Source organism: Gossypium arboreum, chromosome 13 (genome assembly GCF_025698485.1).
Source record: "Gossypium arboreum isolate Shixiya-1 chromosome 13, ASM2569848v2, whole genome shotgun sequence".
Lineage (NCBI taxonomy): Eukaryota > Viridiplantae > Streptophyta > Magnoliopsida > Malvales > Malvaceae > Gossypium > Gossypium arboreum.
This window is the reverse complement of record NC_069082.1, coordinates 46,753,952-46,826,040: the sequence shown is the minus strand read 5'-3', so window position 1 is coordinate 46,826,040 and position 72,089 is coordinate 46,753,952. Positions and strand designations below refer to the sequence as shown.

Below are 72,089 nucleotides of genomic sequence, written 5' to 3'. Positions count from 1 at the left end.
ATGTGTTAAACACGAAAGTGTCTGAATTGAAAATTTAATCAGTGCTGATAGTTTGTAAATATCCAAATGTGTTCCCGGAAGAGTTGCCTGGGTTGCCTCCAGTTAGAGAAGTTGAGTTTGGCATTAAGTTAGTCCCTGGTACTTCACCGATATCTATTGCTCCGTATAGAATGGCTCCGACTGAATTAAAAGAATTAAAGGCTCAATTGCAAGAATTGATAGATAAGAGTTTTGCAAGACTGAGTTATTCTCCCTGGGGTGCTCCAGCATTGTTTGTAAAGAAGAAAGACAGATCTATGAGACTTTGTATAGATTACTGACAGCTCAATAAGGTAACCATAAAGAGCAAGTACCCGTTGTCGAGGATAGATGACTTGTTTGATCCGTTGAAAGGAGCAACAATGTTTTCCAAGATTGATTTGAGATCCGAGTATTACCAGTTGAGAGTTCAAGAGTCAGATATGCCGAAAACTGCTTTCAGAACAAGGAACGGGCACTATGAATTTCTTATTATGCCATTTGGATTAACTAATGCCCCTACTGTTTTCATGGACTTGATGAACCAAATTTTCCGACCATATTTGGATAAGTTTGTAGTTGTTTTTATTGATGACATATTGATTTATTCTCGTAATGAGACCGAGCATACCGAGCATTTGAGAACTATTTTACAAATTTTGAGAAACAAATAGTTGTATGCTAAGTTCAGTAAAAGTGAGGTTTGGTTCAAAGAAGTTAGATTTTTGGGCCATATTGTCTTAAGTGATGGTATTCGAGTCGATCCAAGTAAAAGTTCAGCAATTGTTGATTGGAAGCCACCGAGAAATGTGTCCGAAGTCAGAAGCTTTTTGGGCTTAGCCGGTTACTACTGTCGGTTTATAAAAGGATTTTCGATGATTACTACTCCTATGATGAGATTGTTGCAAAAAGATGTCAAGTTTGAGTGGTCCAAAAATGTCAGCAAATTTTTGAGAAATTGAAAGCTTTATTGACTGAGGCACCAGTTTTAGTGCAACCTGAACCGGGAAAAGAGTTTTTCATTTGTAGCGACGTATGATTGAATGGACTAGAATGCGTGTTGATGCAAGAAGGCAATGTGATAGCTTATGCCTCGAGACAATTGAAGCCACATGAGAAGAATTACCCGACGCATGATTTGGAATTAGCTGCTATTGTGTTTGCTTTGAAGATATGGTGACACCATTTTTACGGTGAGAAATGTCATATTTGTATCGACCATAAAATTTTAAATGACTCAGAAAGACTTGAACTTACGGCAACGAAGATGGCTCGAGTTGCAGAAAGATTATGAGTTGGTGATTGACTATCACTTAGGTAAAGCGAATGTAGTCGCAGACGCCTTGAGTAAGAAGACTTTGTTTGCTTTAGAGATTGACCTTATTCGATGACGGTTCTATTCTAGCCGAGTTGAAAGCTAGGTTGATGTTTATTCAGTAGATTTGTGAAGCCTAGAAATGTGACAGTGATTTGCAAGCCAAGAGAGCTCGTTGTGAATCGATCAGTGATTAAGATTTTTATGTCGCATCTGATGATTGTTTGATGTTTTGAGATAGGGTTTGTGCACCAAAAAATGATGAACTTATTCAGAAAATTCTTCGTGAAGCGCATAATGGTTGGTTATCTATACATCCGGGTAGTACGAAAATGTATAATGACTTGAAGAAAATGTATTGGTGGCCAGGCATGAAAATAGATATCTTAGAGTTTGTTTCGAGATGTCTAATTTGTCAACAAGTGAAAGTTGAGTACCAAGTGCCTTCAGGTTTACTTCAGCCAGTGATGGTGCCTGAGTGGAAATGGGATAGGATTATGATGGATTTCATAATAGGTTTGCCTTTGACTCTAAGAAAGAAAGATGTCGTATTGGTTGTGGTTGATAGATTGACAAAATCGACTCATTTTATACCGGTACGTACTGATTACTCGCTTGATAAGCTAACTGAGCTGTACATTGTGAAGATTGTGAGATTACACGGAGTGCCTATTTCTGTTATCTCGGATAGGGATCTGAGGTTTACTTCGAGGTTTCAAAAAAAGTTGTAAGAAGCCTTGGGTACAAAATTAAATTTTAGTACTTCATTTCATCCACAGACCGACGGTCAATCCGAAAGGGTAATTCAGATACTTGAAGATATGCTTCGATGTTGTGTTCTAGAATTTGAGGGTAGTTGGTAAAAATATCTACCATTGGTCAAATTTGCTTATAACAATAGCTATCAGTCCAATATAAAAATGGCATCTTATGAGGCATTGTATGCCGCAAGTGCCGAACGCCCTTGTATTGGACTGAGCTTAACAAGAAACAGATTCATGGATTCAACTTGGTTAAGGAAATCGAAGAGAAAGTAAAAGTAATTCGAGATTGTTTAAAAGCTGCTTCCGATAGACAGAAATTATACGCAGATTTTAAAAGAAAAGAGATTGAGTTTCAAGTTGGGGATAAATTATTTTTGAAAGTAGATAAAGTATTTTTAAAAGTATCTCCTTGGAAAAAGATTCTCAGATTTGGCGGTAAAGGCAAGTTGAGTCCACGTTTTATTAGGCCGTATGAAATTATTCAAAGAATAGGGCCAGTGGCATATCGGTTAGCTTTACCGAAAGGGTTAGAAAGGATTCATAATGTGTTTCATGTGTCAATGTTGCGACGATATCGTTTCGATCCTTCACATGTAATTTCTCTGACAGAGATTGAAATTCAACCGAATATGACGTACGGTGAAGAACCGATTAAGATTTTAGCTCGAGAAGTTAAACAGTTGAGAAATAAAAGTATAGGCCTAGTGAAAGTTTTGTGGCAAAGACATGGTATTGAGGAAGCTACGTGGGAACCTGAGGAGGCTATGAGAAAACAGTACCCAAACCTCTTTCCTGGTAAGATTTTCGTGGACGAAATCCCTAAAGGGGGGAGAGTTGCAATAGCCCGATTTTGGGGCTAGTCGGAACAATGGTGAAAAATTTTCTAAGTGTTGGGAAGTTTTCTAAGGTTCTCAATTTAGTCTTGAACCACTCCTAATGCATATTTTGGGCCTTGTAGGCTTGTTTAAGGGACGATATAAATGTTTATGAAAAGTTTTAAAATTGAATGGAAACTTATATCCCAGTTTTGAATGTTTGTTTGAGTTTAAGTCGGTAATGCTTCGTACCCTATTCCGGTGTTGAATAAGGGTAAGGGGTGTTACACGCCGTGGAAAAAGATATTGCGGTTTGGTCAGAAAGGGAAATTAAGTCCACGATTCACCGGACCGTATGAGATTACTAAGCGAGTTGGGCCAGTGGCATATCGACTATCTTTTCCGTCTAAGTTAGAAAAAATACATACTGTGTTTCATGTGTCGATGCTTCGACGATACTGATCTGACCCTTCACATGTCATTTCCCCGACCAAGGTTGAAATTCAGTCTGATATGTCATATGCTGAAGAATTGATTCAAATTTTAGCTCGTGAAATCCAAGAACTGAGAAATAAGAGAATCGCATTAGTAAAAGTATTATGGCATAGACATGAGGTTGAAGTAGCTACATGGGAACCTGAGGATGCTATGAGAAAACAATACTCGAACCTATTCACTGGTAAGATTTTCGGGGACGAAAATCCCTAAGGGGGAGAGTTGTTGTAACAGCCCGATTTTGGGCCTAGTCGAAACAGTGGTTTCAGAACCACTCACCCGAGTTCAGAGAAAATATTTTTTATATTATTTTATGTGTTATAGCATGATTTTATGAGTGCATGAAAATTTTGGTGAATTTATTTTAGCGATTGCATGCTTAATTGCAAAAAAAGACTAAATCGCATAAAGTGCAAAAGTCCCCATTTTGATAGCTAAGGGTGTTAATTTGCCATGAATCTTAATGTGGAGGTCTTTAAAGGACAATTAGGCTAATTTTAGAGGGGTGGCCGGCCATAGGGGACAGGTTGGTCAAAAAGTCAAAAGTCTAGTTGGTTTGGTGACTTAATTGAATAAAATAAAACAAAATGACTTCATCTTTTCATTCTCTTCTCCTACCACTGAAATTTTCAGCCATTAGAAGGGTTTTTGAGCTTCAAAATTTCAGCAACTTTAAACCCTTGCAAATAAGTGATCTTGATGACTTTTCTTAAATATTTTTGTACTTTTAAGACCCTTGTAGCTAGGGGTGAGCGTTCGATCGAATTGAATCAAATTGAATGAAAAAATTTCGAGTTAATCAAGTTGACGAATCATATTTTATCATCCTAATTTGATTTGAAATTTTCTCGAATCGAGTAGAGTGAGATGGAATTTGAATCCAATCGAATCGAGTATATTTGTTCGAGTTAAATTTTAAAAAATAATTTTGAGTCTTTATAACCACTATCACTCATCGTAATAAAATTTGTTCACCATAATCAAAATTTTTATTAACTTTCATCACCTCATAATTGATTTATTAATCTTTTATATACAGGTTAGCTTCTTTGCTTGCTTTTTAATTTCAATTATCTTGATTCTTGTCACTATGTATTTTGCAATTAAAAATATATTAAATGTAAAAATGTGATTTTTAATAAAAGTTATATTAAAGATAAAATGTGAAATTGATATCAATATAAAATTTTAACACGAATATTTTATGGTATCTTTTATAATTCAATTTTAATATAAATATTCAATATGACTAAACAATTAAATAATATAAATAATATAAAATGTGAAATTTAATTTAATAATATAAATAGTAGATATAAATAAAATTATTACTATTTATGTTTAGGAATTTTTGGATAATTTTGATTTTTAATTTGGGAGTAAAGGGTGAGAAGTAAATGTTTAGGGGAAAATAAAAAGTTTTGGGGAGTAAAAGTTTGAGGGAAAGTAAATAGGGGAGTCAAATTTTGGAGGGAAATATTAAAAAAAATTTGAGCGGGGGGATGGGTTTGGGGTAGATGGGAGGTGGAATGGGAAGGGAGTAAAAGTTTTAGGGGGAAAGGGGAAGGGAATAAAAATTTTGAGGGAAAATAAAACGTTTTGAGGTTTTTGGGAGTAAAATTTTCGTGGGTAATGGATTTTAGGGAGATGGGGGGTTGGGATGGGAGGGGAGTAAAAGTTTTAGGGGAAAGTGGGAATGAGTAAAAGTTTTGAGGGAAAAGTAAAAAGGTTTAAGAGTTTGGGGTAAAAGTATAAAATATTATAGTTTGATATTTGAATTATTTGAATTATTCGAGTTATTCGAATTCGAAAACTCAACTCAATTCGAACTAGAAATTCGAAAAAAATTCGAGTTGACTTGAATAACTCGATTAACTCGGATAACTCGATTCGTTTAACTCGAAATTTGAATTTTTTTGATTTTTTTTTGAGTTGAATCAAATTTTGCTCACCCCTACTTGTAGCATGAGCTTTCTAATGGGGGGACTATTTTGCAAAATGGTTGAAAGTCTAGGGTTTTGCCATGAGAGCATTTAGGTTGTTTGCTGAATTTTTATAGAAGAAAATGAGTATTGGATAGGTAATAAACAACTTTTGTGAGGAAGTTTTCATGGAAACCCTAACAAGGACCATTTTGCATAAGTTGTGAAATAGGTGATAAATGTATGAAATAATGAAAATTGTGGGCTGCTTCTAGTATAAAAAGCATTCGGCTAAGCTTGATTAGTGAGAAAATGTGATTAAAATTGAATTTTGAGCCTAAGGGTAAAATGGTCATTTTGTGAAAGCCTAGGGGCAAAATGTTTATTTTGCCCAATTATAAATTTTTGAATATCTAGATTTATATGCTGATGAAATGAATGAATTTTATTAATATAGATCAAGAGAAGCGTGATTTAGGTCTTGATCGGGGTAAAAACAAAGTTTACGAGGATTAAGCTCGTTTCCATCATTTTATACCGAGGTAAGTACATATGTAAATAACGTGTCATTGTAGCTTACTTTTAAATGTTTTATTTTTATCATGTATCATAAATTGTACTCAATTTCATAAAAGTATAAATAATGCGAGGTAAGAGTAACCTACGTTATGATCAAGTGCAACAACGTCAGGTTAGATACGAGATCCCGTTGAACCTCAAAAATAGTATAGGATATAGAAAGGTAAGTATGAGAAATTGAGTGTTCTGAACTCATGAGTTGAGTCTGAGTTCATGAGATAAGCGAAATATGTAATGTGGGTCCGAATACTGACTTTCTGTGTATACTCGTGAGTAGTTCAATGAGCAGGCATTACATAATGAGCTATAGGGTCTGGGTACTGACTTGGTAAAAAGGCTCGTGAGTAGCTCAAATATATAAGTATTACAAAGTTCGAGGTAGCTTTGGCTACTTGTATGGTACTTAAGAGTAAATTATCCGAATATTCATTGGTATTTTCGAGCGTTCAATGGGTAACTCGATGAATAGATTGGCGATACTTCTAGTGAGGTAGGTCAATAGAGAGAATGAATTTGAGTTATTTTACAAGTAATTGCAGGTATGCATACTAAACTTCCGAATGAAGACCTTAGTATGTAATGAGATGTAGTAAGTATGCATAGAATAAGTGAAGAGTAAGATAGAGAGATTAAAATGATATATCATTTAAGTATGATAAACCACGGTTTGATGAATGTATTACTAATTACACTTATTTACATATATGTACTTACTAAGCTCTCATGCTTACCCTAATTCCTTTCCATTTTCTTATAATGCCCCTAAAGTAGTTCGAGGATCGTCGCCTACGTCGGAGAAGCCAGCCACACTATCTTTGAAGCACTTGGTATAGCTAGTTTTATCATTTTGATTATGGCATGTATAGGAACTTTAGATTTAATTTTGTGTCACATTGTTTTGGGACCAAATGTGTTGGCTTGTTTTAGCATTTGACTCATTTTGTATAAAGCCATGAAATTGGCTAATATTATAAGCCAATATATAAATGCAAGATAGTCTTTTACGAATGTGAAATTGTTGGCATGGTTGAATTTATGAAATGTATATAAGTCTTTGCTATGGTTGTTGGTTGATAAATCATATTAAGTTAGATTTTGATATGTTGATTGGTATTAAATTGTGTTTCAGGGTGGCATAGGGCTTTGTAAATAGCCTTATATTGTCCACACGAGTAGACACACGGACGTGTGTCTAGGCCGTGTGTAACACACTACCAGCCCCATAGGCATGTTGTCCGGCCGTGTGTCCCCTGCACGTAAAAGTTTCAAGTCAGTATGCATGGTAGTAAACACACCGGCAGAGACACGACCGTGTGTCTCAGCCTTGTGGAGGACACGGCCTATGGGCACAGGCATGTGCCTTGGCCGTGTGCCCCTTATTGGATGCAGACGTCAGAAACAGAATGTCAAGGATTTTGGACACTGACTAGGTCACGGGCGTGTCATGGCCGTGTGAGGGACACGAGCCATAGACATGGGCGTGTGTCAGGCCATGTGAAAACCCCTGTAGGTTCGAATTTAGAATTTAATTCACATGGGTATTGGACACGGGCGTGTCCCTTGATGCTTAGGTCATGTGTGTCACACGGGCCATTAACACGGCCATGTCTTAATGACCACACGGGCGTGTCGCCCATCCACACGGGTCTGTGCCTGTTTCAAGGGTTTTTTTTTTAAAGTTGGTTAAGGACCCGAGCCGGTCCTGAATGGTTTCCAACGGACATTTGAGGCGTCGTAGGCAAATGTTAAGGAGTTTATATAAAGTTTTAAAATTTATAAAGTCTTGATGATTTGAAAAAGTTTGAATGAACATGTTTAAGTGTGGTAACGCCTCGTACCCTGTCCCGGCGTAGGACTCGGGTGTGGGGTGTTACAGTTGTAACAGCCCGTTTTTAGTTAAATTAGAGCAATAGTTTTGGGACCACAAATCTGAGGTCAAAATAATTATTTTATTATTATTTTATTGTTTGCAACATGAATATATGATGGAGTGAAATTTCCGTTAAGAAATTTTAGCATTTGAATGGTCAATTTGATAAAAAGAACTAAATCGCGTAAAGTGCAAAAGTAGTGTTTTATTAGCTAAAGGTGTCAAATAGCTATAGAGCCTTAAAGTAAAGGTCCTTAAGTGGTAATTAACCCATTTGAGAGTTAATGGATGATAGTGGAGTGGTGTTTAGTGTAGTTATTAAATATTTTTAAGGTTAAAATTGGTATTTAGTAAATAAAGTATAATTAAATAAAACAAAAAAATCTATTTTCTTTCATTCATCATCTTCATAGCCGAATGTTAAGGCAAAGAAAGCCATGAAAATGGTTTGAAGATTCGGCCAAGCTCATTTCTACAATTGTAAGTCCGTTTTTGTTCGGTTTTTAATGATTTCTATGTTTTTGTGATCGTTACATCTAGTACTACTAGCCCAGAGACTAATTTGCAAAACTATTAAAGATTTTGAATGTTTCTATTGATTAATATGTGTGATTTTTGATGATTGATGATGGATTTTGAATAGTTGTTGATAGTTAAACAAGTTTCGTAAAGTGATTTTGAGTAAAAATGCAAAATAGAGATTTATTTGTGAAAATGTGTGGTTAAATATATGAATAAATGAAAAATATGGACTGCTAGGGGCATTATTGTAATTAGGTTAGCATGGGTCTATTGTTAATTTCATTAATTTGTGATTTTGTGAAATAAGGACTAAATTGTAAAAATGTGAAAGTTTAGGGGCAGAAGTGTAAAATAGCACTAATGTGTGTTTTGGACTAAATTGATTAAATAGTTTGATTAAATAAGCTGATTTTGATTACTTATAGATCAATAAAAGAGGAATTTGAACTTAGATCGGGGAAAAAGCAAAGTAATTGAATAGATGGTCCGTTCCGTTATTTCCGTATATGAGGTAAGTTCGTATAATTGAACTAAAATGTGTATCTATTTATTTGATGGATGAAATTAAGATAGTATTTATTATAATATTTAAATATTGAGATATTAAATTTAATGTAATGTTAAAGTAAACGAGATGCTGAATAAGACCATAGTTAGGCTATGGAAAATCAGATAATAAGACTATAACCGGGTTATGGCATGTGAATGTAAGACCACGACAGGGCCTTGGCAATGTATGTGTAAGACTATAGTTGGACTATGGCAATGGAAAATCGAATTATTTGTATCATAAGCATTTATAAGCCAGAGTGATTTGATAAGAGAATGTTTGAGAAATAGATAAGTATCGGTACATGTATGTACGGAAAACTAATTCAAGTAACGGGTTAGAAGAAGTTGAGAACTTATGAGTTATGATATGGATAAACTTTATTTTAGCTCATTGTTTGATGCTTAAATGTTAATTATGTTATCCATTTTGAAATGTTAATGAATGTTGTGATTATTTCATATTTACATATGAACTTACTAAGCTTTATAGCTTACTTTGTTTAATTTTCAATGTTTTATAGTTTTACAAAGCAAGCTCAGATTCGTTGATCGTCAGAGCCTTTATTGCACTATCGGACATCTATTTGGTACTTTTGAGTTGTGTAAATATGGTATATGGCATTTATAGGCTTGTGTCATTTTGGTATGTTTGATGAGCATGTAATTAGGCCATTTGAGTTGGCTTGTGATGATGAATTTGTTAAGGTATAAAGATGTGTAAATGGCTTTGTTTTGAGTTAGGTAATTGACCTATATTGAGTAAATGAGGTTGAATTAATAATGCATGTTTGGAATGGTTGAACTAAATGAAATATATATATGTGAATTATGAAAAGTAAGGTAGGTTGAATTAATAGGTATTTGAATAGGTAAATGGCATTGAATTGAGTATTGAATTGGTTGAAATGGATATAGTATGATTGTGTATTGGATGATGACTTTTGGCTGCATATTTGTGTCTTAAAATGGTACCAATTGATCTTGTATAGGTATATGTAAAATGGGTGGCAAAATGGCTTAATAAATGGCCTATTTTTGTCCACATAGGCAGAGACACGGACGTGTGTCTCAGCCGTGTGTGACATACGGTCATGTTGCATAGTCGTGTGTCCCTTGGTGTTGAAATTGAATTAAAGTCAGTATGTTCCACACGATTTCACACACAAGCATGTGACTGGCCATGTGGTACAAGTCAGTATACCCCCTAATTGGCACATGGCCTAACACACAGGCGTGCAACTTGGCCGTGTTGCATAAGTTAGTATACCAAACAGGTTTGGCACGGCCTAGCACACGAGCATGTGTGGCCGCTTTGAAGGGCACACAGGCTAGACACACAGGCGTGTGGTTGGCCGTGTGACCCAAGTCAGTATGTATGCCCTATTTCCACACGGCCAGTGACACGGACGTGTTTGGAGCCGTGCGAGGCACATGGCCTATTCACACGGGTGTGTGACCCCTGTATGGTTAAAATTTTTCTAAGTTTCTAAAATTTTCATATGTTATCGATTTAGTCGCGAACCACTTTTGAAGCATGTTTAAGGCCTCGTAGGCCTTTATAAGGGACAATGTGATTGTGTTGAATGATTTATGAGAATGAATGCTTTATGTATGTGTTATGTATGTTAAATGATGTGCATTGATCGGTAATACCTCGTAACCCTACTCCAGTGATGGATACGGGTTAAAGGTGTTACACCAAAGGTTAGGGTTTTTCCATGAATGAATTCATGTTGTTTTTTATGTTTGATGAAAGAAAATGGTTAGTTGTTGTTAGATAAACAACTTTTATTAAGTAATTTTCGATGAAATTGTCATTTAGGGATTAAATTGAAAAATAGAAAAAAAATACTTAGTGAAATTGTGAAATAAATGAAATGTAGGGTTTGCTAGGGACCTACATGAAATTTGGCTATGGTGGGATAAGGGTGAATTGCATGAATTTTCATTTTATGAGCTAGGGACTAAATTGTAATGAAATCAAAATTATAAGGGCAAACATGTAATTTTGCTAAAATATGAATTTGGACTTAATTGAATAGAATAGTTATTAAATTGACTGAATTTATTCATTTAGATCAAGACAGACCACGAATGGCTCTAGATCGAGGCAAAGAAAAAGCTTCAAATTAATCGACTCCATTTTTACGCTTATCGTCGAGGTAAGTTCGTACATTTAGATAGTGTTTTTAATTATGTTTTAAATGCTATTATTTTATATAATGTCAAATTGTGTTTAGGTGGAAAAATTCAATGGTGTTTCGACGATCATGAGCTAATGAAAATGGATAGTTTTGACTATCAAAATAATGAAAAGGGATAGCCTCGGCTATCAAATTATGAAAAGGGATGGTGGTGACCATCAAAAATGAAAAGGGATGGTGATGCCCTCTAATAACGAAAAGAGATAGCTTCAACTATCGAATTGTGAAAAGGGATAGCTTTGGCTATCAAATAATGAAAAGGGATGGTGACGATCATCAATAATGAAAAGGGATGGTGACGACCATCAAATAATGAAAAGGGATAGCTTTGGCTATCGAGCTGCGAAAAGGGATAGCTTCGGCTATAGATCTATGAAAAGGGTGGGGACAACCATCTTGATTTTATTCGTGTGAGCTTCGGTAAGAATTATTGATGCAATTTACCTTCTTATTATAGAAGGTAGTAAGTAAGTGATATCCACGGCAATGAGAAGTATAAATTCACTTGAATTAAATTTATTCTTATGTTGAATTGATAATATGAAATTTAAGATATGCAATGTATTGATAAGCATAGATTATATACTACAAACTTACTAAGCATAACATGTTTACCTTGTTTTTATTTTTCTATGTTTTGTAGTTAACTGGAAGCTCGTTTGGGTTGGAAAGTCGTCGGAGACCTATCACACTATCCATCGACTATATCTGTAGATTATGATGTTTTTAAGTCTTGATTATAATGACATGTATAGGTGTTTTGGATAATGTTGAAGTCATTATGTTTTGGCTTGTAAATTTGGTATTTTGAGTGATGAAATGGTGTTAAGTTGGCATGTATATATTTGACCTTCTAATTCTTGTTGTTTTGGTGTTTATGGTAACTATATGATGGAAGTTAAAATGGTAGTTAAACATGTTTGTTATAAATTGTCTTTTGATATGTTTGAATATGGTGATTTGGTATATTGGTTATAAATGACATATATGGCTAATGGTGCTAGTTGTTAAATAGCATATTAGGTACTTTTGGTGTGAATTTGGTTGACAAAGATGGTGGTAAGTTTTGACATAAACTTCGTTGTAAGTTAGTTGAACTTTTGGCCAAACTATGCATATGATTATACATGTTTAATTGCAGTGATTGTGGTGCCTTTTAGGCATATTGGTTGTATGCTTATGTACCTTAATTGGATAGCTTGATTATGTATGTTTTTAGTGCAATTTGAAGGCTTGTTTATATGTGGAAAATTGATTGTAGGTACATGCATGAATGAGTGAGAAAAATGATTTGGAAATGTTCTATTTTTTATCCACATGGGAAAAGACACAGGCGTGTGTGACACACGGCCCTGTGTCCCCTATAGCTTTCAAAGAGTTGCAAGTCAAGCTGTTACACGCCCTGACACACGGGCGTGTGAGGCCATTTCGAAGGGTACATGGCCTGGCACACGAACGTGTGGCTTGGCCGTGTGACCTACGTTGAAGAGTTACATGAGTAGGGATACGGCTGTGTGTCCCTACTTTGAATGTCCACACGGCCTGGCCAGACAGTCGTGTGACCCCTATAATTTGAAAATTTTCATCTTTTTTTGAAAAATTCTATATGTTTCTAATGTTTTTTAGGGCATCGATGGCTTGTTTAAGGGACAATATGTATGTTATGATTGATGTTGTGATATTAAATGTTTAATATTTTTGATCTTTTTGAATTGAAATATCTGGTAATGCCCGCAACCCTATTCCAACGATAGATATGAAGCAGCTCAAGGTGTCAGCGTCTAGGATGGCGGCATTCTGGTAGCTAGAAAATGGTCAGCAGTGGTGTGGCTTCAGTGGTTGAGCAGTGAAAGTATTGTACTCCTATTAGGACTCTACTAGAGAATTTAATTTCAGATTTACTATTCCAAAAATAATTTTATTTTAATATATTTAATACTTATCTTAAAAGTATTTTATTAATTTAATATTAAAATGATTATCTTAATATTTAATTTAATTTAATATTTATCTTGATAAATATTATATTAATTTAATAAGATTTAATATTAAATTAATCTAATATTATAAATATTAGATTAATTTAATATTAAAGGATTAAGTTTAATTACAGTTGAACTCTCTAAACTCTCCCAATATAAAAAGAGTCTTGGGTCATTATTTTGACACACTTGAATTCAAGAGAAAGTTGTAGAAAGAAAAATCTCTGAATAAATTATTTTAGAAATTTTAGAGATATTTTTATTTACAACTTGACCCAAAAGTTTAAAAAATTTATGAAATTACCCTATTGGTAATTTTTGTGAAGTGAGCTTACACACGGAAGACGTGAGCTTGAGAATAGTGGTGAAAACTGCTCGATCGAAGCATTTATCCTAGACGAATCGAAAAGGTACAATTTTGATTAAGTGTTTATAACTTTAGATATCACAACCAAATTCTAGTTTTGGAAAAATTTTAAAACTCTGGTTTTTCCTTAAATTTATTTTCTGCAATGTTTTCCAAACCCGATTTTCCAACACCATATCATACGCACATATGCATTCAAAATAAGAGTAAGCAAAGATTTGCTGAGTGCCTATTGAAACTCCCCATCTAGATATCTAGTGGTTCTTCTTATTTTGTATAGCTTTAGAATTTCTTCTCACACTTTCTTAAAGTAACCACACTAAACAAAAAAGATTTCCTACAATCCTGACCCTTGCTATAACGGTTGCAACCTACTTCCACATTCAGTCCCATTTCACTTAACCTCTCTTTGGTGGAAAGCCTATCTAAAATAGCAATCCAAACCACAATAGAGTAATGTGAAGAGAGTACCACACCAACTTATCTCATTTGACCTTATCTTTCCTACTCTTCAACCCTTACCAAATCTTGGAAACTGACTATTTAGAACCTGGGTTAAGATTTACAACATTAGCAACAATGGTCCTTAGCTTCAATAATTTCCTCCATAACCAACTTTCACCCTTTGTAATAGTGAAATCCCAAAAGGTACCTCTTTTCTAACATAAGCATATAGCCAAGCAATACATAAAAATTCACCTATTACAAGAATAGCTCTAGTAAGTTGTATTAAATTGGATTGGTTCCATGTCATTAGATCTTTCATGCGTAATCCACCTACAATTTTAGGATGACTAATGAAATTTCAGCTAACCTGGACCCGTTCTGTTTGCTCATCTTTACCTTTCTAGAAAAACCTAGAATAGATTTGATTAATCCTTTAAAAAGCAACTTTAGGAAAAATGAATTGCCTACAACAGTAGTTTTGCATATTGAAAATTACTACCTTAATAAGTTGTATACACCCTACATAGAACAACTGCCTTGGAGCCCAACAATTGATGTTAGCAGTGATTTTGTCTAGTAAATGAGCGCAATAAGTAATAGTAAGCCTTCTTGTAACCAAAGGAACACCCATATATCTAACTGGTAATTTCCCCTCCATGAAACCAATAATACTTTGGATATCATCCAAATCACTCCTAAAAATCCTAGTAGAGTAAATTTCGCTCTTGAAAGGATTAACTTGAAAACCAAAATAGTTATAAAACTATTACATCACTTGCCAAACCCCGCAACAAAATCAACATTCTTTCTTTTTCTAAGTTAAGAGATCATCCACAAAACAAAGATGTGTGAGCTTAGCTCCATAACATTTAGGATGATAACTAAAAAGTCCAACTTCTACTACTTTGTTTAAAAGATTAGATAGAACATTCATTGGAAGGAAGACAAAGGACCCCTTGCCTTGTTCCTTTAACAACATTGAAATAACCTACTAAGCCTCCATTCAAAGAAATTGAGAACTTGGTGTGGTAATCCACACCTTAATCCACTCCAATGCCTTCTTTGGAATATTAAATGCTTCCAACACCCTAAGTATAAAATCCCAACTGAGAGTGTCAAAAGCCTTTTGCAAATCCACTTTTAATGTAGATCTAGTAAATAGGATAGCACTTCTATGACCCTTTACAAGTTCCTGTGCCATTAAGATGTTGTCTGTAATGCTTTTGACCATGACAAATGCACTTTGGCTACTAGATTTCACTGTTGACAAAAACTTTGTAAGTCTTTCAACCAACATCTTTGTTATACACTTATAAACAATTGAACAACAAGATATTAGCCTAAATTCCTCCATATGAGAATTATTTGACACTTTGGGAACTAACATAATGGTAGTTGTATCAAAGGCAGGAAGCAATGATGAATAATTGAAAAAATACAACACGTCTCAAATAAAATAAAATCACCACCAACTATAGACCAAGCTTTCTAAAAAATAGAGTTGAATACCCATTAGATCAGGAGCTTTATTCCTATTTTGTTCAAATATGGCAGCTTTGATTTCCTCTTCATTAACTTCCTTTGTAAGTTCAATTTGAGCCTTAGTTGAAAAAGTAACATTTAATAATTCATTCAAGATATTAGGATGACAACCAATAACTTTAGTATCAGGTGTACCAATAATTTTCTTGTGAAACTCAATAGCTTTAGAAATTTTCTCAAATGTATCCAACCTCTTTCTTGCATCATTATTTTTTTACTCTTAATATTCATTTAAGAAAAATAAAAGAAATCCCCATCCCTATCCTGAAATCTAAACCCATAACTATAAAATAAAATAAAATAAAACATTAAAAATAATGAACAATTGTATATATTCACAATGTAAACCCATAACTCACAGTATATATTCATAATTGCAAAATTTGTTATATATCTAAGCGAACATTCATGATCTAAAGCAAAACCTCTTTTTCTTCTTAGTTACCAAGCCAATGAAACAAGTAATAAAAGTCCACCCACCAATGAAGTGAATCTGGTTCAAAACCCATTGCTTTCTTAATAAAGTAATGATAATTAAGTGGAAAGGTTAACTCTAAATAAATGAATTTTGGTGTAAGATGGAATTGTTCCATGAATCAATAGAAAAAGCACAATAAATGGTTTGATTATGGATGAGATAGGGAAGCCAAGTCAATTGGCAACAAGTAGAAAAGAAACCAAGAAGACTTGATTATGAGAAGATGTTCCTCTCTATATGGGGGATATGGTGGTTGATTCACATGTCCTTTTGCGAAAAGCTAATGCTTTCTTTTAAAAGTAAGCAAGTGGACTTTGAGGATAAAAATCCTGATTTGATGGAAGGAGATGTGATAATAGATGTTATTGACGACATTCTTACCATTACATTTTCGAAAAGTGTAATCATTGGTAGAAAAAAGCACGTCCAAACTCTTGGGAAAGAGAAATATTAAAATAGTGCATTCTTTTGAAGGCATTCAAACTCTTGTCCGAATCCTCATATAGTCCATATAAGTCCACATATTTCATTATTTCTCATTTTAGTCCCTCAGCATACCATTTTCACAATTTAATCCAAATTACTCAAATTCATCAAAATCCAAAGACAAAACATTCTTATTTATCATCAAGCTTTCATATAACATCAATTATCATCACAAAGCTCACTAAAGCATCAATGGCATATTTAAAAATTACCATCAATTTCTTAAATTAAAGCATGGGTTTTATAAAACACAAAGCAACGATCTCAAAAACATAAAAATCATCAAAAATCGAGTTAGGAAACACTTACCAATTAAACATGCAATAGCCGAACCTCAAAGAACCAAAAATAGTTTCTTCTTCTTCAACATTCGGCTGAAACAAGGTAATTTGCATGCACTTTCTTTTGTTTTCTTTAATTTACTACATTTATTTCAAGATTTACCATTTTATCCTTTAGTTATAAATCATTAAAATTCACCTAACATGTCCATAATTGTGCACCATTAACATTAATGGTATAATTGACATGCAAGGACTCTCACTTTCCTAAACCATATCAATATAACACTTTTAACTTATAGAAGGTAACTTTTGCAACTTACGCGATTTAATCTTTTTCTCAAATTAACTACTTAAACGATAAAATTATCACACCAAAATTTCACACATATAAATTCACATATCATAAGCACAAAAAAATAGTATTAAAATATTTTTCTGACTCAGATTTGTGGTCCCAAAATCACTATTCCGACTAGGGTCTAAATCGAGTCGTTACAACTCTCCCCCCTTAGGGATTTTCGTCCCTGAAAATCATATTGGTGAATAGGTTTGGATATTGTTTCCTCATAGTATCTTCGGACTCCCACGTGGCTTCTTCAACCTCGTGCCAATGCCACAACACTTTTATAATGACCCAAAATTCACGGGCTTCGAAAAAGTACACTATCGGGCCTCCGTCTTAGTAAACCGAGTTCGTAAATAATTATTAAGAATAATTGTGAGTCTAGTAGTGTGTTTAATTAGGCTTTAATTAATTGAAATTACCTCAATTTAGAGAAAATAGTAAAAAGAACTAAATGGATTAAAATGGCAATTAAGCCATTAACAAGAAATGAGGCGGCATATATGTAATAAAAATCTAAGATTTTTATGTTATATTTGAATTATATAATTAATTATTTAGATATAAATTATGTTAAATTAATTTAAAACAATTATATTATAAGATTTTTATATGATAAATAAAATATGATTTTGACAAATGGATGGTGATAAAAATATAAAATTGTAACATATTTATTTATTTATTTATTATTAAAGTAAATAAATATTTATTATTTTATTAAATTAAAAAGATAGTTATTAATTAAATAATTATTTATAAGATTTTTATGAAATAATTAGATAAAATCATGACAAATGTATGGTATTGATCATGTACAAATGTAGAAAACTAAATGTATACATTTGTATTGTATTATTAATTAAATGATAGATATTTATAATAATTAAATTATAATATATTAAGTTAATAAAATAAATAAAAAAAATGAAATAATAAAAGAATAAAACGAAAGACAAAAGAAAACAAAAGTAAAAGAACAGAGAAGCTTTCGAAATAGAGGAGGGAAAGAAGAAAGAAAGAAGAAAAAGGGGAAATAGGGAATTTGAAGCTTGGAGTTTAATTGGTAAGCTTAATTAAGTCCTTTTCTCTTAATTTTGATGTTTTAGAAGCTTTAGAATAAAGTTTTGTTGAAATTAAGCTGAGGTTTTGAAAGTTTTTAGGTTTTTGAACATAGTTCATGTTGAACAAAATAATGAATTAGGGATTTAATTAAATGAATTTTAAGTTAGAATTGATTAAAGGTTTAAATTGTAAATTAGGCTATAAGTTTTGTGTTGTAGGGATTAAATTGAAAGAAGTTTTAAATTAGGGTTTTATTATGAACATTAGATAGTTAAGTAGATTATGGAAGGAAATTGAATAGAAGTAAAGTATAAATTGAGTTAGAAAAGTAAATGAGTTAATTAGGACTAAATTGGAATTAGGGTATAAATTGGATAGAAATTCAATTATTATTGTAAAATTAGTGTTGTAATTAATAGTATAATTATTTAATTTTCATAGCTAATAAAGAATTCGAGGTATCGGCACAAAAAGGGAAGCAGAAGCTAATCGATGAGTAACTGCAAAATTCAGGTTTGTATTACTATAATTCAAGTTATTTATTATTAAGTATTAATTTTGAATTTATCTATTTTATAGAAGTAAATATTGAGGTAAGTAATTTTATTGAATTGAATTTAGAAAATTGAATTGAATGAGAAATTCGTGTTAGTATTACTATAATTTGAATACTTCGTGAAATTGTTCATGCATGTTTGTTGCCGGGGGCAACAAGATCATTACTATAATTTGAATTTAATTATTATTAATTGTTGAATTTTAAGTTAATATGCATGGTAAGTATTAGTATTGAATTGTACGAAATTAAATTGAATTATGATTATATGTGAATAATTGAAATGCATATTGAATTGAGAAAGTGTATTGAATTATGATTACGTGAATAGAAAATTGATTAAAAAGTGGAAAATGATTGAATTGAAAACGTGAGAAATTGCGAATAAATTGAATTGAGATTTATACGTGATCCAGAAACCCTATTAACTAGTCGGGTTGAGTCGGATATAGTTGGCATGCCATAGGATTGGAAGTGTTCAGGGATACTTCGACCTCGAGTTGATGAGACACTGGGTGTCACTATTTTAATTCGGATAGATTTGATGAGGTACTGGGTATCATTTTACTTCGGCTAGGCCAATGAGACACTGGGTGTCAACTTTGCTTCGAACTATCCGATAAGGCACTGGGTGCCAAACTGGTGTGTTTGTTTGGATCCGTGTATCCGCCAAAGTCTAAGTCTGTTAATAGGGGTAATTAAAAGAAAAGTTAAGTTGAATAAAAGGAATTGGTTGAACCATTGAAAGAAATTTGAAAATGGAACATGAATTGAAAATGTGATTGGAATGTGAGTATGAGAATGGAAAGCATGAACCAATGGTTCATGAATTAGATAATGGCTTGACATGAATTTATATGATTTCAATTGATGAATAGCTAAATTAAATTGTATGAATATATTGAGAAGCGCAAATTTATGTTTGAATTGGTTTAGTAAATATTAAAATTATATGATTTAATTTATATGATTATTATGTTTATAATTTGAATTATAGTAATACCACTGAGTATAAAATACTCAGCGTATGGTTGTTTCCGTGCGCAGGTTAATAGGTATTCAGAGTCTCGGTTCAGCATCCAGGTGATCCCGACTCCAGTGAAAAACTCGGTGATGTATTCTTCTTTTGGCAAAAGTGGCATGTACATAGGTGTTAATTTGGTTACTTTAAAATGCTATATATTTTTTGTTGTAAAGAATGGTATTTGGTATTTTGGTGTTTAAACTAATGAAATGATATGAAAATTTACATGATGTGCATGGTAGAATTTGTGCTAAATTTAGAATGGATGAATGAAATTCTAATTTAATTTTTAATGGTAACATAAATGTTCATAGAGTAAATTATCAGATTATTGTTATAGGTATGATTTTAATACGATTAAACATGAAATTGCATTGGTTGAAATATTGGTTTTGGATTGGTTCCGATTTGAAATTGTAAGGAAGGTTAGATATTTATAAAAGGGGTTATATTGAGGTTCTTTTAAAAAAAAAAGGAAAAAAGGAGTCAATTAGTAGAAGTTTTATATGAATTTATGATTATATTATAATATGTTCGATAATTATTTGAATATTAATCCTGAACTGTTCGATTGTCCGGTAATGCCTCGTAACCTTGTTTCGACGACGGTTTAGGGTTAGGGGGTGTTACAACTTTCACTAAAGAAATTTTCTTATTTCTCAATTCTTTAACCTCGTGAGCCAAAATACGAATCAGCTCTTCCTCATATGTCATATCAGGCTTAATCTCAATCTTTGATGGATTAATCACATGCGAAGGATCTGACCAATATCGACAAAGCATCAAAACATGGAATATATTATGGATCTTTTCTAACTCAGGTGGTAACAACAGTCTATACGCAACCAGCTCGATATGCTCAATTATCTCATACGGCCTAATAACTTTCGGACTTAATTTTCCTTTACGACCGAATCTGAGTATTTTCTACCATGGCGAGACTTTCAAAAAGACTATATCCCCTATCTGAAACTCTATATCTCTTTGTTTCAAATCCGCATACGATTTCTGACGATCTGATGCTATTTTCAAACTTTTGTGAATCACTTTTAATTTTTATTCTATTTCTCTGACCAAATCAACCATGTAGATCTTAATCTCACTAAGTTCTGTCCAGTATAACGGTGTTCGAAATTTTCGACCGTATAAAGCTTTATAATAAGCCATTTTGATACTTGATTGAAAGCTATTATTGTACGCAAATTCAATCAGTGGCAAGTATCATTCCCACGTATCTTCAAACTCAAGCATACAACATCTCAACATATCCTCGAGAATCTGAATGATCCGCTCAGATTGACCATCCGTCTACGGGCGAAATGCAATACTAAAGTGTAGTTTCGTACCTAGTGCATCTTGCAGTTTCTTCCAAAAGCATGATGTAAACCCCAGATTTTTGTCCTAAATAATAGAAATAGGTACTCCATGTAGCCTCACAATCTGAGAAATATACAATTCAGCTAGCTTATCAAGCGAGTAATCTGTGTGAACCGGAACAAAATGAGCCGATTTAGTCAATCTATCCACAATAACCCAGATTGCATCTTTCTTGATCAATGACAACGGTAAACCAGATACAAAATCCATCGTGACTCTGTCCCACTTCCATTCAAGTATCATGATCGGCTGAAGTAATCCAGAAGGTACCTGATGCTCGGCTTGTACTTGCTGACAGACTAAACATTTTGAAATAAAGTCGAAGTTATCTCTTTTCATTCTAAACAACCAGTAATATTGTTTCAAATTATTATACATTTTCGTACTACTCGTATGTACAGATAATCGACTGTTATGAGCTTTATTCAAAATCATTTGAATTAACTCTGGATTTCTTGAAACAAAAATTCGATCTCGGAATCTAAAAAAATCATCTTTATCAACTCTGAATTCTGAATCAGAATTTAATTCACACTAAGCTCATTTAACTAAAATCTCATTATCAATCTTCTGAGCTTTAATAATCTACTGTAAAAACAATAGTCATGCTTTCATTTCAGCTAAAATCGAACCATCATCAGACATACATAACTGAGCATTCATCGCACGCAGAGCAAACAATGATTTTTGACTTAGAGCATTAGCAACAACATTCGCTTTTCCCCGGATGATAATCAATTACAAGCTCATAATCTTTTAACAGTTCTAGCCATGTTCTCTGACGCAGATTCAAATCTTTCTGAGTCATTAGGTATTTCAGGCTTTTATGATCTGAAAACACGTGACATTTTTCACCAAATAGATAGTGGTGCCAAATCTTCAAAGCGAACACAATCACAGCCAACTTAAGATCATGCGTTGGATAGTTCTTTTCATGCGGCTTTAACTGTCTCGAAGCATACGCAATAACTTTGCCTTCTTACATCAAAACACATCCCAGACCAATCAATGAAGCATCACTATAGATCACAAATTCTTTACCCGATTCAAGTTGTACCAACACCGGAGCTTCGGCCAACAAGGTTTTCAACTGATCAAAACTTTTCTGACACTTTTCAGACCATTCGAATTTCACATCTTTCTGAAACAATTTCGTCAACGGAGTCGCAATCATAGAAAAGCCTTTTACAAACTGTTGATAATAACTGGCAGGTCCCAGAAAACTGCGAACTTCAAAAACATTTCTCAGAGGCTTCCAATCCAAAATAGCCAAAATCTTGCTTGGATCATCTCGGATACCAGATACCGACACAACATGTCCCAGAAAATCGACTTCTCGTAACCAAAATTCACATTTTCTAAATTTCGCATATAATTACTTATCTCGCAAAGTCTGTAGTACTATTCTCAGATCTCGGCATGTTCAGTTTCATCATGCGAATAAATCAAAATGTCATCAATGAATACGACAACAAATCGATCTAAATACAGTCTGAAAATTTTGTTCATCAAATCCATAAACACAGCAGGTGCATTCGTTAATCCGAAAGGCATAACTAAAAACTCATAGTGTCCGTACCTTGTTTGAAAAGCAGTTCTCAGAATGTCTGAGTCTTTCACTCACAATTGGTAATAGCCTGATCTCAAATCTATCTTAGAAAACATTGTAGCCCCTTTTAGCTGATCAACAAATCGTCAATCCGTGGCAACAAATATTTATTCTTTATAGTTATCTTATTGAGTTGTCTATAGTCGATACACATTCTCATAGTTTCGTCTTTCTTTTTCACAAATAAAACTGGTGCACCCCAGGGAGAAAAACTCGGTCTAGCAAAACCTCTATCTATAAATTCTTGCAACTGAGCTTTCAACTCTTTTAATTCAGTCGGTGCCATTCTGTATGGAGCTATCAATATCGAAGTCGTTCCCGGCACTAACTCAATACTAAACTCTACTTCTTGGATAGGTGGTAAACTTGGCAATTCTTTAGGAAACACATTAGGATATTCGCACACAACTGGTACTGATTCAAACTTTTTTTCGGTCACTTTACTATCAAACACATACTCAAAGTAAGCTTCATAACCTTTTCTCACATATTTCTGAGCTAACATCAAAGATATCACTGCCAGTGAACCATTCATATCATCTGGCTCAATACAGATAATCTCATTATTCTGACATCTCAAATCAATCATATTTCGTTTGCAATTCACTACAGCATCATGCGTCGTTAGCCAATCCATACCCAAAATTATGTCAAACTAATCAAATGGTAACAACATCAAATCGGCCGAAAAGCAATTACCCCGAATCATCAATGGACATTTCTTGCACACTTTATCAACTAATACACACTTGCCTAAGGGGTTCGATACTCTAATTACTATTTCAGTAGACTCTACGGGCAAAGTCTTACTAGATTCTAAATTTAAACATACATACGAATGAGTAGACCCTGGATCTATCAATGCAATAACTTTAGTATCATAAAGAGTAAAAGTACCGGTGATAACATCTGGAGATGACGCTTATTCTCGTGATCGTATAGCATAAGCTTGTGTAAGTGCTCTAGCATTAGATCTCGTTGCAGTGTCTCGTGTTACACCTCTACCACCACTCGTATTTTTTGTGTTTCTCGGTGGTCTACCTCTAGCTGCAGTGTTACTCGGCCTCATGTTCTAAGTATTATCTTTCTCAACTAACTCTGGGCAATCTTTTATGAAGTGATCTCAAGAACCACAACTATAACAAGCTCGGCTATTAATTTTTCCCCAGCACTCTCCAAAATTTCGTCTTCCACATTGATTACACTCAGGCTTTTCATCCTTTGCATTACTAAGGCTCAATACTGAAGTATTTTGAGCTTTAGGATTGGTATATTACTTTCCACGATCTCTAATCTAATGTCTCACTGAAACTATCGATCGATCATTGAAATTTTTAGATTTCTTTGACGAGGAATGATAAGATTTATTCATCGATCACTTCCTCAAATCTCTAGCCTCTGAATCAGCTTTTCTCTTTTGTTTACTGAGATCTTCGGCTTTACAAGCCCTCTCAACCAGTACCACGAATTCTTTCAACTCAAGTATCCCGACTAACACCTTTATATCTTTGTTCCATTCATCAACAAATCTTTTGCACATAATCTCTTCCGTAGACACGTATTCCCGAGCATACTTGCTCAAACATACAAATTCCCTTTCGTACTCTATTACAGTCCTTCGGCCCTGTTTCAACTCCAGAAACTCTTTATTTTTTTGATCGAGGAATCTCTGACTTATGTACTTCTTTCGGAACTCAGTCTGAAAGAATTCCCGAGTAACTCGTTCCCTCGGAACCACTGATGTCAAAGTTTTCCACCAGTGATATGCATTGTCTCTAAACAAAGATACTACACATTTGATACACTCATCCGGTGTACAGGACAACTCATCGAATACTCAAATAGTATTCTCAAGTCAGAACTCAGCCCTTTCAGCATCATCATCAGCCGTAGCCCAAAACTCTTTAGCCCCCTGTTTACAAATCTTATCGACAAGTGGCTTATTCAATCGAATCGAGTCTATAACTTGTGGCACAACCGAGACTTATTGAGGAATAGGTGGGGGCGGAGGTTGTTGAGCAGCCAGATTCATTCGTACGAAATCTGTGAACCATTCAGTCATCATTTGTAAGAAGGCTTGCTTAGCCTCTCCTCCCTGACTATTTGATATCGGTCTAGATTTGACCGGAACTGTCCATTGAGCAGGAGCAGGCACATTACTCTCAACATCATCAGCTATTTCTCGTTCGGGATCCATTTGCTATATGAAAAAAAAACACATTTCAGAGGTCAAGAATCATCACACTATCGAATTTCATATATATGGTATGTATAGCTAGACTCACATACACTATAGTAGTCTTAGAACTGACTAAACCATAGCTCTGATACCAATAAAATGTAACACCCTTAACCCGTATTCATCGTCAGAATAGGGCAACGATGTATTACCGAACCATACAAAGCATTCACACATACATCCATATGTATATACATTCATAATCAAATTCTATTCAACCACAATTACATTGTCCCTTATAAGGCCCTATTAAGCCTTAGAACATACTTAAAAGAGGTTCGAGACTAAACCGACAGCATTCAAAAACTTTAGAACTCTTGAAAATTTTTCTCACTTGCACATGTCACACACATGTGTGAACAGGCCATGTGCCTCACACAGCCACCAAATACCCCCGTGTCTTAGGCCGTATGGAAACTAAGTGTAACACCCCTCGCCCGTATCGTACACTAGGATAGGGTTCGTGATGCTACCTGACTTAAACTCGACCAACTATAAAAACTGAGCCATGAAATTTCAAACAATTTAAAAAATTCTCTTTTCACAAGCAATTTGTCTAATATACAGGCTTACAAGGCCCAAAACATTCATCCAGGGTAGTTCAAAACCCAATCGAGAACTCATGAAAAACTTAGAAAACTTCATGCATCCAAGCTCTACACGCTCGTGTGGGTATAGAACACACGACCGTGTGCTAGGGACACGCCTATGTCCCAAATCTGTGTCTAAAAACCTGGGCATTCTGTTAAAACCACACAGCCCAAGAACACGCTCGTGTCCTATAACTGTGTCCTTCCGACAGTTAAGACACATGGCCGTGTCTCTTGTCCGTGTACTACTAGTATGCATTCTGACTTTATATCACGGCCTGGGTACATGCCCGTGTGGCCTACCCGTGTACTAAAATGACTTTAAAGTTTTAAGTGCAGACGACCATAACACACACCCATGGGCGTGAGCCGTGTGTCACACACGGCCTAGACACACGCCCGTTTGTCTTACCCGTGTGGATAAACTAGGCTATTTCTCAAGCCATTTTGTCACCCATTTTGCACAACCTACACAAGATCATGTCAATATACAAATTTCATCAGAATGGACACCAATTCATCCATAGAAAGAACGTTATATGCATTCATCGAAATGAATAATAACCATTATTCCAGGCTTGGTACAAAGTGAAGGGCTTTTGACTTGAGCCAAAATACATGAATAATTCTCTTAATGCAACATCCTAGTCTAGCCCTATACATGCCACCTTCAAAAATATAAATCAAACTATACCGAGTGCTGCGGCTGATAGTGTGATCGGTATCTCTGACTTTATGGAATCCTTAAGCTAGCCTAGTGATACTGAAAGAAGAGGGAAAGGAAAAAGAGTAAGCATAATGCTTAGTAAGTTTCATATAAATAAATATACAACAAAAATCTCACCATTTACCATCATGTTTATAGCTCAAAGGTAAACACAACTTAACTTACTCATTATCATCTACTCGAGTCTCATTTTCTAAATTAAGCTCGTTACTCATGCTTATCATATAGGTACCTGTAACACTCACAACATGATCATCCTTTCTTTATCAAAATTTGACTATAACTTTCACCATTGAACCATTTGGAATACTACTGGATATTCTATGAACTTTCAACATGGGATAAATTACCGATGCCATGTCCCAGACGTGGTCTTACACTGGCTCTCACATATGCATGCTGATGCATGTCCCAGACATGTCTTACACTAATACAACTCTTAGCCGATGCATGTCCCAAACACATCTTACACTAGCTATCTCTGTCGAGGCCGATGCATGTCCCAAACATGTCTTACTCTAGCACTCATCTCTGTGTCGATGCCATGTCCCAGACATGGTCTTACACTGGCTCTCATAATGTGGCCAAAGCATGTCCCAGACATGTCTTACACTGGCGCACAACTCACCTAATGTCTTGGTGCAAATATCTAGTTCATATCCTAAGGTTTCAATGGGATATTTCTACTATCTCAAATATTACAAGGCATTCTCAACTTATAACTTAACAACTCGTACAATATCAATTCAATGACAATATGAATACAAGTATTTACAGTGTAGTTGTATCATTTACATACTCTAGCACTGGTCCCAAACATGTCTTACTCTAGCACTCATCTCTGTGCCGATGCCATGTCCCAGACATGGTCTTACACTGGCTCTCATAATTTGGTCGAAGCATGTCCCAGACATGTCTTACACTGGCGCACAACTCACCTAATGTCTTGGCGCGAATATCTAGTTCATATCCTAATGTTTCAATGGGATATTTCTACTATCTCAAATATTACAAGGCATTCTCAACTTATAACTTAACAACACATACAATATCAATTCAATGACAATATGAATACAAGTATTTACAGTGTAGTTATATCATTTACATACAACTTACCTCGATTTACAAAAAGTTATTGACTAGTCGGCTTATTCGGATTGCTTGGCTTTGCCCTGGTCTAGGCTTGATTTTGACAAATCTTGATCTATAATAACAATATGCATCCATTTAGTCACTAAACACAAAAACTAGGCATTCATAAATTTACAACTTTGGTAAAATGACCATTTTGCCCCTAAGCCTTGGCAAAATGACCATTTTACCCCTATGCTCGAAAATTGATTTTTATCGAATTTCTTCATATTTCAAGCCTAGTTAAACTCTTTTTACTACTAGATCAATCCCAAATTCTCACTATTTCACACATTAACCACCTATTTTGCAACTTCTGCAAAATAGTCCTTTTAGGTGTTTTCATGTTATCACCTTTCACAAAAGTTGTTTATAACACAACTAAGACTCATATTCCTCCATAAAAACTCAGAAAACATTACAAATATTTTCATGGAAAAATCTTAAAATTTCCACCATGTTGCAAAATAGACCTCTCATTAGAAAGCCTATGCTTTAAGGAGTCCAAAAATGTAAAAATCATTAATAGAAACTTTCAAAATCACTTACTTGAGAGGCTTAATGTTGCTGAAATTTTAAAGCTTTCAAAAACCCCCTTATGGCTGGTAGAAATCGATGAAAGAGAAGAAAATAAAGAAGAAATGGCCTTTGTTTTGTTTAATATAAAACTAGTTAAAATTGATGATCTCACCCTCACCTAATTTTGACCTTCTCTTCAATTTGTCTCCCCATGGCTGGCCAAGCCAATGCACAAGGGTCTAATTGCCCTTTAAATACTCCTAATTTCAATTCTCTAGCTACTTGGCACCATTGGATACTAAAATGTAACTTTTGCCTTTTATGCGATTTAGTCCTTTTTTGAAATCGGGCTTGAAAACATTAAAATTAACTCACCAAGTTTTTCATGCACTAATATAATCGTACCATAACCTCATGAAAATAATAAAAATAATTTTCCAACTTCAGATTTGTGGTCCCGAGACCACTGTTCCGACTAGGCCCTAAATCGGGTTGTTACACTAAGGGGGTTACTGACTTGGCCACACGCCCGTGTGCCAGTCCGTGTGCCTCACACGGCTAGTAGTCATGCCCGTGTGTCTAAGTCGTGCCAAAACTGTAGGGTATACTGCCTTAATTCGAAAGGGTACCTTAGGGGTCATACGGCTGTGTACCAAGGCTATGTCTCACACATGGTCGAGCCATACGCCCGTGTGTTCGACCGTGTAGAGTGAAGTTAGGCTTGGTTTAAGCTACACTTCTCACCCCTATTCAAGCATACCTAAACAACACATTTCATACCAATTTCATACATTAATAGGCAACCAATTCAACCAACTCAATCATATTACAAACCATTCAAAATATTAGCCAACTTACCACTCAATTTCACAACCAAAACTTATCTAAACAATGTATTAAAATCAACTTTCATAAATTTCAAATACATAACTTATTACTTTCTCTATTACCTTATACCACAAAATTAGCCATTTCAACACTTCATAACTAATCCATCACATATGCAATATACAAGCATCATATGAATTACCCATCAAACATATCATTTAGGCCAACATAAGAGGCTATACATACCAATATTTACAAGCCAAGTCTCATGGCTAATATTCATATCACAAAGCATACCAAAATGAAACCAACCTATACATGTCATATACCATATATACAACTCTCAAAATGATACCAAAATAGGCGTTAGATAGTGTGATGACGTTCTTTGACGATCCCCGAGTCTGAGCTAGTTTTACATATATATCAAACACAGAGGGAGCATACAAAGTAAGCTTTTAAAGCTTAGTAAGCTAGTATGATAAAAACTAATCTATATATACACATAAACATTAGTAGTTTAAAATAACATACACATTTTCCGGGATTTCTAACAAACCTTTCACCAACTTATTTTTTTTAACTTATACATACCCGAAGTTTGCCGTTGCCTAATCAATGTCTTACAACCAAAGTATTGTTCTCGAAGTTTCACACACTCAGTGCCTTCACGGATCTATCACTCACTAAGTGCCATCCTGGATGTCTCACACACTAAGTGCCATCTTCAATAATTTGCACACTAAGTGCTATTTCTGGATGTTTCGCACACTAAGTGCCATCCTCAATAATTCGCACACTAAGTGTCGTTTTCACAATCGATATACTATCCATCAATCTAGTAACCACAAATATACATATTAACCGTTCTCAAAGCATTAATTATATAAAGAAATAATGCTCTTATAACATGCTAACTTACCTCGGGTTTGAAAATGGCGAGACAAGTTAATTAATCGATAACTTTGTCCTTCCCCCGATCTAATTTTGAATTCCTCTTTTCTTGATCTAAATGTATTCAAAATTAACTCATTTATTCATTAAATCATTCAATTTCACACAAAAACACATAAATGGGCATTTTTCACCTTAGCCCCTAACATTTCACATTTATTCAATTTAGTCCTTATTTCACAAATACACAAAATACACAAAATTTCATACTTCCCATGCTTGGCCGAATCCTAATATAGTCCATATAAATCCACATATTTCATTATTTCTCATTTTAGTCCCTCAAAATATCATTTTCACAATTTAATCCAAATTACTCAAATTCATCAAAATCCAAAGACAAAACATGCTTATTTATCATCAAGCTTTCATATAACATCAATTATCATCACAAAGCTCACTAAAGCATCAATGGAATATTTCAAAATTACCATCAATTTCTTAAATTAAAGCATGGGTTTTATAAAACAAAAAAGCAACGATCACAAAAACGTAAAAATCATCAAAAATCGAGTTAGGAAACACTTACCAGTTAAACATGCATTAGCGGAACCTCAAAGAACCAAAAATAGTTTCTTCTTCTTCAACATTCGGCTGAAACAAGGTAATTTGCATGCACTTTCTTTTGTTTTCTTTAATTTACTATATTTATTTCATGATTTACCATTTTAGCCTTTAGTTATAAATAATTAAAATTCACCTAACATGTCCATAATTGTCTACCATTAACATTAATGGTATAATTGACATGCAAGGACTCTCACTTTGCTAAACCATATCAATATAACACTTTTAACTTATAGAAGGTAACTTTTGCAACTTACGCGATTTAATCCTTTTCTCAAATTAACCACTTAAACGATAAAATTATCACACCAAAATTTCACACATATAAATTCACATATCATAAGCACGGAAAATAATATTAAAATATTTTTCTAACTCGGATTTTTGGTCCCGAAACCACTATTCCAACTACGGTCTAAATCGGGCTATTACACTAATACTCTGTTATGTTGAAATTTGTACTTAGTCCTTCTTAATTGGGTATAATTTGATTTTTTTTCTTTTATGATATTATTAGTAGGTCTAAATTGACAACATTATAATGCTTCATTTGATAGGAGTATTATTTTTTAACATATTTTAATACATAAATTAACAATATACTTTTTTTCATTTGGTAATTTTAGCCACTAAAAGGAAATTATTTTACTTATTTTGAAGATGTTTATTTTACTAGATTTAGACTCATTCTTTTAATTTCAAGCTTGAATTTTATTAAATATTCTTTATGTTATGACAAGCTATTTTAATATTTATGTTATAATTAAGCTTCTCCATGTGTTCATGCATTAAATGTGTTGAACATTATAAATTAAATGAATAAAAGTGTAAGTATTAAGGTAGTAATTACAGCCTCTAGTAATTGCAAGAAGTTCTAACTATTTAGATGCATTTTTTGATAGAGTGTAATTACATTATAATTATGTATGTCATGTGGGTACTATAAATTGTAATTACACAACTATAAAATTTTAAATTTGAAAAAAATATTAATTATTATAAAATTATCAATAATACTTTAGGGAAACAAATTTCTCTAAAAAGAAACAAAAATTAAAACCAAATCACCTTATGTAACATGTTAGACAAAAAGTTTTCGATATGATTATTAATAAAATTTATAAGGAAAACAAACATTTCATGCAATTTATCTAATTACTCTAAAATCTATATTTGTTGGGCTATTTTGTTTCTAACATTATACATACTAACAATAAATACTATGTAATTTAGTTAAAACCAATACAAATAAATTATAATAAATACTATGTAATTTAGTTAAATATCTAGTAGATAAAATATAGGTGACTAAATAGACAATCAAAACATTATTTTTCAAATCGAAAATATTAATGTTTTTATTCTTTTTTTTAAAAAAGACATAAATTTTTTTAGTTTTATAATTGCTAACATTAAAATGGCATCATTTGAGTGAGAATGTGAATTTCTTTTATTGTTATTCAATAACTTAATCAATATCATCGTGAAATTCAATCAATCACATTCAATTTGTTGATGTATGGAATCAACAAAGAGGAATCACGGAAGAGGAAGTGGTGATGTTGATGGAGGTTAGTTCACTCTATCTGGGCAGAGAGCCGGAAAGTAGAGAGAATGAGAGTGGTGAAGGAGAAAGCTGGGAGTGAAGTGGCAAAGTGTAGGGCTGTAGGCTAATATGCTGAAGAGTCGATAATTTCTTCATCATTTTGGGGGTTATTTATAGGCAATGTCTTGTGTTAGGCAGCATTAATATGGCGAACCCATCGTCAAACCATTATTATTGGACATGTGGGGCGAATTTCCTCGATGGGATAAGGATGCATGTAATGGGACATATTCTTATCATTCCTTCTAATTTGAAGTACAAAGTAGTTAAGTCCATATAGGGTTTGATGACTAGAAGGATCACATTTTTAATAGAAGGCCGAGTGCTTGGAGGAACGAGTGGTGGCTACATTCTAGGGAGCAAGTGGTTAGCTTCCTTGAATAGCTACCTCCCATCTAATCTGGTAGAGTATGTTCTTGAGGTGGCCTTTCGTGCTGCCATGTGTCTTCAATCGACGAGGGAGTATAATACAATTAATAATGATTTATGTATCAATTGAATGCATTAGATTATTTTAAAAATTCACACCATTAACAATATTATAATAACATTTTTAAAAGTAAATGGATTAAATTATGTCAAATTAAGATATTTTGAATCTTAAATTTTCACATAATAAAAAATAAAAAATAACTAGTCCTCTATCTATTGTTTAATAATAAATTCTCAATAATAATAGTAAAAATAAATTTGTTAAATAAAACCTTTTAAAAGAATAATTTTGTTAAATAAAAAGACTTAATGCTTAATTTGGCCCCAAATTGTACTAATTTTTCCACTTTGGTACTTAAACTTTTATTCATCTCAGTTTGGTACTTCAACTATCACCCATTACCCAAATTAGCCCATGGGGTTTAAAAAAAATCAAGACTACCATGTGACGCTATTAGAATGTGCAATGTCCAACTTCTTTTTATTTTTAAATATTATATACATTATATTGATTAAAAAGTAAAAAATTATATATACTATATAAATAATTCAAAAAATTTAAAACTAAAAACATAAAAAATCTATAAAATTCTAAAATATATAAATGTAAATTTTAAAAGTCAAAATAATATATAAAAATTTAAATTTTTATAAAAATATTTTTAAAAATTCAAATAAAACTAAAATTTATATATTCTAGAAATTTTGTAATAAATTTTAATTTTTTCAAAAGTGGAATTTCTAAAATTCAAAACAATAAATCAAAATTTCAAAAAAGAAAAGGTTCAACGAAAATATAGAAATTGAAAAGTTAAACATTAAAATTGAAAAAAATCAAAACATATAGATATTTAAAAAATTTAAAAATTGCTATTTTTTTAAAAAATTGATAGTTTTGAAAAATATTTAAAATTTAAAGGAATGGTCCGTCAACGCTTGGTCAATGTTTGTCAACAAATGGTCAATATTCGATCAATAATAGGTCAAAGTCAAAGTTTTTAAAAATATTTATTCTACTTTTAATTTAAATTTAATGTTTTTAAAATAATCCTGAATACCACATTGCTCATTTTAATTGGCATGATTTAGTTTCGTTCCAAAAACAAAAAATGGACTGAACCAGGTAATGGAATGATAATTTAAATACTAAACTGAAATGAAAAAAAATTAGGTACCAAAATGAGAAAATGTGTATAGTTAGGGGCTAAATTGAGCATGAATGATAATTTAAATACTAAACTGAAATGAAAAAAAATTAGGTACCAAAATGAGAAAATGTGTATAGTTAGGGGCCAAATTGAGCATTAAGCCAATAAAAAATAAAAAAAAGTTCGGCCGAGAAGAACGACATGAAACGTTGCCGTTGCAGTTAAATCCCACGCTTGCTTAAATTAAAACCCAACTCTCGAGAGTCCAATAAAGAATCTAGGGCGACAGCAGATTGTTTCATCTGATCTGAAACTCCGTCGCCCACTTCCCAAACAAAGCAAATCGATGGCGCCGCCTCCTGGACCATACTCCGGCACCAGCACTCTTGCTCTCGTATTTTCTTTTCTTTGTTTATTTGCTTAGATCGAATTGAGCAAAAAGAATTAATTGCATTTGTAGATAACAGATCCCCGTTTTCTTTTTTACCGGAAAGATTATATATTTTTTAGTTGATTCGTTATTATTTATGTAATAGGTGGCTCGTGCATCTGCTTTCTCTTTTGGACTCGTTTATGGTAGCATTAAGCTCAAGTATCTCAAGGTCTTTTAATTTACTGCTTTTAGTTTAGATTTATTTCATTTTTTTTTTAAATTCAATTTTGTTTTCTCTTGGTTTGATTTTAAATTTTTATTTTTGATGGAAATTGTTAATTTTGACCTGTTCTTTTTTTCTCGTACGGGAAAAAGGGTGTTGGTCATTGTAGCTGCTTATAAGAGGCATTCTTGTCATTTTTGTTTGTTTGATGTTTTAAGGCTATTATTATAATGGCAATCTCATGTATTGCTTTACTAGAAATATCAGGAACAATTTTTAGTAGATAAACTCTGCTGGGAAACAATTATTGTTTGATGGAAATTATTGTTTTGGGAACAATTTGTGAATCGGGTTTCCTGCTCTTAACCTTGTTTTGGAACATCACGGATAGAGTATTTTTAAATTGCGATATTAGGAATGTACATAATGGTGTGTTAAAATCCTAACATCTATTGCTTCTAAAAATTTGTTTTTGAGAATTTGGTCTACATTCTAATTCCTTCCCTTGGATACATAAGATGCTTTATCGAGTTTGGACATTTCACTTAAGGCAACATTTTGATATTTGATAGGGAATGGGTTTGATCTTAGAGATCCAAAATGTGTTACATGAATGGAGGTTTCCTGTTTTTATTTCTGAGATATTTTGAGAGTAATCTTCTGCCTTTGTTTCAGAGGCATGCTTTTACTTATTGCTTTGCTTTTAACTCTCAGGCCAAGGCAAGGTCTCAAAGGAAAGCTGAAGCAAAGGCTCACCACTGAAGCAGGGTTGGTTTTTGTTCATAGTTGGTTTGCATGAGTGAATTGAGTTTGGTGTAGGAATAAAGCATAAAAATGGTATTGTACCAGATTTTCATTTCGGCTTAAAGCTTCTATGGACAATGACATTCTTGTCCCCAAATTTTTTTAGTATTACGAACTTGGCACTTCAAGTATTAGTTTTTCAGTTGGCAATGGCACTACCGATGTTTAGTGTCTTTAGTTAATGGGGAAGATGTTGGATGATTATATGCTTCCATGTTCAATGTAATAATTCTCACTTTTTGGCTCCCAAGCATTGTCTTCCTGCACCAGTAGTTCGTACTTGATCCTGCGTTTATTACCAACAAAAGTGGCATAGCAATCAAAGCATTCCTGCGTTATAATTTCATTAATTATATCGAATGATCCAGATTTTGTTCAATTCTAGGTGAGGTATATAAAGCATCTCTTGCTAGGTGAGGTACCCAATTCCTTTATGGATGTGATACAAGCTGTGTTCCTCTGACTGGGTATGAATGTTGTATATCAACCTGTATATCATATGGCATGGTTAGACTATTCTAAGCTTTGCCATGCATTTAGCAGTCATATCTCCAGTTCATGTGTCATACACTAGTGTCAAACATGTATACTTTAATAAATCTCTGTATTCAGGTGTTAGACAAGAATGCGTCAAGGATGAAGGTCCGAGGTTAGAAGACCAGTTTGGTTTTTGTGAGTTGTTGCAACTCTTTTAATCTAGTTTCTAATTCCTGTCAGAACATTGGCGTAAATCAGTATTTCTCACCATTCTTGAACCTTTTAAAGATTGTCTAGTTTCAAAATTCATATGGCCCTCCAACATTGGCTGGCTTGCAATTCCTGGTATCAATATCTCATGTTAAGGCAGGAAGTGTTTCGTCTTTACTATAAATCCTAGCGCATCACAAAGGCATGGAAAGAACTAATCGTTGAGCAGAAACATATTTACATAGCAACTTCATAAAAATTATCAGTTTCAAGTACTCTTAGCAATTAGCATCCGGAATTCTCAATCTAGACTACCATTCAGCGTTTATAAATTGATCATTATATGATGTATATTGCACAAGAATGAAAAAGTGAAACCAACAAGGCCAAATTTTTTATAGAGATTCAGCTAGCATGGAGGCACCGAATGAGAAGACTTGTTTGGAAATTCTACACTGCAATACATTAATAAATGCTTCAAACAAGTAATCATTCATAAACCAACAGCTAAGCAGTTATGCAAAATGGAAAACATGCCTTAGAGATGCTGTTGAATGTCAAGTATTTTGTGCAATCTCAAAATATGTGGATATTCTGAGATGACCGTAATCATCTTATCATGTACCCCACCGTTAATCACTGCCAATGTCCATGTCTCAGGGACACCATTCTCAAGTCTAAGCACTCTAAGTTTCCAACTTTCAGCATAACAAGGATGAGGTTTTCAAAATCCTATCATGAACCAACCATATTTTACCGAAAATGACTTGAATTGTACATTCACCTTCCAGTCATAAGGTTTTATGCTATATACCCTTAGACTAGTAAACTAAGAATCAAGTAAGAGAGCCTGGGTTCAAGGAAAGAGATCAACCTCCAACACCATTGAACAAAGCATAACTAAATTCCCAAGGAGAAACAAACCTGCAAAAATGTTACTACAACTACTTCATTCAGCCCTGAAGAAATGCTGAGAGAAAGCAAGGTGACTACTTTACGTAAATAATATCTTCATCGGGGTCATCACTCTCCCAGTCCCTGTCATCTTGAGCCGAAACAGATGATTCAGCTTCTTCTTCATAATCTTCATCTGCCAAAGTCTTTTTCTCCGCCTTTATTTTATCTAATATGGCAATTACCTGAAACAGGTCATCAAATCCGATCAGCTGAGGAGAGAAATGTGCTGAACCCACATTTTTACAGCAACAAACAAAAGGTTGCAAGCACTTACCCTGCTTCCCCTCTCCAGAGATTCATCTTCGATAAAACGTATCTCTGGCGTAAGCCGCAACTTCATACGCTTCCCCAGCTCACTTCTAACATATTTAGCTTTTGACTTCAATCCGGCAAGCGCAATCTCCTTCCCTCTCTCATCACCAAAAACAGATACATACACTTTAACAACCTACTACCATGGACCAATAAAAAGAAACACATGAATTATTAGGTGGCAATATTTTATACTAATTTGATGTGTTTGGATTGGCTAGTTCAAGTGGTACATCCTTGCACTCATGAATTCTATATCCTAGGCTCCCTGCTTTTGTCCCCAAAATGGACAATGATGCTCTAACAACCCTAATAAGTTGTGATTACATTTCCTTTGAATCAACGCCTACACGCATTTAGAAAATTTTCAAAGAAACATCAGCCACTAAAGCCAATCCTATATTCTTACATTCTTGACATTTCCCCCTTTTCAAATTCAGAACCCTACAAATTAATATTTCTAATTCACATATATGCCAAAGGGTACCTGTAAATCAGCTGAAACTTCAACATCACTTATGGTAGTAAGGGAAGAGAGGTAGCGGTCGGCTCCTAAGGCGGCTTCAGGCAATATAGCGTATTGCAACACTTTGTCAGTTAAGAGCATATCCGAAAGCTCTCTCCTTATCTGTTTCGATACCATTTTAACTCTCCTAGGATTGGCCATGCACTTTACGGTCGCGCCTGTTGTTGGATTGGAGCGTAGGTGAATATGGGCCGTTGGTTTAGGTGAGGGGAAAGAACATCTGAGATGGACGGTTGTAATTGGAAGGTGATAGTGGAGGAGTAGGTGGGGCATTGCTGCAGCCGAATATTTGGGGGCTTCTGGTTCTTGAGAGATTTGGGAAGAAAGAAGGGAAGGAAACTAAGGAAATATCCTTTCATATAGATATGAAGGGTTTTAGGGCCAATTTAAATTTTTATTTCATAACCCAAGGAAGATAGAACATCACGAGTTTTTTTTTTTAGGTGTAAACACCTTTTAGCTCCTATCAATTTTAAAAATCAACAAATTAGTCCTTCTAAGAAAAGCAATTTATCAAAAGTGGATAAATAAGAATAATTAACCATTGGTTGAATTGAATATAGAAAATTATATCATATTTTAAAAAGTCTAAAAATCCAAAAAGGTTCAATAATTATTTCTAAAATTTCAAAAAAATTCATTAAAAAATTACAAAATACTTAAAATATTTTAAAAAGTCAAAAATAAATATTTTTAAAATTTTAAAAACTAAAAATAAAAAATATTAAAAATTCAGAAACGAAATTTCAAAATGTATAAAAAGTATTTATAAAACTCAATAGAATTTTAAAAATAAAAATGCTATAGTATTAAAAATTCTAAGAAATCATAAATAATAAAAATTTAAAAATTCCAAAATTTTGAAAAAAGTTAAAGAATCAATAAAAGAAATAAATTGATGATTTTTAAATTAAAATGATTAACATTTAAAAGTGATACCTTCTAGCCACCTTGGAATATTGATGGACATGGAAGATAAATAAAAGGAATACCATTTTACGAAACAGTGTAATTTTTTTTTTGCACTTTTTACAATTTTTTATTTTTAGATTTAGAATATTTTTGGGATTGTAAAATTATTTTTTTCTATTTTTGAATATTATGTTGAATATTTGGTTTTTTCTAAACTTTGGAAATTTTATTAATTTTTGAAATTTTAAAATAATATTTAAAGTTTTTTAGTTTTAGTTTTGAATTCTTTGAAAATTATACTGAAATTGCGAGAAATATTAAAATAATTTTTGAATATTATATAATTTTTATCATTTATTTTTAAACATAAATTAATAATAAATTGGCACTTATCATGAATTAACGAAAATAATTAATTCTGTCATTGTTAGTTAAGGAATGTTTCTATTTTTTTTTATACAATGCGTAGAAATATATATAACCTTTCTCAACTTTTAAATAGAAGAATAAAACGTACTTAAATATTTAATTTCATGTCTTTCTACATTGATAATAATACTAATCTGAGCTAGGTTAAAACTTAAGTGCTTGATAAAATATTAACAAATAAAATAAAAGAGTATTTCTTTATATTGCACACTGTTAACATACTACTTTAAACAATAATTTTAATATTTTTAGAATAAATGTTAAGAATGATTTGAACTCAAATTATATTATTCTATAATTATTTTAATACTTCTAGAATAATATAATTAAAAATATAGAAAATTATTTTATACGAAATTGGACTATTTTCCTTTTATTGCACAACCCTTAACAATAAAGGCTATATATAAACTTTCAATTAGTTGATAGGTAGAGGAAGATCAATTTATTAAAATTAAATTTTGATTTGTATAAACCACATGTGCCTTCATTTGTTTTATGATATGAGTATAGTCTTATTTGGGACGGGATGATATTCAGATTATAATGATTAACTTTAAATTCATAATGTTGATCAAGTAACTAAATGAACATCTACCATGGTCTGTTTGTTTAAAAAAAAGATTTTTTCAAAAACAATTTCTAAAAATTGAATTATTAAATTTTTAAAAAATTGATAATTTTAGTATTTAAATAAATTTGCTGTGATAAATTTTAAGTGTAATAATGAAAATTTGATTGGGCAGGTCTACAAATAATATATTTAACGAAATAAGTGGAGAAGAAAAGAAAAGAAAGAAAATGCAAATTATTTGGAGTTTAACTCTAACTAAGAAAACATATTTTCATGTTAAAATGAGAAAATCTTTCAAATATTCATCCCATCTTCCTCTCTACTATTGCCTACAATTACATCAAACGAAACAAGGCAGGCATGACTTATGATCATACGTCTCCACCTTGCCCTTAATCCTACAATCTTAAAGTAATAAGTCATATTGCAAATAGAAGCAGTAGCATCAGAATTAAATACAAATTTGATTTGAAATATACAAAAATATAAATTCCTTTTCGAACAAACCTTTTCATTTTTAACAATCTTTCTAATAGTTCCATTCTTTCTTAGAAAAGTGACATTTAAATTTGTAGCATGTTAATATTGAAATTACTTCCTTTTTGACTCTTTAATTTTGGTTTCATCCTAAACAACCTTACTAACTATTTCATTATCATCTCACTTATCTTATAATTAATTTGAAATAATCCAAACTTTGGACACAATAAATTTAAAATGAATTTGCACTAAAAAAGAGTTATGCACCATCTTCCTCAAATTTTATAACTTTCTTGCAATATTAGTCATCTACATAATATGTTCTTACATTCCCCACAATAGGTAATGTGGGCTAAGCCCCTAAAAAAATTAAAAATTTTCATTAGACCCTTCAAACTTTAAAAATTTTAATTAACCTCCTAAAACTTGGAATCTCTCATTAAACTTTTTAAAAATTTTAACTAGATGCTTTTAATATTTTATTCACTGTTAAGCTTTTAAAAATTTGAAAATTTTTAATTAGACTTACAAATTTTAAATTTTTTTGAACATTCTCATTAAATCCTCTAAATATTTTAAAATTTTTAATTAAGCCCCCAAATCTTAAAATCAAGATCCAAACCTGCCCCTAAATCATCAAACTTCATAATCATGTGTTAGGCCATTAAAGTACCCTCCTCCGATCTCTCGTCTCTTTTTCGCAAATGATCTTATCCTTTTTTTTAAGGCTACTTTAGAACAAGCCAAAGTGATTTTTGATATTATCCAAGAGGTTTTTTTTTTCCCTGGACACAGAGTGAATGCTAGAAAGTACCAAATTTATTGTTCCCCAAACATGACCGAGTGTAGGGAAATGCAAATTAGGTCCAAGTTGGGGTTCAAAGTAGTGGAGGATGTAGAGAAATATCTTGGGATACCCTTATTTCACTAAAGGGTAACCAAGCAGACATATCGGTTAATGATGGATGAAGTTGATAAATGGTTTAATGGGTAGGATGGTGGAGTTACCTTGGCGAGGTCGATCCTCTTAGTTATTCCCAATTATTTCATGTAGTTGCCTTGAATTCCGGTGGACATCTGTTGAGAAATTGCAAAGATAATAAGGAATTTTGTTAAAAGGTTGTACAAATGAGCATCGAAAGATTCAGCTAGTTGGTTGGGAAACTTGTTGACAGCTCGCAAACTTAGGGAACAAAATGTAGCTAAAATTAGGCTTTAATAGGAATGCTTTTTGGTTTCAAGTTTTGAAAAAGTATAAACTGGGCACAGGGTGTCCTGATGATAGTGTATAGACCACTTTCTTTACGACAACATTGATTGGCTACGAGATGGGTGGTGTCAAATTTGCTTGGGAGTCTGGCTTTCCACATGTTGGCAATCGGCATGTTAATCAGCGCTGGATGAAGGAGGGGTGTAATAATGAACGGCAAGCTGGATTATCCCATATATTTAGAGATGCTAATAAGGTTAGCAAACATGTACTGAAGCATTATCAGGAAAAAAGATTATCCCATATATTTGCACTACTCCTCCATATCTGTAAATTTATATCAGTGGTTACTCAGAACGATTGAGTTAAGTCTTTTATCTTCAAAAGTTTTGGTGCTTACTTAATCCCTCCCAAAATTTTCGCTCTTTTTACTTTTTTTAATGGATAGTGGGATTCCTTTATTATGATTGAAATCATTCTTCAAAATTTTATAAAATTGAGATCTGATTTACTAATAAAGCTGTTTAGAACTTAAAAAAAAAAAAAGAAGATAATAATAAAAAATCTCAACTATATGTTGATGATCTTAACCTCCGAGTTAGGTGAAAAATGAGATGTGCAGCAAAGACAAAGTGGAAGCTAACCTGAAAAGATTCAACTGGTTTTAGTTTAATATAGTAAAACTGAAAGTTGCCTTTGCTTCACCCTACAACCAAACATCATTCCACGCTTCTTCTGCTAATTTTATTTGTCTATAGAAACAGATACCCATAGAATAAGTTTGAAATAAAAGCAGGCCCAAGCATATATTCCCTAAATCTTGGATTATTGCTTATTTTAATCAGGATTACTGCCTTAAAACAAAAGCTAGCGAGGGAGACAAAACATGAAACGGCCACAGCATGTTATGTTTTCTTTATAATTGCCTTCTTTTCATCATAGTTTTTTTTTTTTTTTTTGGGGGCGTAGATGATGAACATTGTTGTTTGCTCATAATTCATATAAATATCATCTTGTAGCTAGCACAGGCAACCAGTTATGATTTAATTAATTAACTCTATATATATTGTTAGTGGAAAATAATGTAGTTGCATGGAGGAGGTTAGTAGTAGGATTTTGACATGATACAAGGTTTTTGTATTTTAAAGACACACAGAATCTAATCCAATCATATCATTATAACTATCAACCAAATGTCAAAAGGGTTACAATACTTAAAATAAAAAATAAAAAATCTCATATTAGTTCACTTTTTAAAAGTTCTCTGCTTTTTTTTTATTAAATATCAAGTATTTATTTATTTTGTTTCATCTTCCTTTAAACTTGTTTTTTTATATTAATAACTTATTAAGGCTAAGTTAAAATTAAAAGTTTGTTTTATTTATATAAAAGTAATTAGAATATTTTTTTCACTTTATTTATTCCTTGTATATTTTCTCTACTTCTCATCCAATTTTTATTAAAATTAATATAAAAAATATGTACATTAAAAACTCGGGATCATGAGCAAAATTAGGAAAGTCTCTTTTACATTTTTAATAATATACTCCTACTAATATATTTTTCTTCTTTTATTAATTTAGCTCATATTTTTTTTTATAAACTACCAAGTTTATTAAATTATTAATGAGTTTATATTTTGGTCACTTAACTTCAAAAAGCTAAAAATGATTACTGAAATTTTCAAAAGTTTTGGTTTAAGTCATTAAATTATTTGGAAGATTTTATTCAAGTCACAGGATTATTAAGTATTTTCCTTTTTAAAAGTCTAACTAGTAAGTTTCAAGCGATAATTCCACAATCGATACGGTGGATCAATACGCTCGACAAGTATAATAACATACATTAACTCTAAGTTAATCTGACAGTCAATGTTGAAAATCAGAGAAGAAAACTGTTTAAATTTTGCTTCACAAATTAGCAACATTAAAAATTGTTTCATGAAAAAAAATTAAACTATAAAAGAGAAAGGGAATGAGATGTTTTGATTGATGTAGACAATGTAATAAAAAAAGTCATATAACAACAATTTTAATAGTCTAACAACTTAAATGATCAAAATATAAATTTACCTTAAATTTAATTTATCAATTTCTTTTCAATTCAATTGAAGTCCACACAAACGCTATGAAGATTAATAATCATTTCTCAATTAAATTTTAAATCAGAAATTTAAATAATAATATAAATAGATAATGCACCACTATCAAGAAACTAACTAAACACTAAAGAAATTATGCTTTAATGAATTAAAAAATGGATTAAAGCTAGCTAAAGTCCCATTACCTTACTGTGGATCACATGGCCATGATACCCATGGAAACAGCAGACACAATCTCGTAATTATCTCAAATTCCAAGGGCAATATCTCTTATCCTTGACCTTATAATACCTCCCTCCGCCCTAAACTTTTAACTCACAAGTAAATTTTATTTTTTCTCACGCCACCGAAGACTTCCTTCTTCTACTGCACTTTTTTTCTTTCTCTCACTTTCTCGGAAAGTATTCTCTTTTCCTTTTAACGTTCCTTGCTCATTTTCTGTCACTTCCTTGGGAAAAGAATGTATCACGGAATGGTAAAATGCCAGAAAATTCGTCAGATAGTTCGGATCCGACAAATGCTGAAGCAGTGGCGAAGGAATGCCCGGATAACGGCCAACAACAACAATAACGGACACGCGCCGTCTGATGTTCCTGCTGGACACGTGGCGGTCTGCGTGGGCACCAGTCTCAGGAGATTTATCGTACGCGCGACGTACCTTAACCACCCCATGTTCAGAAAACTCCTGGTACAAACTGAAGAGGAGTACGGTTTCAACAACGTTGGACCGTTAACCATCCCATGCGACGAGTCGTTGTTCGAGGAGATTCTCCGAGCCGTATCCCGATCCGACTCGGGCCGGTTCTCCACATTCGAGGTTCTTCAGAGATGCTGCCAAGTCGGCATGAAGGATAAACTCGGGGGTTTAGGCGAATCTCGACCGTTGCTTCATGGGGTCGCCGATAAATCAGTGTACTAAAAGCTAATGCAAGCATATAATGAAGACAGATCCTCCTTGGTTGACTCAACCAGAGTTGGAAGCGCTAACAGTTTTACTGAGTTGATTATGTTTCATTATGATTTATTAGAGTGATTAGTGGGTAATTTTGAAGTTCTTTTCCTTACAATGATTATGAAGGAGATGGCAAAGAGGGATTGTTTTTACCGAGTCATCCCGAGTGGAAAAGAGTGACGAAGCTTAAGCATAATTTATTTATTATTTCCATATTGTAAATCCAATGACTTTGAGTTATTATTTTTGGAATTTTAGAGATACTATATATAATTTGTTTTTTTTAATTTTATTTTTTGTGAGAGAATATAATATAAATTGTAATTTATATGAGCATTGCAATTTTTTTTAAATTTTTTTATAGTTTCACTTATATAAAGCTACAAGGTATACATTATAATTGCAAATGATGGGTTGAACCTTTTAGCATTGCAATTTTAGATACCAACAATGCAATTATCATTAAAAAGAGGTTAAGAGAATAATACTTTAAAATGGAACCACAATGCTTAAGAATAAATAATTTTGATTCAATTAAAATAAATTTATAATTAGTAAGAATATACAAAATTTATCAAACTTGCCTGGTGAAAATTTCAAAATTAAATGGTTAAGATCCTTGGTGTTTGAAATTGAAGTTGGATAATGATGATGTATATTGACAAAAGGAAATTTAGTAATGATACGAGATGCTAAATGTTGTTTTCCATTATAGTAAAAAGTAAAAATTGAAATGCTCAGACAGACGCAACTTTCTAATCCTATAGTGGAACCTTTATAAAGGGAAGATAAGATTAATGTATTAATTAGCTGATGAAAAAGTGTGGAAAAAGAAAAAAAGTGATGATAAGGAAAATGAAATTTGATATTATTACTTTTTCTAATAATCATGGAAATAGCAATGTGATTCATCCAATTACAATTATGCTATTTGGGTGATTAGGTTATTCATCAAATCACCCTGCCTTTTTGTTACAACATGGAATGAAAGGTATCACGATTTACATGTAAAGGCTGTAAGGAGTCGTTGTAATGGGTGTGATTTATATCCAATTTGTGCTCACAGTCGTTAATCTTGGTACATGATACCCTTCATCAGAGTGGCTTTAATAGATATATCCAAGCTTGAGGTGGGCTCCCTTTCATGATGACTTATGTTGGGTTAGATCAAAATGGGTTTGATTTGACCTTGTAACATGAGGAGTGGGCTGGATGTAATTGCTTTCGGGGTTGATAAACTTGCAGCGTTACAATCATTAAATGAAATTGGATTTGACATGACAAATCCCTTGATGACACTTTGGCATCGCCTATCAAGTTATCTGTGCTGGCATGTCATCTTGGAAGTGTTGTGGCATAAAGGGTGCCGTTGTGTAAATATATAACAATTGTCCCCCTTGATCCGTCATAATTTGATATATCAAATTAAGCTCTTCATTATACTAGATGAGCCTATGTTCAAGCAATTTAAGTGTACTTTCTTTACTTTTGTTATTAATAAATGATTTTATTAGTTTTATACCCTCTTGAGACAAAAATTGGCCAAATGGTGTCATGGGGAACCTAACGACGTGATTGAGTTGGTGTAGGAAGTCGATAATGGCCCGAAATCGAGGAAATCATCATTCAGATTGGATACTGCGAATTGAGGTTATGGAAGTCGTGATACCCATAAAGGTGCTAAAGTGAAGAAAATTGAGGTCAAACGCAGTGATATCGTGACACTTAGGATGGGTATCGCGACACCGGGACCCCCAATTTTGATATTGTTTTTGATATCACGACATCGAAGCTTAGGTGTCGCTATATCGTTGCTGGACGAGGAGAAAATTGGCTCTAGGGGTAGTTTTTGTCCAATACCAACCCCAATCAAAATTTAGTGTCTTGGGGCAATTTTGTACAAAAATTTTGGGTTGTATTTAGTTGTTGGCTGATAACTATTAGTTAGTTAATTGCTACTCTAGCTAGGTGTTATTTATATTTTAGTACTCAAAGTTTAGCTTGTATTTTCAACTTCATCCAAGGGTTTTAATATAACTCAGCTTCATTTTCATTTAATAGCTTAAAAATATGATATTTTCTGATATTTTTTCACCTCCATTGTTGCCTACATCTTCTCCCTCAAGCATTCTTCAAGAAACCACTAAGCTTTCTTATTCCTACTTTTTGTGCTTAATCATGCTTTGAATGTTTATTGGGCTGTTGTTTGTATGGAAATGATGTTAGGTAACTAAATATATAATGGTTGGTTGATGGAAATGTTGTTTGATTAGTTTTTGGTACAGAGACTAAATTGTAAAAACTGGACTAAATTGAATAGACTTAGAAACTTAAAATTGACACCTCTAGGTGAATATTTAGATAAGTGAGATCAAGATGAGATCCTATTAAACACCAATTTGGTTGTCCTGAGGTAGTTTGGTAAGGTCGAGAGATAAATCGGACTAAATTGTTTAATTTAGTAAAATGGTGACTGAGAGGTAAAATTGAGCCAATTAGTAGTTTAAGCATTTTAGATCCCTAATCCAAAGAATAATTGACAACATGGAAGTCAACCAACCACTTGTGTGTCTTGAATTGTTAATCATGTAATTTTTCATGCCTTACAATTTGGTCCTTCTTAGTATTTGTTAGTTAAATTAGTCTAATTATCTTTGATTATGGATTGCCGTAATATAGTTCTTAGTGAGTAGTTAACTAGACTTCCTATTTGTATGCTTGTCACTTAGGGATCACTTTGTCCCCGACTTTATTAGGTTTGATCCTTGGAATACTTTGGTGTTCCATTGTAACACTACAAAAATTATAACTGACCTGTCACACTTGTAATAAAGCAGCTAAATATTTAAGTATAATAGAGTTGATTCATAGCCCCGATGCATGCATGTCGGGGTGTGGTCACTGTTGGAAAAAACGAGTTTGAAAAATGCAGCGAAAAATAAATTTAGGGAAAACAGAGTTTTAAATTTTTTTCCAAAACAAGATCTTAATTGTGATATCTAAAGTAATAAACACTTAATCAAAATTGTACATTTTCGATTCTTCTAGGATGAACGCTTCGACCGAGTAGTCTTCTTCGCTATCCTCAAGTTCACGTCTACCAAGTGTTGCTAGCTTTGAATTAGAATTTTTTCCCAAAAATTACCAAAGGGTAATTCCGTATTTCTCTAAACTCTTGGATTAAGTTGTAAATCAGAAAAATATCTCTAGAAATTTTCTGAAATAATCTCTTAAAAAAATTTTCTTTCTACAGCTTTCTCTTAAATTCAAGTGTGTTTCAAATAATGACCCAAGACTCTATTTATATAGGAGAGTTTAGATAGTTCAACTATGATTAAACTTAATCACTTTAATATTAAATTAGTATAATAAATGTTCTATTAAATTTAATATTAAATATATTAAAATAATAGAGTGTTTATACGTAAGATAAATAAACATTAAATTTAATTTAATATTAAGATAATTAGTTTAATATTAAATTAATAAAATACTATTAAGATAAGTATTAAATTTAATTTAATCTTAAACTATTAAAATAATATTATTTTTGGAATAGTTAATCGAAATCAAATTCTCTGGTAAGTCCTAGTAGGAGTGTAACTCTTCCACTACTCAACCACCAAAGACCAACCACCACCAGCCATCGGAATGTCCCAGTCGCAGTTGCCGATGCCGCCGTGTCCGCTGGTGCAGGTGCAACACCTTTATGGCACTCTAAGCCGATTTGGTTACTGCTAGTTCGGTCTGGATTAGTGACGACCCGACCAGTCTGGTCTAGCCATCGGTTGGACTGTCAACCCGATTTCACATACTGGGCCCGAGTCAACTAGTTTTTGGGTCTTGGTCTCAGTTTTAGGTTCCGGCACCAATTTAGGATATCAGGTCCAAATTTCAAGTTCAATTACCAATAAGGCCAATTGTCTTACTTGAAAATTAATTTCTAAAAATAATTCATATTAATTTTAATTAATTTGATAAATTTAATTTTACTTGATCAAAATTAATTTTTCTAAAAACCACTTAGATTGCCCAAATTATTTTTTTAAGAAAATTATTTAATCAAATTCTCTAGTTGAATAATTTTCACGACCACGTAATTTAATTCCATATCAAATAAATCGACTCAATTAAATTATTTCCAATGTTGTAAAATTTTCTTTTGATTCAAATGCAGTGCAATCGAGCTTTCGTTGAGCTAGCAGAGGGACCAATCAAACATATGCAATTAGATTCTAATAATTTCAATTATATCTAGAAACATCGTTAGAAAATTTCGCAATTACTTAATCATGGAGTTAGTCCACAAGAAGTACCATATTGAAAACTCCTTATTGTATACTCTTTACAAAAACAATTCATTCAACTGTTTTATCCAATGACCTCGTCATGTGTGTGTTACCCTCATATGATATCCTTGATTCCTTTGAGTTAAATTCGTTCACTCAATATAATCCTATTTTATCTCATTGTCACCATTATGTCTTCTCAATGATTAATATGATCACTGTCAATAAATGATTGTGATAAATTGTTCGTTCGAGAACGAGCAACCCGTGGCTTTGTTACATTTTTATCAATCCACATAAAGCCAATGAGAGGATATCATTAACTCTTTAATTGAGCTATGAATTCCAATATTGTTAGTAAAACCATGCCATACACAAGTCATGTACCCAACATACCAGTTATGGGCTCGATCATCTTTAGAGCATAAGCCTCCACTTATATCAAAGCACATGAGTTGCATATGTCTGGTCAGTGACTAACTTAAGATTTAGGTAAATCACACCATGAATGTCGCAACTAAATTAATTCACAAACAGATTCAGAATTAATTCATATTAGGTCTAGTCCAATGTATCATTCTACAAATGAATACATCTATTTCTCCAATCATAGAGTCAATTGCTTTGATAGCCAAGACTAGTTATCTCCCCACTTGGAATTGTAGACGACATAATAATCCTTTTTAGTATTTCAATCAAATGCTCACTTCGTTTCTTTTACGGGATTACAGACTTATTCAGAGTATCTGTTGAAGTAAGTTGTCTTTCTCACAATGTAAACGTTCTTACAGTGCCACTTATCTTTAGTTTGAACTTAGACAATCAATGAGCTAATATTTGCTTGTCACAATTTCGCTATACATGCAAAATATAAAATACAAAAATACAAAAGTCATAATAATGAAATGTGAAATTAACTTTATATTTTTACTCACTGTTCAAATAAATAGAAAATAGTTACATGTTTACTAGAATATTGACATATTTCCCAACAATCTCCTGCTTGCTATAATGAAGTAAATGTGTCATGTTTCGCATTCCTATATTCTCAACGTCTTTGTTAAAACTCTAGTTACAAAAGCCTTAGTAAACAGATCCACAAGGTTATATTTAGAAGCTACTTTCATCACATCTACAATTCCTTCGGCTACTACCTTTCGTATCAAGTAATACTTTCGATCAATGTGTTTCGTCCTCTTGTGACTTATCGTTTCCTTCGTATTAGCTATTGCAGCACTGTTATCACAATACAATATTATAGTTTTTTACATACTAGGAATGACTTTAAGATCGATTAAGAACTTTCAAATCCATATTACTTCTTTCGTTGCCTTAGAAACAACCACATACTCAGCCTCCTTAGTAGAGTTAATAGTGCAAGTTTGTTTTACACTTCTCCATACCATGACTCCACAACCTAGAATGAATACATTTCTCGATGTTGATTTCCTCGAATCTTTACAGATTTGAAAGTTTGAGTCTGTGTATCTAACAGGAGTAAGGTTCTCCCCAAAATACACAATGCTTGATACCTGGATTCCCCTGATATCGACTAACCATTCCTACTACAAAATAGATATCTGGATGTGTGCAAAGCATCGCATACATACGGCTTCCAACTGCCGAAGCATATAGAGCTTTACTCATATGCTCTCTTTCTTTCACTGTCTTAGGACAATCATTTAAAGAAAGATGAAAATCTGATGCTGTCGCTGAACGCTTGACTTTGCATCGGTCATTGCAAAACATTCTAGTATCTTATTGATGTATGAAACTTGAGATAAAGCTATAGTTTTTATTCTTTTTGTAACACCCCGTACCCGAGTCCGTTACCGGAATCAAACACAAGGTGCACACAGACTTAACTATTTTCACAGTCCATTTAGAAATTTCCAGACAAGCTGGTTACTGCATCACTGTCGCCTTAAAAATCATATCTTGAGTTTCAAAGCTCGAAAATTAGTTTCATAATTTTTTCCTGAAACTAGACTCATATGTCCATCTACAGATTTTTTTCTAGAATTTTTGGTCGAGCCAATTAGTACAGTTTATTAGTTAAAGTCTCCCCTATTCCAGGGTTTGACTACACTGACCTTCGTGCACTACGAATTGAATATCTCCTTGTACAGGGCTTTAATACTGATGCAGTTTGTTTCTATAGAAACTAGACTCAGAGAGGAATCTATACATATATGGCATGACTCATAATTATCTCTGGTTAATTTACAATGAATTTCCAAAGTCGGAACAGGGAATCCAGAAACAGTTCTGGCCCTGTTTCACGAGAACTTTAATATCTCTTAACATATAACTCATATGACCGTTTCGTTTCTTCCATATGAAAGTAGATTCATCAAGGTTCATTTACATAATTTATTAACTATTTAATACCATTCCTACTATTTTTAGTGATTTTTCACATCCACATCACTGCTGCTGTCAGCATCTGCCTTTAAGGTAGGCTTTACCTATTTCATGATTTCCATGATTCAATTGGCCCCTTTTGCATACATAGCACAAAGTGTGATCATGATTAACCATTCCAATGGCTAATCGTTTCAAAACAATTCCATACCTCATAATGATCAACATACAAACGATTATAGTACTATGCTAAAAACGTATATAAGCCATTTTCGCATGGCTATCCAAGTTTACACAAAACCGAAAGGTACATGACCTACAACCAAAGGGTAGTCCTATACATGCCATATCCAGAGTTCAAATAAAGAGTACCAAAGGGGTTTTGATAGTGTGGATGACTTCGACTTCGATGATCCCGAACCCGATAGCTAACGAGCAAAATCTATAAAACAGAGAAACAGAGAAACGGAGTAAGCAATTTATGCTTAGTAAGTTTGAGCAAGGAATTCTAGCACAACAAAAGCATGGCATTCATATAGCTAAACGGGATAATTTCATATGCACACAACCTCAATATCATACTTACTTCACATTACCACCCTTATATTCATACACAAAAGATCAACTTAGCCAAAGGTCGCTAGCTCGCTCTATCGATCGAGCGAATTCTTACTTGTAAGGGCTCACTAATTCACGCACATATGAACATACCTCATTGCTGTAATTTTTGCAAGCGCATCAACTGAAATTTTTGCAGCAAGATTGCTCATTTCCGAATCACGTACCTTCAGAATCTAACCGGATATAACCACAAGCACAATTGCCTTCTGGTCTTAACCCGGATTTGGTAACTTGCACCAATGCCTTGGTCTTAGCCGGATATAACAACTTCATACGAATGCCTTGGTCTTAGCCGGATTTAACAACTCGCATACGAATGCCTTCGGTCTTAGCCGGATATAATCACTAGCATAAATGTCTTGGGACTTAGCCCGGTTTCATTCAATTGCTCATGTACACATATATCAATAATCACGACACATCCATATTTCATTTTCGTTACTAAGGCTCAAACACAAAATATTTATCAAACCTTTACAATTTCGGCTCAATAGCCACACACAAGGAGCATGATTTCAATATAATTCAAGTAGGGTCATTACTCGAAGACTTACCTCGGACGTGGTCGAGCGATTTCGATGGCTACTCGACTACTTTTTCCTTTCCTTTATCGCATTTAGCTCCCCTTTGCTCTTGAGCTTAATTCACACAAATTTAACTTATTAAAGTCTTATTATGATAGTTTATGGCCGAATATGACAAGGAGTTTAAATGGTCATATGGCCATCCTTTAGCTCAAATACACAATGGTCATGCTCATTTTTAATCGCAACAAGCAATTCAATACAATTCATTCAAACATCAAAGTGAAGCTCAAGGTACTTAGCCCTTATAAACATTAGACATTAGAGTCACATGTGTACGAAATCACGAATCGAATTCAACACATTAGTTAGTACTCTCCTTAGCCGAATTTTCCAAGCCAAGAATAGGCATCAATATGCTTGCCTCTAACCGAATGCATGCACACCAACTCCCCTCATGTGGCCGAATATGCATGTCCATGTTGAGGCCAATTATACACTTAATACCACACAAAAACAACATACATTTTACTAACTAACGCATTACATATTATAGATCAATACACATCTCTCATTTACTTCATAACCGAAACATCATCATAAGCAAATATACACCTTGAAATAGTATATATGTCATACCAATACATCATGTGCAAACATATATTCATGTAGGTGCAAGGGCCGAATCTCAAGTTGCTTATATCCAAATATAAACACATATCCAAAGCTCAAATCTTACCTACCATGCAACATGCATGAATCATACTTATGGATATACCATGGCCGAATACACCACAACACCATACCGTTTCAATTTGGTCATGGTTAAACAAAGAACTTAGTATCTCATTCAAAAATGCTAAAAGAAAAATCTAAGAGTCCTCAATCCCCCATCACATGTATCATTATCAAGCTTGATATTTAGCATGCAATGGCATTAACACCACATCCACTTTGGCCGAATATCATTCCCATGACATAGCAAAGATTTGAACCATGGGCTAATAAGAACATCAAGCTAGCAACTAAAACATGCATGAATCTCATGGCACAACCTCAAACATACCTTAATCTTGATTCAAGTATAGCCAAGCCTCCTCCTAATCCTCTCCCAAACCAAGCATGAAGCAAACTTCCTTTCTCCTTCATTAGCATTTTCGCCAAAAGAGAGTGAAATGGATGAACAAAATTTTTGTTTTTCCTTCTTACCTACACGGCAATGGGGAGGGAGAAGCCTTCCACACACATTTTTTTCTCCATACTCCTTATTTTATTTATTCCAACATAACCCACTTACCAAACATGTTTCATGACATGTTTTGCCCATAATTCCTTGTCATGGCCGGCCACTAGCTATTGGGGGAATTTGACATGCAAGTCCATTGTTTTGCATGCATGCTTTAATTAGTCATCACACATTTCCCATCATACTTTCAAAGTTTACTACTAGGTCCTTTCTAGTGAAATTCACATTTATAACTCTAAATCAAAACATCAAAAATGTTACACATGAGTTAACACACATTATAGGCAATAAAATAAATATTAAATTATTTTTATGCCTCGGTTTTGTGGTCCCGAAACCACATTCCGACTAGGGTCAATTTTGGGCTGTCACACTTTTGATCCCTAAGGATTCGAATTCCAAGAGTATAACTAGCTTCACCCAAGTCTTTCTTGCTAAACTGTTGAGCTAACTATAGTTTAACCGATGACAATTCTCTTACATCATTTTGATAAGTAGAATATCATTGACATACAAAATGACGAAAACCATATTTTTTTCCCTTTATACGCTTATAAACATAAGGCTAATCACCGTTTTGCTCAAATCCAAAAGTATTAATTGTTTGATCAAATCTTTTATTCCATGAGTGGGACACCTACTTAAGTCCATAAATGGATCTTAACAGTTTGCAAACTTTCTGTTCATTTTATTTGACAACATAGTCAATGGGTTGAGCCATGTAAATGGTCTCATCAAGATAGCTATTCAAGAATGTTGTCTTGACATCTGTTTTCCAGATCTCATAATTGAGAGCAGTGACAATGGATAAGAGTATGTGGATAGACTTGAGCATGGCTACTAGAGAGAAGGTCTCATCGTAATTGATGCCTTCTTTCTGTGTGTAGCCTTTCCCTACAAGTCCAACTTTATGTGTTTCTACTTTCCCTTTCGCATTTCTCTTCTTCTTGCAGATTCACTTACACCTTATGAGTTTAATTCCAATTGGTAAGTCTACAAGTTCCCACACTATATTGGATTTCATAGAATCCATCTTGGCATCCATGGCCTGTTTCTAGAGCTTAGAATCAACGTCCTACATAGCCTACTTGTAAGTGAGTGGATCATCATCCTCATGATTGACTTTCGTATTATAAATACTACCATCATAGATGAAGAAGTTTTGTTTCTTAGAAACTCTCTCACTACAACAGATTCCCTTATGCTATTGACCGTTTCAAGTCTTTCTACAACTTTCTCGAGAATTGAACTTGGTGATTGTTTTACCACTCCCAAAAGTTCCCTGAGTACCACTTTACCTTGAGGCTTAAAGTTATCCATGTAGCTTTCCTTGAGGAAAGTAGTATGAGTAAAAACTTTAATTGTATTATCTTTTTTAAATTGTAGAATAATCCTCCCTTTATTCCTTTCAGATATCCTACAAACATGCATAATTCTGTCCATGCATCCAAATTTTTTGCATCCTTATCCAGAATGTGTGATGGACAACCCCATATTCTAAAGTGATTTAGAGCGATTTTCTTTCCATGTCAAAGTTCATAAGGTGTTTTACAAGCAGACTTAGTTGGCACATCATTTAGAATATAGCAAGCCTCTTGTATCGTATATCCCTAGAAGGAAGTAGGAAGTTGTGAATAGCTTAACATTGAACAAGCCATGTCAAGCAAGGTTCTATTCTTTCTTTCAGCTATGCTATTTTGCTATGGAGTGCCTAATGTAATCAATTGGGATTAAATCCTATTCCCTATAAGGTATCCTAAGAACTCATCGGATAAGTATTCCCCACCTCGATCAAACTGAAGATTTTTTATGGATAAACCTAATTGCTTTTCCACTTTCTCATGAAACTCTAGAAATTTATCAAAGGCTTCACTTTTACGGTGCATTAGATACACATATCTATATCGAGAATAGTCATCAATAAAAGTCACATAGTAATCGTAACTTCATCAGACACTGATGCTCATAGGACTACATACATCAGTGTGCACAAGTTCTAAAGGTTGGTTGGCCCTTGTATCTTTCGCATTAAAAGACCTCTTAGTCATTTTACCTTCCAAGCAAGATTCACATTGTGGAAGACTAACTTCTTTAAGCATACTTAAGGGACCATCTTTCACGAGTCTAGTGATTTTTTCTTTGTTAATATGACCAAGTCTTAAGTGCCATAGGTACCCTTAATTAGAGTGAGAAGATTTAAGATTTTTATGCACTATTTCAGTTTGAAGCATCAAGTAGTTATTTGGTTTGATAAATTAGAGATTGGTTTACTATCCATCCATTATAGATTAAAGAACGATTTTTGTGAATAACAATCCCTTTATTGAATGTCACAGTATAACCATCATAAAATAAACATGCTACAGAAATTAAATTCCTTTTAAACTTAGGTACATAAAATACATTATTTAAAACAATATTTCTAAAATTATCAAAGTGTAAAATAAATTCTCCCACTACTTTAGTTGAGACATAGCTCTCATATCTGGTCTACAATGAGAGGCTCTTATCACACAGAATTCTCGTTTCACTGAACCTCTGTAAAGAAATACACACATGATTAGTGGCTCCAGAATCAATAACCTACTTGTCAATTGATTCTTCCACTAAGCAAGCTTCAACCACAAAGAGTTTCATACATTTTCCCTTTTTGGCAAGGTAATCCAAATACTGCTTGTAGTTTGATTTGAAATGTCCTTTCCTGTTGTAAAAGAAACATTTGATCTTTTTAGGATCTTTTGACTTCTTAGCCTTTTTCCTATCCACTCGAGGTGGAACCAAAGACTTACTCGATTTCTTCTTTCCTTTAACTTTTTGCTTCCCTTTAGAGGATGACAAGCCCACATCTAAGTTTGCTTCAGGTTTCTCTTAAACCGACTTGCTACCATTCAACATCAACCCATTGGATTGTAATTCCTTCACAAACTGAGTCAAGGTAAGCGCCTTGTTCCCAAAGTTATAAGCGACCCTAAAATCAGAAAACTCATTGGTTAAGGATTTGATCACTATTTCAATATGAGTGTTCACGTCTAGTTCAGCCCCATTGACCTTCACTTCTGCAAAGAATCCCATATACTTAAGTATATGTTCTTTGATCGGAGTGTTGGTTTTCTATTGATAATTAATCAAATTTGTAACAGCGGATTGTCGAGCCAATTCGACTTGGCCTCTAAACAAATCCTCCAAATTTTTCATGATTTCTTTGGCAGTACAGAAATTCTCCTATTACTTTTGCAACACACTACTCATGCCCGCTAACATATAACATTGAGCAATCGAGTCTGAATCTCTCTAGCAATTTCTTGCTTTGGGATGAGCTTCCAGAGGTTACTTTTCATCAAGAATAAATTTATGTTTCTCACAGCTGAGAACTATCAGCAAAATTTATTTCTGTTCTCGAAAGTTATCCCCATTTAATTTATTCTCAGTAAGAATGCTAAAAAGAGGAGTATGAGACATGTTTGAACTGAAGAAAAAAAATAAAGATTCACTAATTACTATCTTTGTATTAAGCAAATATTTTTCATTTCGGCAACATATCAAGAATGCAGTATGATGCATGCATCTTGTATTAAAACCTTAAAAATATTTTTTCTTTTCTACAATTATTCTCACACCCATCAACCATGTCTCATTGGGGTCTATGATCAACTACCAAGAACATTGATTACATCCAATTAGTTCATGAATCTTAATTCTCAAGACACCACACGAACTAATGACTATTTAACGTTTGGTCATCATCTTTAGCTGAAATATCGTTTTTTAGGAAACTATTTAATAAGAGATGATCTTAAGTGTGTAACATTGACTCAACACCCATCATGAACATGCTCTCATTTATGAGTCATCTTGGGACAACCTATCTGAAAGTCATGCATGACTAGTTGTCCTTAAATGGAAATCCCATCTAGTGAAGCCACATGACAAAAATTACCTTGGGGTACGGCCAAGGTAGAAATCGACTCGAAACTTTTTCATGCTATCACTTAGGGACCATCAATGGATGCCGTAGGTCTTGTTCAAGAACCTTCTCTCCCATTCAATATTTTAAAAACATGCAAGGTTTTTTTATCCCAAATTTAAAGAATGATCATACAATAGTCCTAGTGACATTCTTGCCTAATCTAAATGACATGCTTCCAATATATGCATGGCATGCTACGACAATTTTATAATATTCACATTCATTCACAAGAATCAACCAATCATAAAAAACAAACAATTTTGATTCTCCACAATTTTTCTTTTGAGGGAAAAATCAAAGAAGTGAATGTGAATCATATACTAGATAGGGTCCCAAGAAAGGGAGGTGAGTCAAATTTGACTGTTTAAAAACCAAGCATTTCCTAGCCAGAGCCAATCCTAGACATGCACCTTCTCAGTACCATATTTCTCGCAGTTATTGAATAACCTAAAAAAGTGAATGGAACAATACAACACATGTATTTTTACCGTACTTTTTATTTTTAAATGATCAGTTGTGGATAATCTCAGATATATATCACAATTATAACATTACTTAATATAAATATTATAAACAATTATAAAATAGATATATAATGAGATAGGTAATTAAAATAAGATTGCCAGCTAAGGTTTCCATGGTTCTATTTCTAGAAAATAAATGAAAAAATAAAATTACATAAATTTTCGCCACAGGGCATTCCTTAGGTCTTCAACCACCATCGCATATTTTCCTCGTCATGGACTTCTTTTGGAAAAATTACATTTAAGTCTATGAATTTTAAAAAAAAATAGACCTACTTGGAGATGATAGTCCACGGTCTATTTCCTATGAACCACAACTTCAGCAATAAAAAAACAATTATATAACAAATATATCATATCACATCCATTCTCATATTTAACTCAAAACATACATAAGATCTAAAGAATATCACTTTCTATGCAATCAAATCATTCAAGAAGAAGAAAAAATTATTTTGATTATATGCTTATACTTATAGACAGAACACAAGCTGGCTTTGATACCAATTGTAAGAGAAAACATAGTGGAAAATAAATTTAAGGAAAACAGAGTTTTAAAATTTTTCCAAAACAAGATACTGGTTGTGATATCTAAAGTAATAAACAGTTAATTAAAATTCTACATTTTCAATTCGATTAGGATGAGCGCTTTGACCAAGTAGTTTTCTTCGCTATCCTCAAGCTCACATCTGTCGAGTGTAGGCTCATTTCAAATCAGAAAATTTTTCACAAAAAACACCAATGGAGTAATTTAATAATTTCTCTAAACTTTTGGGTTAAGTTGTAAATCAGAAAAATATCTCTAGAAATTTTCTAAAATAATCTCTTCAGAAAATTTTCTTTGTACAACTTTCTCTTGAATACAAATGTGTTTCAAATAATGATCAAAGGCTCTTTTTATATAGGAAGAGTTTAGAGAATTCAACTATGATTAAACTTAATTACTTTAATATTAAATTTAATCTAATATTTATATTTAATATTAAATCTTATTAAAATAATTTAATGTTTATCTTATAGATAAACATTAAATTAAATTTAATATTAAGAATCACTTTATATTAAATTAATAAAATACTATTAAGATTAGTATTAAATTTAATTTAATATTAAACTATTAAAATAATATTATTTTTGGAATAGTTAAACTGAAATCAAATTCTCTAGTAGAGTCCTAGTATGAGTGTAACTCTTCCACTACTCAACCACCAAAGACCAACCACTGTCAGCCACCGGAATGCTGCCATTGCAATCGCTGACACCGTCGTGTCCAGTGATGCATGTGTGACACCTTTACGACACCCCAAGTCGGTTCGGTTATTGTTGGCTCAGTCTGGGTAAGTGACAACCTGACCAATTTAGTTTAGCCCCTAGTTGGACCATTGGACCCGTTTCACATACCAGGCCTGGGTCAACCAATTTTTGGGTCTTTGTCTCAGTTTTGGGCTCCCGAGCCCAATTTAGGATCTAAGGTCCAATTACTGATTGGACTAATTGTTTGTCTTGAAAATTAATTTCCAAAAATATCATATTAATTTTAATTAATTTGATTAATTTAATTTTAGTTGATCAAAATTAATATTCTCAAAAATCACTTAGATTTTCCAAATTAAATTTTCAAGAAAATTCTTTAATCAAATTCTCTAGTTGAACAATTCTCACGATCGCCTAATTTAGTTCCACATCGAATAAATCGACTCAAATAAACTATTTCTAATGTCATAAAATTTTTTTCTAATTCAAATGCAATCTGATCGAGCTTTTGTTGAGCTAGTAGAAGGACCAATCAGCCATATACAATTAGACTCTAGTAATTGCAATTATGTCCAGAAGATCGTTCCGATATTTCGCAATTACTTAATCATGGAGTCAGTTTATAAGAAGTATCATTATTGAAAACTTCTTATTGTATGCTCTTTATGAAAACAATTTATCCAACTGATTTGTCTAATGACCTCGTCATGTGTGTGTTACCCTCATATGATACCATTAATTCATTTGAGTTAAATCCATTCATTCAATACAATCTTATTTTATCTCATTGTCACCATTGTGTCTTCTTAATGATTAAAATGTTCATTGTCAACAAATGACTATGATAAATTTCTCGTTCGAGAATGAGTAACCCCTGACCACATTATATATTTTTCAATCCACATAATGCTAATGAGAGGAGATCATTAACTTTATAATTGAGCTATGAATTCTAATGTTGCTAGTAAAACCATGCCATACACAAGTCACGTACCCAACATACTGGCAATGGACGATCATCTTTAGAGCATAAGCCTCCACTTATATCAAAGCACATGAGTTGTATACGTCTGGTCAGTGATTACCTCAAGATTTAGGTAAATCACATCATGAACATCACAAGTGTATTTATTCATAAACAGATTCAGAATTAATTCATCTTGGGTCCAGTCTAATGCATCATTTTACCAATGAATACATCTATGTCTTTACTCGTGGAGTCAATTGCTTTGATAGCCAAGACTAGTCATCTCATCAATTGGAATTATAGACGACATAATAATCCTTCTCAGTATTTGAATCAAATGCTCACTTCGATTCTTTTACGGGATTACCAACTTATTCAGAGTATTTATTGAAGTAAGTTGTCTTTCTCACAATGTAAACTTTCTTACAGTGCCACTTATCTTTAGTTTGAACTTAGACAATCAATGAGCTAATATTTGCTTGTCATAATTTCACTACGCATGCAAAATATAAAAGACAGAAACAAAAAAAGCATAATAGTAAAATGTGAAATTAACTTTATATTTTTATTCATCATTCAAATAAATAGAAAATAGTTACATGTTTACTACAATATGGACACATTTCCCAACAGTCACCCTCAAGTTAATGGGGGCTTTATAAAGTGGAGGCCCTTGATTCTAATTTAATTGTTTTTTTAGGTGTTTGGTTGTTAGCACTGATATTGGTAGTGTCACTTGGTGTACAAAGTAATACGTAATGATTACTAATGACACTAGTTTGAATTTTGAAAACCACATCTTTAATGAGCATAATGGTATCATACAATGTGGTGTCATTTGGGTTGTTAGGACTGGCATTTTTTTTATGCTTCTTTCCTTTAATCTTCTTAGACTTTTGTTACTTCTTTTTTCATAAATAGCCTTTTAAGAGTCTATGCATTTTTCTTTGTTTATTTTATTGTTGATTTTCTTTTGAGTCTCTTATTTTGTTTTTTTTTTTAATTTTTCTGAGTTTCTTCTCTTGTTGATAAGTTTTTGTTTGTCATTGGTAAGTTTTTGTTTGTCATTATTTTTTCTTAATTATGCTTTCACCATTCTTTTCTATTAGTACTTTCTTAATTAAAGGGTGGGACTGTAACACTTTATTTTTCAGTATGTCAAAAACGATAGTTTTAGAACTTTATTTTTCGATGATCGAGTCAGTAATATTATTATTTAATATTTATGAGTCTATTATGGTGTTATATTGATTTTTGGTCCGATAATTGTTTTAAATGATGAATAATTAAGGTACAAGGATTAAATCGTAAAAATTGTAAAATTAATCGCTATTGATTTTTATTAGTTAAAAAGACTTGAATGGTAATTATTCAGGGATTTATGTGTCAAATAACCACTTTTTGAAAGATATGGGCAGTTAGTGGAAATTTTGTTTATGTTTAACTGTTATTTAAATTAATATTAATTTTGATTAAAAGATAGTCAAACATAATAACATAAAAGAAAAGTGGCCATCTTCATCTTTCTTTCATTCTCTTCCCCGTTTCTCTATTGTTAAGAAGTTAAGAAATTCGACCAAGCTTTTTCCTTTTCTTGTCAAGCTCAATTTTCGTAAATTTTATGTTTTTGAGATCGTTGTAGCTTGATTTTGCTAGCCCAATGATTAAATTGTGAAACTATTAAAGTTTCTAATGTTCCATAAATGATTTTTGAAGCTTTTAGTATTAATGTTAGTTTATAAGCTTAGAAATGAAAAAAGACTAATTTATAAAGTGAAAGTTGTTAGTTTTGAACACAAGGACTAAAGTGTAAAGAATTCAAAATTTATGTTAAATTTATACATATATAGATATAAGAGAGTTGTAGAAGGATAAGATTGAAATTAGATTGAAAATTGAGGTTTAAATGTGAAAGATATGATTTTTTGATTTTAGGGACTAAATTAAATAAAATACAAAACTTGAGGAATTTGTGGAAAGTGAAATTAAAATGTCATATGCATATAATAAGAGGTTATAAGATAATTGAAACTAATAATTTTAAATGAATTACCGTATAAATCTATATTTGAATCAATCGGTATATAATCAATAAGAAAGGAAAGTTGCAGATTAGTCCCTGAAACTTCTATTATCGACGATCGTACTTGGTAAATTCATATGGTATAGTTATATACATATATTTAATGTTTGTGGTTGAATTGTGAATTTATTATATTTGAATGTACTTTAAACTGTTTAAAAATTGGTACAAAAGGTTAAGAAAATGACTGAATTGTAAAGAGTTGTTGTGTTATGTTATTTGTGCCCATATGAATGTATGATATGATAGGATAATCAATGAGATCTTGGATCAATTGGAAAAAAAAAATAGAGGCCCTGAGTCTTTAGTACTCAAATTTAAGATTCACCTTGTAAAAATATATGTGTTGGTCTTCAAGTCCGACCATGTTTTTATTAATATTTGTAAAACTAACGTCGATAATGGCAATATAGAACGATTGCAAAACAATAATAAAAATAAAAATAAAACACATAAATTTTATGTGAAAAACACTTTTGGAAAAAACCACGAGTAGAGGAGAAGAAAATTCACTAATGTTGAATTCAAATGAAACAAGGGGAGTTTAAACTACATTTATTTATAGGTTGAAAAACCTTATTCTAATCAATGTCAAATAGATGAAGTGTAATAAGGTTGAAAAACCTTATTCTAATTAATGTAAAATAAAATAAGTAGAATTCTATATGGATTTTACTTTTATTTTATTTTACCACTGTATTTTGTTTTAACAAGGATTTGAGTCACTGAACTCTTACAATCTCCACCTTGATACAAATTCTCAACGAACAAGTTCTTTATCACGAACTCTCAACGAACAAGTTCTCCACCTTTCCACGAATCCCCCTACGGGGTATTCTTCAACAATGAACACCAAATTTGTTATAGGAAGTGACTTAGTCATCATATCTGCAGGATTTTCATGAGTACTAACTTTGCTCACAACAATATCTCACACGAGCAACAATATCATGCACAAATTGATACCGAACATCAATGTGCTTTGTTCTCTCATGAAACATTTGATCTTTCGCAAGTAAGATGATACTCTGACTTTCACAAAACATTGTACTGATCTACAAGTCTTTACTGAGTTCACCAAAGAGTCTCTTTAACAAAATAGCTTCTTTACAAGCCTCAGTAATCGTCATGTACTTAGCTTCATTAGTGGACGAAGCAACTGTAGTTTGCAAAGTGGCTTTCCAACTGATTGCACAACCCCCAATAGTAAAGACATACCCTGTGAGAGATCTTCTTTTATTCAATGTCTCCAGCAAAATCAAAATCAAAACCAACATACCCAATGTCTCCATCTCTAGTTCTTCCAAACTGTAAGCAAACATCAATAGTACCTCATAAGTATTTGAAAATCCACTGAACTGCTTTCCAGTGTTCTTTACCAGAATTCTCCATGTATCTACGAATTGCACTAACTGCATATGATAAATCTAGACGTGAGCAAACCATAGCATACATAAGAGATCCCATTGCCCTAAAATATGAAACACGTGACATGTAGTCAATCTCATCATCTGATTGTGGAGACAAAGCCGATAAAAGTCTAAAGTGGGCTGCTAATGGAGTATAATAGGCTTGTCATTCTGCATATTGAATTTGCAAAGAACATTCTCAATGTATTATTTCTGACTTAGGTACAATTTATATGCTTTTCTATGTCTTAGAATCATCATCCCAAGTATCTTCTTTACTACTCCCAAATCTTTTATCTCAAATTCTTTACTAAACTAGGCATTAACCTTTCTTATCTCTCATTTATATTTGGCTGCTATCAACATGTCATCAACATAGAGGAGTAGATACACAAAAGAACCATAACTGTTTTCAAATCTTATCAACTGGCAGCTTATTCCGTCGTAGAAGTTCCACACCTTGAGGAGCTACGGGAACTGGTTGGGGATTAGGTGGGGGTGGAGGTTGTTGAGAAGCCGGATTTGTTCGAACAAACTCCGTGAACCACTCATTCATCATCTGGAAAAAGACTTCCTTAGCCTCTCCTCCCTGGCTACCCGATACGGGTCTCGACTCTGATTGCGCTGCTCCATGAATGGAGGCTGGAGTATTACTTTCAACATCATCAACTACAGCTCAATTGGGATTCATTTACTATACAAAAACACGATTTAAACTATCAAGAGATGTCACACTATCACAGGTTATATATGGCATGTATAGCTAGACTCATACACACGCTATGTTAGTCTGAGAATCGACTAAACCGTAACTCTGATGCCAATAAATGTAACACCCCTTACCCGTATTCAACGTTACGGAGTATTACCGAACTCACAGCACAAATAATCATACATTTTACATACATTTTTCATACATTTTTCAAATTCAATTAATCATCATTCAAAATCATTCACATCATCCCTAATACAAGCCTGCGAGGCCCAAAACATGCATTCGGGAAGGTTCAGGACTAAATCGACAACTTAGGAAATTTTTATAAAACTTAGAAAAATTTCCAAAGTACAGGGGATACACGCCCGTGTGGCCTGGCCACGCCTGTGTCACAGGCTGTGTGGACATTCGAAATGGAATCACATGGTCGTGTCCCAGCCCATGTCCGACCCCATATAATTCTTTGACTTGGATCACACGGCCAACACACAAGCCCGTGTGACTAGCCCGTGTGCCCTAGAAATGGCCACACATGCCGTGTGCCGTGCCGCGCTAGGCCCCGCCAACCCTGTAGGGTATCTTGACTTATGCCACACGGCCAAGTCACACGCCCATGTGCTGGGCCGTGTGGAGCATATTGACTTGATTTTTAATTCAACACCAGGTGACACATGGCCGTGTAACTTGACGGTGTGTCACACAAGGCTGAGACACACACCCATGTATTTGCCCGTGTGGAAAAAAATAGGCTATTTACCAAGCCAATTTGTCACCCAAATTTGCATATACTTACATCAACACAAATAGAACAAAACATGGCATAACTAGGCATATAAATCAACTCCAGTCAAACTCAATTCATGCCATTTCAATACCAACCATTACAAGTCACACATTTACCACAATACGCCAACCAATTTCATACCAAAACTCACTTTGATAGTACATCAAAATAACCAATTCCAAATATGCATTATTTGCCTAGATTCACTAGCATACAAATATTTAACTCAACTATTTACTATCCATATCACCTATTATCAATAAGCATCACATAACCAACATCCTACATATCACACAAGCCATATGCAGATATATATACACATGATCATCTATATCAAAATAAGCCAACTCCCATGGCTATATACAAAACCAAAATTTGGACATTTACAAGCCAATTCAAATGGCTAATTTCATTATCAATCCATAACCAAAATGACCGTAATCCTATACATGCCATATAGTCACAATACTTAAGTTCAAAGGTACCAAATTGATAGTAGGATAGTGTGATGAAGTCTCCGACGATTTTTGAATCCGAGCTAGCTTTGAATTCACTATAAAACACGAGAACATAAACAATGTAAGCTATAAAGCTTAGTAAGCTCATATGAAAATATTAAGTAAAACTCACCATTTAATTTCCATTCAAATATATGCATATAACATACTACAAAAAATTTAACCACAATGTTAGCATGTATTTAGTCACCTATTTAACCATGAACTCAATTCTTTCATATGTTCAATTCATATACAATTTCCGTACATATCTGTATTGATACGTATCTATTTCTCACCATTTCATATCTTCGATATACCCATTGAACCATTTGGCATAATACAGGACACTCGGGAATTTCTCACCCTAAGTGCCAATATATATAGTCGAAGCTATCTCTCAATAATGCTCACTTTCGAGCAATCAATGGGTCTGCTTACACAAGTTGACGGTCATGACGTAACTTCTACATCTGTTGCTCACACAAGTGATGAGAATCCATAACACATGCTGGATAACTCAACCACCCGGTAAGACGTATGGACCAGCACCTAAAACAATAATAACCCCTAATGACACGTCATTCGTATCCTAATCTATTCGTAAGGTTCAACCAAGATTTTCTCACTTGCTGATTCGTCGTCGAACATGTTCGTAGAGTTCTACTAACAATTTATGCAATATCAAAGTATTTAAAACACAATTATAACAAAGCTTATTAGATACGAACTTACCTCGAATGCAAAAACAGCGAATTAAGTCGATTAATCTGAAACTTTGTTCTTTCTCTAATCTAAATCTATATTTCGCCTTTCTTGATCTAAATATAATCAAAATTAACTTATTTAATAATCTCTCTATTCAATTTAGTCCAAAATACACATTCAAAATCATACATTTTTCATACATTTTTCAAATTCAATTAATCATCATTCAAAATCATTCACATCATCCCTAATACAAGCCTACGAGGCCCAAAACATGCATTCGGGAAGGTTCAGGATTAAATCGACAACTTAGGAGATTTTAAAACTTAGAAAAATTTCCAAAGTACAGGGGATACACGCCCGTGTGGCCTGGCCACGCCTGTGTCACAGGCCGTGTGGACATTCGAAATGGAATCACATGGCCGTGTCCCAGCCCATGTCTGACCCCATATAATTCTTTGACTTGGATCACACGGCCAACACACAAGCCCGTGTGACTAGCCCGTGTGCCCTAGAAATGGCCACACATGCCCGTGTGCCAGGCCGTGCGCTAGGCCCTACCAACCCTGTAGGGTATACTGACTTATGCCACACGGCCAAGTCACACGCCCATGTACTGGGCCGTGTGGAGCATATTGACTTGATTTTTAATTCAACACCAGGTGACACATGGCCGTGTAACTTGACGGTGTGTCACACAAGGCTGAGACACACACCCATGTATTTGCCCGTGTGGAAAAAAATAGGCTATTTACCAAGCCAATTTGTCACCCAAATTTGCATATACTTACATCAACACAAATAGAACAAAACATGGCATAACTAGGCATATAAATCAACTCCAGTCAAACTCAATTCATGCCATTTCAATACCAACCATTACAAGTCACACATTTACGACAATACGCCAACCAATTTCATACCAAAACTCACTTTGATAGTACATCAAAATAACCAATTCCAAATATGCATTATTTGCCTAGATTCACTAGCATACAAATATTTAACTCAACTATTTACTATCCATATCACCTATTATCAATAAGCATCACATAACCAACATCCTACACATCACACAAGCCATATGCAGATATATATACACATGATCATCTATATCAAAATAAGCCAACTCCCATGGCTATATACAAAACCAAATTTTGGACATTTACAAGCCAATTCAAATGGCTAATTTCATTATCAATCCATAACCAAAATGACCGTAATCCTATACATGCCATATAGTCACAATACTTAAGTTCAAAGGTACCAAATTGATAGTAGGATAGTGTGATGAAGTCTCCGACGATTTTTGAATCCGAGCTAGCTTTGAATTCACTATAAAACACGAGAACATAAACAATGTAAGCTATAAAGCTTAGTAAGCTCATATGAAAATATTAAGTAAAACTCACCATTTAATTTCCATTAAAACTCACCATTTAATTTCCATTCAAATATATGCATATAACTTACTACAAAAAATTTAACCACAATGTTAACATGTATTTAGTCACCTATTTAACCATGAACTCAATTCTTTCATATGTTCAATTCATATACAATTTCCGTACATATCTGTATTGATACGTATCTATTTCTCACCATTTCATATCTTCGATATACCCATTGAACCATTTGGCATAATACAGGACACTCGGGAATTTCTCACCCTAAGTGCCAATATATATAGTCGAAGCTATCTCTCAATAATGCTCACTTTCGAGCAATCAATGGGTCTGCTTACACAAGTTGACGGTCATGACGTAACTACACTGTGCTGCTCACACAAGCTGATGAGAATCCACAACACATGCTGGATAACTCAACCACCGGTAGGACGTATGGACCAGCACCTAAAACAATAATAACCCCTAATGACACGTCATTCGTATCCTAATCTATTCGTAAGGTTCAACCAAGATTTTCTCACTTGCTGATTCGTCGTCGAACATGTTCGTAGAGTTCTACTAACAATTTATGCAATATCAAAGTATTTAAAACACAATTATAACAAAGCTTATTAGATACGAACTTACCTCGAATGCAAAAACAGCGAATTAAGTCGATTAATCTGAAACTTTGTTCTTTCTCCGATCTAAATCTATATTTCGCCTTTCTTGATCTAAATATAATCAAAATTAACTTATTTGATAATCTCTCTATTCAATTTAGTCCAAAATACACATTAAGGAACTTTTACATTTTTGCCTCTAACATTTCAACATTTTTACAATTTAGTCCTTATTTCATAAAATCACAAATTCATGCAATTTAACCAAAAACCATGCCAACTGAATTTCAATTAGGTCCCTAGCAATCCATATTTTTCATTTATTTTACAATTTAACCATAAAAATTACACATTTCACAATTTAATCCTTAATCGGACTTTTCACTAAAAATCACTTTATAAATGTTGTTTATCTCAGAACAAACATGCATTTTCTACCATTAAACATTAAAATACATCAAAATTCATCAATGTAAAAACCCTAAACCTTTAACAATTTTGCAAATTAGTCTTTAAGCTAGCTAGACTAAGCTGCAACAATCTTAAAAACATAGAAATCACCAAAAACGAATTAAAAATGCATACCTAATTGAAGGAGAATAGATTTTCGAAAGTTAAGCATAAAAATGGCTTCTTCTTTGTGTATTTCGGTTGAGAAAAAGATGATAAAAGATGATGCTTAATTTGGTTTTATTTATTATTAACCTTAATTACTTAATTACTAATATAACCTTTAAAAACATCACAAATTTCAAAATTACCAAGCCAATATCATCCTTTATCATAATATTGGGTTATTTATCACATAAGGACCTTAACTTTTAGATTCCATTGTAACAGTCCGGTTTAGACCCTAGTCGGAATAGTGGTTTCGAGACCACAAATTCGAGTTAGAAAAATATTTTAATATTAATTTCTATGTTTATAATATTTGAATTAGCATGTGTGAAAGTTTTGTATGAAAATTCGATCATTTGTGTCTTAATTTGATAAAAGGAACTAATCACATAAAGTGTAAAAGTGGCCTACTATTTGAAAAATGGCTTAATTGATGTGTCTTCTTAGATATGAGGTGCTTATGATGCAAATAGACCATGGTTATAATTAAATGACATTGATGGACATTAGTTAATAGAAATTTTAATGATATTAATAAGTTTATTTAGTAATTGTATAAATTAATGTTATTAATTATAACAAAACATGTAATTTGTGTTCATTTTGTTCTTGGTTTCCGAAATTAAAGAAAGAAAAGCTAGGGTTCTTGTGTTTAGATATTCGGCTACTTCCAAGCTTGATTAAGGTATGGTTTTGAGTCGATTTTTGATAATTTCTACGTTTTTGTGATTGTTGCTTAAAGTTTTATCAAGCCCATGCCTCAATTTTTGATTTTGTTGATGATTTTGAGTTATGCTATTGATGAAATTATAAGTTTTTTGAAGTTAGTTGTTGATAAATGGAAGATATGTTTTGGGTTAACATGTTTTGTCTTTGAATTTTTGATGAAATTGAGTAAATTGGGCTAAATTGTGAAACTTGTAAATTGAGGGACTAAAATATGAAATAAATGAAATATATGGGCTTATATGAATACTATGATAATTCGGCCTAACAGGAGCATATGGAAATTTTGTATATTTTGTGATTTTGTGATTAGGGACTAAATTGCAAAAATGTAAAAATGTGAGGGCTAATTTTTAAAATGCCCTAAATATGTGTTTTTGGATTGATTCGAATGATTTGGTAAATAAAAGAGTTAAATTTGAATTTATATAGATCAAGAATTAAAGAAAATGGAATTAGATCGAGGAAAGTCGAAAGTTGTCGAGTAGCTGATTCTGTCTATCCGAATTCATACGAGGTAAGTTTATATATAAATAAATGTGTTTTGAATTGAATTACCATCAATTATATGCTATTAATCTATGATGAATGAATATATGAGTTGAGAAAAATGAGATATTCGAGAAATCTCCGATAATGTGACGATGTCCAAAAAGCCCCGTACGAACCTTAGGAATAGTTAGGATATATATGTCATGACATAGGATCCGATAAGTGTTATCGTGTATGACCACGTCTGGGACATTGGCATCGTATTTTATTTCGTGTAAGACGCTGTCTGGGACAGAGGCATCGATATTTGATTACATGTAAGACCACGTCTGGGACGTTGGCATTGTACGAGCTTTTCGAGCTATCCGCATATCCTTATGATTTCGAACGGTTCAATGAGCATTCCGAGAAAATAGATGACTAAATGAATTTGTATCCGAATCAGGTACATTGGAATTGTATTACCATGTTTGAGAATGAAAGGTAAATATATGTACCTTGGTGGATATATGATATAAGTATGAGTTGGTATCAGAATGAGTTATGATATGTATATATGAATCATGTTCAAATGAAATATAAGAGATATATGGCTAGGTGAATGTATTTTACCTTAAATTATATGAGTGAATTGATCTAAATTGATGTTATTTGTTAAGTTTATTTTTATATGGCTTACTAAGCTTTTGAAAGCTTACTTTGTGTGTGTTTGCATTGTTTTTTAGATATCGTAGCTACTAGGAGCTCGGGGATCATCGAGGATCATCACCACACTATCGAACCTTGTTTTGGTACCTTTTGAAAATGTATATATTGTAGTATGGCATGTATAGGCTAGAGGATTTTAGTTATGTTTTGTGATGTGTATATCTAGCCATGTGATATGGCTTGGTTATGGATGAGATTATGAATGAATTTGGTATATGCTTGTGTTCATAAATGGTATGTTTTGATGTGCTTCAATGGCCTAGTGAAATGGTCAATTTGGTAAGGTTTTGGCATGTGAATGGATGCGGTGAATTGGAGTTATGAAACATATTATTTAATATGATTTTGGCTTATGATTTGATATGATTGAGTATAGATTATAAGCTTGAATTTGGTTGATAATAATATGGCATGAATGATGTAAGTCTTGGTATTGAAATTGGCTGAAATTATAGTACAAATGTGCTTGGTTTGATGCTTGTAGGTTTGACCTAAATTGGGTGGCAAATTGGCTTTTCAAATAGCCTATTTTTGTCCACATGGGCATGTGTCTCAGCCGTGTGTGACACACGGTCATGTTGCATGGTCGTGTGTCCCTTGGGGTACCGTACGATTTTAAGTCAGTCTTCAGCACGGCCAAGGCACACGGATGTGTGGCTAGCCGTGTGACCCAAGTCAGTTTTGACCACGGCCAAGGCACACGGGCATGTCTTGTGGCCGTGTGATTAAGTCAGTATGTATGCCCTAATTTGACACGGCTAGACACATGGGCGTGTCTAATGCTGTGTGAGGCACACGGCCTATTCACACGGGTGTGTGACCTCTATAACTTAGAAAATTTATTTAAGTTTTGAAAAATTTTGTATGTGTTCAGTTTGATCCCAAACCTTCTCCAAAGCATGTTTAAGGTTTCGTAAACCTTCTAAAGGGACTATTTGTGTATAAATTGCTATGATATGACGATGTATGATTTATGATTTTGTAATGTTTCGATTTGTCCGGCAACGCCTTCAACCCTAGTCCGACGACAGATACGGGTTAGGGGTGTTACATCCATAGCTATTTAACACCTTTAACTAATAGAACATTAGTTTTACACTTTACACAAATTTGTCCTTTTTATCAAATTAAACACTCAAACGATAAAATTTCTAAACGAAACTTTCAAACAATCATTCTATCATATTGTAAGCGTTAAAATAATTATTTCGACTTCATATTTGTGGTCCCGAAACTACTGTTCCTATTTGACTAAAAATGGGCTATTACATCGTCATCATTCAACATTAATTTTTCAATTCAATTAATCAATTTTTTGATCTTGTCAAATATTTGATAGTCTTACCAAAATCTTGATACCAACCGTTAATTCTTGTGTAAATATCGTTTGAAGGATTGAATATAGGTGAATTAGATCAAAATAGAGTGTGAGGAACATCGATTAGACCCATGGTGAAAGGTTTATGTTCTTTACCAAGCGAATCGGGGAAAATCTTGCGTAGTTTAGGGCCACACAGTCTCTCACACACGCGTGCGGACCACACAACCATGCGCGTCTATTATTTTAGGATCCTTCGTTTCTCACACGGCCATAAACTGTTACACGGATTGCCACATGATCGTATCTTTCTTGTAGGGTAAAGTGTCATTATTCACCCGACCGTGTAACCCTTTTACATGGCCTC

The 72,089-nt window shown here is 33.2% G+C and overlaps 3 protein-coding genes across 3 annotated transcripts; 2 read left to right on the top strand and 1 right to left on the bottom strand.

Annotated features, from left to right (window-relative positions):
* Positions 1-33,596: 33,596 nt before the first annotated feature.
* On the top strand, positions 33,597-35,007 carry LOC108464327 (uncharacterized). Its single transcript, XM_017764572.2, has 3 exons — positions 33,597-33,751; positions 33,894-33,959; positions 34,668-35,007. Exons 1-3 carry the CDS (start codon positions 33,704-33,706, stop codon positions 34,713-34,715), a joined length of 162 nt encoding a protein of 53 aa, XP_017620061.1. The 5' UTR covers positions 33,597-33,703; the 3' UTR covers positions 34,716-35,007.
* Positions 34,684-37,613, bottom strand: LOC108464326 (probable ribosome-binding factor A, chloroplastic). The gene is made up of 3 exons (XM_017764571.2): positions 37,201-37,613; positions 36,676-36,849; positions 34,684-36,583 (listed from the first exon to the last, which is right to left on the bottom strand). The coding sequence occupies exons 1-3, from the start codon at positions 37,510-37,512 to the stop codon at positions 36,434-36,436; spliced, it is 636 nt and encodes a 211-aa protein (XP_017620060.1). The 5' UTR covers positions 37,513-37,613; the 3' UTR covers positions 34,684-36,433.
* A 5,636-nt stretch (positions 37,614-43,249) lies between these two features.
* On the top strand, positions 43,250-44,170 carry LOC108463185 (auxin-induced protein 6B-like). Its single transcript, XM_017763131.2, has one exon. The coding sequence runs from the start codon at positions 43,406-43,408 to the stop codon at positions 43,862-43,864; it is 459 nt and encodes a 152-aa protein (XP_017618620.1). The 5' UTR covers positions 43,250-43,405; the 3' UTR covers positions 43,865-44,170.
* The last annotated feature ends 27,919 nt before the right edge of the window (positions 44,171-72,089 follow it).

Excerpts from the sequence above, each read along its gene's own strand:
- LOC108463185 (XM_017763131.2), top strand. The coding sequence starts at position 43,406 with ATGTATCACGGAATGGTAAAATGCCAGAAAATTCGTCAGATAGTTCGG.
- LOC108464327 (XM_017764572.2), top strand. The coding sequence starts at position 33,704 with ATGGCGCCGCCTCCTGGACCATACTCCGGCACCAGCACTCTTGCTCTC. Across the intron at positions 33,752-33,893 it reads GCACCAGCACTCTTGCTCTC|GTGGCTCGTGCATCTGCTTT; the intron begins GTATTTTCTTTT and ends TTTATGTAATAG. Across the intron at positions 33,960-34,667 it reads TTAAGCTCAAGTATCTCAAG|GCCAAGGCAAGGTCTCAAAG; the intron begins GTCTTTTAATTT and ends TTTAACTCTCAG.
- LOC108464326 (XM_017764571.2), bottom strand. The coding sequence starts at position 37,512 with ATGCCCCACCTACTCCTCCACTATCACCTTCCAATTACAACCGTCCAT. Across the intron at positions 36,850-37,200 it reads AAGTTTCAGCTGATTTACAG|GTTGTTAAAGTGTATGTATC; the intron begins GTACCCTTTGGC and ends CCATGGTAGTAG. Across the intron at positions 36,584-36,675 it reads CTCTGGAGAGGGGAAGCAGG|GTAATTGCCATATTAGATAA; the intron begins GTAAGTGCTTGC and ends GACCTGTTTCAG.